This window comes from Pleurodeles waltl, chromosome 9, assembly GCF_031143425.1.
Source record: "Pleurodeles waltl isolate 20211129_DDA chromosome 9, aPleWal1.hap1.20221129, whole genome shotgun sequence".
In the NCBI taxonomy this organism is placed as follows: Eukaryota; Metazoa; Chordata; class Amphibia; order Caudata; family Salamandridae; genus Pleurodeles; species Pleurodeles waltl.
Window position 1 is genome coordinate 189044572 of NC_090448.1, and position 72089 is coordinate 189116660.

Consider the following 72089-nt stretch of genomic DNA (forward strand, 5'->3'; position numbering starts at 1 on the left):
AGGTCGAGGGGGGTGATTTTGCTGGTGCTTGAGGGATAGGTATGGGTGTGCTGCCACAGGAGAACCTGCAATGGCTGTAGGCCATGGTGTGTGACACAGTGCTGCAGCAGTACAACAAGACATGTCCCAGGTCAAGTGATCTAAAGTATCACTGGGAAATTGATTGGACCATGGGTCCTGGCGCTGGGCATGGTCCGGGAACGGACAGGTTCAAATGGGCTTGCCTTTGGTGCACAGCAAAAAGAACAGTTGATGGACGGAATGCAGAACCAATCAAACATTCACCCCCAGGCACAGATCTGGGTTTAATTCATCGTTTTTTTTGCTCACCATGCCATTCCAGTTTGGACCCAGCCATGTGCAAATCAGTCTTGACCCTGTTCCCCATGGGAACAGTCCAGCCCGAACTACCAGACCAGGTCCTCCTTGGACCAGAAACAAGCACCCTGGGACCGGTTTCGGGGTATCACCCCTCTTCAGCCAGGCTTGCTTGAATCTGGTGGCATAGGGGGTCATTCTGACCTCGGCGGTAAAAGGCCCTTACCGCCGGTCAGAAGTCCGCCATTCTACCGCCGCGGCCGCGGTAAACCGCCACGGTCATTCTGACCACCAACTGTGAAACCGCCAAAAACCCGACATCCAAGGAAGGCCGCCTCATCAGCGGGCCGCGGAAAACTGGAGATGACCAAACCTCCACGTCACGCCAACACAAACACGCCCATGCCATTCTGACCCACGAATCCATGCGGTGGTCTTTCAACCGCGGTATTCCATTGGCGGTACACACCGCCGCGCTCAAAATACACACACAGCTCCAAAACACAGCCACATTGGACAATTTGAAATACACACACCTGAGACACATACAAACAACACTCCCACACATCCAAGCAACTATAAAACACACACCCACATCACCCACAAACCCCCACTAGTTGGAAATCGGAGAGAAGGCGATAGAGATAGAGATAGAGAGAGCGAGCACAGCAATCGAAAACCCCAACACACACAGGAACCCAACTTCATCACCCACACCACATTTACGCACACATCACCACATATCACCACGCACATCACCACAAACACCACCCCACACCTCATCCACACCACCCCATGGCACCCCAAAGACACCCCAGGTTCTCGGACCAAGAACTCAGGGTCATGGTGGAGGAAATTATAAGGGTTGAGCCCCAGCTCTTCGGCACACAGGTGCAGCACACCACTATAGCAAGGAAGGCTGAGCTATGGCAAAGGATCGTAGACAGGGTCAACGCTGTGGGACAGCATCCCAGAAATCGGGAAGATATCCGAAAGCGATGGAACGACCTACGGGGGAAGGTGCGCTCGATGGTGTCGCGACACAACATCGCTGTGTAGAAGACTGGCGGCGGACCCCCACCCACTCCACCCCAATTCACAGCATGGGAGCAAGAGGTAGTAAACATCATGCATCCTGATGGCCTCGCTGGAGTACACGGAGGAATGGACTCTGGTAAGTCGAATCTCAACTACTTCACCCCCCCCAACCACCAGCATGCCAACCCCCCCTCACCCCCAATCTCAACCCCCCAGCACACAACCTCCCTGCCAATGTCTCACCAGCACAACCCACCCTAAACAACACCAACCCCTGAATGCCAACACAAACCATAGACAGCCACCACCAAAGCATGACCATTGCACATACCCATACACCCCCCCCCCCCCACCACCCTCACAACACCTCCCACAAGGGAATGCCAGCACTGGGGGACAAGGGCACTCAAAATGCACGCCATGGCACACACAGAAACAATAACCATACTCCTATACCCCTGCAGGGCCCGAACGCCAACACACCGCCACGCAGGGTCCAGATTTGTCCATCCCACCCCCAGAACAGGCCCCCAGCGAGGACAGCAGCTCTGTCGACCTAGAACCTGATGACCAGCCCGGACCATCGGGGACCTCTGGACAGTCGGTTCCCCACACACAGACACAGGCCACAGCAGACCCAACCCCCTCTGGGAACACCAGCACAGCTCCCACCCAGCGGGCCCATGCCTCTGTCTCCAGGACGCGTCAAGCAGCGGTGTGTCCGCCACTACAGGGCACCCAGGCTGACCCAACACCCCAACAACAACAGGGACCTGGGGGCAGTGGTAGTGGGCACACCGTCCAGGGGACAGAGGCCCGGGGAAACAGGGCAACTGGGAGGGCTGCTGTGCGACAGGGGGGGGGAGGAGAGGCCCAGGGAACCCACTCTCCAAGAGGCCCTCACCACCATCATGGGAGCATACCATCACTCCCAGGAGACGATGGCGACAGTACTGGCCAGGTTCACCGATATCCAGGCACAGCAGGAGGAACGGTACATGGGGTTCAGCAATGAACTCAGGAACATCGCTACCGCTATGGGGACCATAGTCCAGGCCCTCAACCGGATAGAAAACACATTGAGGGACCATGTGGCACCACAAAGGGCCCCTGTCACAAGCAAGGAACAGCCTACCACCTCCGCCGACGCGAGTGGTCAGGAGGCCCCCACAGAACGACGGGCCACCAGAACCCCACCTCCTGCTGAAGAACAACCACCCCGCAAGAGGAACCTGAGATCTCACAGGAAGACAGAGTAGGATGCCAAGACCCCCGCCAGCATAAGATACCCCCTGATGTCATCCCACTGTCCCACAGTGTCACCCTGTCCAACCTTGAACTGCCCCTGCTCCATCCTTCCACAGGCATATGGACAATGCACCTGTGAAACTGAGAACTGGGCTCTGCCATGGACATAACTCCACCCTCACCCATCACCGTTTTAATATCATGTACCAATATCTAGCACTAAAAATAAATCACTCATTGCACTGAAATCATTCAGGAGTCAGCCTGTATTATTTACAAATGTATAACACATTACTGATCAATAATGTTCTGTTATTTTTGTGATGACAACATACCAATGTCAATAAGCATTAGTCCATGGGCTAACCAAGCAGAAGTCACGCAGTGGGTCATACAGCACTGAAAAGGGAAGGGAAAATCAAACATCAGTTTAAAAGAACTGGGGGGAAATACACAAAGTAAAAATGCAGGGGGCTTTCAGGAAATGTTAAATGGCGTGGGTGATTCTTACCTGTGTGCTACTGAAAATACTGTTGGATAACTCTGTCCCTGTTGTCTGTGTTGTCCTCTTCGTCTTCCTCCTCTTCACTCTCCGCAGGCTCCACAGCTGCTTCAACACCACCATCTGGACCATCCTCCTGCAGGAAAGGCACCTGACGTTGCAATGCCAGATTGTGAAGCATACAGCAGGCCACGATGATCTGGCACACCTTCTTTGGTGAGTACATCAGGGATCCCCCTGTCATATGCAGGCACCTAAACCTGGCCTTCAGGAGGCCAAAGGTTCTTTCTATGATCCTCCTAGTTCGCCCATGGGCCTCATTGTACCGTTCCTCTGCCCTGGTCCGGGGATTCCTCACTGGGGTCAATAGCCAAGGCAGGTTGGGGTAACCAGAGTCACCAATTAGCCACACACGTTGTCTCTGTAGCTGTTCCATCACATAAGGGATGCTGCTATTACGCATCACATACGCGTCATGCACTGACCCAGGGAACTTGGCATTCACATGGGAGATGTACTGGTCAGCCAAACAGACCACCTGGACGTTCATAGAATGGTAACTTTTCCTGTTTCTGTACACCTGCTCATCGTCTTTTGGGGGTACTAAAGCCACATGGGTCCCATCAATGGCACCAATTATGTTGGGGATATGTCCAAGGGCATAAAAATCACCCTTCACAGTGGCCAAATCAACCTCCTCAGGGAATACAATGTAGCTCCGCATGTGTTTCGTCAGGGCAGACAACACTCTAGACAAAATTTTGGAAAACATAGGCTGAGACATTCCAGATGACATGGCCACTGTTGTCTGGAATGAGCCACTTGCCAAAAAATGGAGGACTGACAGAACCTGCACTAGAGGGGGAATTCCTGTGGGTTGGCGGATGGGGGACATCAGGGCTGGCTCCAGCTGGGCACACAGTTCATGTATAGTGGCTCGGTCAAGTCGGTATCGTAGTATGATATGGCGTTCTTCCATTGTCGACAGGTCCACCAGCGGTCGGTACACGCGAGGATTTATCCTTCTCCTCGCAAGTCCCAGCGGACGGTGCCTAGGAAGGACAACATGGAGCACAGAGTCAAGCAAATCACAGGTACGTTCACCACAGCATGCCTAGCACACGATTATCTATGTATTGAAAGGCGTCTATGTGTGGCAATGCAAGGCCTAGGCCTGTGTGACGCAGTACAAATTATGCCATGTGGGCCCTTGAAATGGCGGCTGCCTGACCTGTGAAGTGGGACAATGGGATGTGAGGTCAATGCGCTGGCGTGGCACACCGTGGCGGTAGGCGGTCGAAGACCGCTATACGAAGCCGCATTGGTTAACATTGAAGCCTATGGGTTTCAGGAGCCAATGACGAGGTGCGCCGGCAGTCGCGGTACGCACCGCCGCGGTACGCACCGCCGCGGGCGTGACCGCCATTTTCTATCTGCTTAATCACTCGAGACCTGATCATCCACAGGAGAGGACCTATACTGCAAGTGCTGCTGTGACCTCGGTCTGGAAGTGACAATGGCTGCTGCGACTGGGGAAAGGGCCCCTGCCTTCACGTCTGAGGAGTTGGAGAAACTTGTGGATGGGGTCCTCCCCCAGTATGCGTTACTCTACGGTCCTCCAGACCAACAGGTAAGTACACTGGGTGCACATTGAATGGGCTATGCCTGTGTGGAGTGGGGTGGATGTAAGTTGGTGGGGTGGGGGGCTAATGAGGAGTGCAACGCACGACAGATGAGAGCATGTGCCATATGGCAAGGTTGGGGAGGGGGGGCCAATCACATCTAACATGCAGAAAATTGATGAATTTTTCCTTCCCACCCTGTACATGTCACATAGGTCAGCGCCCATCAGAAAGTCGAGATTTGGCGTGCCATCGCCAAGGAAGTCCGGGCCCTGGGGATCCACGTCAGACGGGCCACCCACTGCCGCAAGAGGTGGGAGGACATCCGCCGCGGGACCAGGAAGACCGCTGAGTCACTGCTGGGGATGGCCTCCCAACCTAGGAGGGGTGCCAGTCATACCCTGACCCCCCTGATGTCCCGGATCCTGGTGGTGGCCTACCCTGATTTGGATAGGCGCTTGAGGACATCACAGCAGACACAAGGGGGTGAGTATCAGCACATTCTGTTATCTTTCTGCGCAGTGGAGGCGTCTGGGTGGGGGAGGAGGGTTGTGGGTGACATTAGGCCAGGGCGCTTTCTGTAGTGTAGTCCTCTCCTTTAGGCATGGCCCTGTGCTCCCGGCCCCCACCTCTGTAGGGTGACAAGTACAGCTATCGATGGTCCAGCATCACACATGTGCGCGTTTTTCGTCTCTAGACCTGTTGTCCTAGTCAGAAGTACTGAGTAGTGTACCCCGAATGCGCGGCTTAGTGCATGAGGCTCCTGTGTCTGTCCTCTCCGCCAACGGTGTTGACATTGCATGCACTCAACCTGGTCTTCGTTTTTCTCCCCCCATCCTTCTTCTTCATCTTCTTGTGCATGTGTGCATTAGCATCATTAGGCGGAGGAGAATTGGCATCGGAGCACGAGGGAGCTGCAAGTCACAAGGCCCCGGTGGGCCCAGGAACAGACACCGAGGGCACCAGTGATCCGGAGGGCGAGGGGAGCACCACAACGGGGACCGGTGGTGACACCAGCGACACTGACACGTCCTCGGATGGGAGCTCCCTAGCGGTGGCGGCAACATCCGGGCCCCCCGCCTCTACAGGTACAGCCGCCACCCAGCGCACCAGCCCCGCCCTCCCAGCAGCCCCACAGCCTACGTTCCGTGCCCGCTCGCCCAGGAAGGCGGGCGTCTCCTTCGCCCCAGGCACCTCAGCCCCTGCCCCTGTCACCCCTGCTGCCCTCAGTGAGGAGGTCATTGACCTCCTTCAGACCATCATTGTTGGGCAGACTACCCTTTTGAATGCCATCCAGGGGGTAGAAAGGGAGGTGCATCGGAGCAATGCCTACCTGGAGGGCATTCATTCGGGTCAGGCTGCCCATCAACGATCGTTCAATGCTCTGGCCTCAGCACTGACGGCAGCCATTGTCCCTGTTTCCAGCCTCCCTCTTCTGACTGCCTCCACCCTGTCTCTGTCTCCTGTTCCTCAGCCTATCCCATCCACACCATCAGACCAGCCTGCACACACCTCAACACCCAAGGGCAGCTCATCCAGACACAAGCACCACAGAACCCACAAGCATTCACCCAAGCAACACCCAGATGCAGACATTCCAACAGTCACTACCACCTCTGTGTCCCCCTCCTCCTTGTCTCCCTCCTCCCTCCCTGTGACGTCTACACTAACACCTGCATGCACACCACCATCAGCCAGTGCTTCAATCACCAGCACACCCTCCAGTACAGTCCGCACACGTGCAGTCACCACCCCCACTACCATTTACACGACCCCTGTGTCCTCTCCCACTGTGTCTGTCACCCCCTCTTCCAAGACATACAAACGCAGGCAGACACCCACCCAACAGCCATCCACCTCACGACAGCCTCCAGCACAAGCACCTGCACCCAAAGACAGCACACCTGACTCTCCTACAACCACATTCTCTTCCTCCACTCCCATCACCACTACTCCTACCCTTTACCTTGGTCCTAAAAAACTTTTTCCCAGCTAATCTTAACCTCTTTTCCTCCCCTGACCCACCCCCTCCATCTGCAAAGAGTCCCAAGAGCACCTCAGCCACCACCAGCCCAGCTTCGAGTGTCACTGTGGTGCATGGGTTCTGGAGTCCACCCTTTGTCAGCAGTGACACTTCAATCAGCAGCCAGGGGACAGCCAGCCCCCCCCAGGCAAGAGGACCAGGAAACTAAAGGGCCGCCGTGAGAGGACTGACACGGCTGCCCCCAAGGAGCAAAGTTCGCCCACTTCACCAGCCACAACATCTAGGGGAGGCAAGGGCCCGAGAGCCCCATCTAAAGGAGCGAAAGGGCAGCAGGGCGGAGAAGTCAGCCAGCAGGAGCGCGGAGCAGGAGGGCCCCACAAGCCCCATCCCGGGTGTTAGGGAGGACACCAAAGGGCCCAGGACTCCGTCACCGAAGGGTCCAGCAACAGCACGGGCGACTGAGCAGGGAGTCCAGGCCAGGTCTGGCTCCCTTGACTTACTGGACGAGCACCGCTGAAGAGGGCCCCGCCGTGCAGAAGAGCACCGCTGAAGAGGGCCCCGCCGTGCAGGAGAGCACCGCTGAAGAGGGCCCCGCCGTGCAGAAGAGCACTGCTGAAGAGGGCCCCGCCGTGCAGAAGAGCACCGCTGAACAGGGCCCTTCCTGTCAAGCACCGCTCCGCTGGGCACCGCCGTCTCAAGCACCGCTCCGCTGGGCCCCGCCGTCTCAAGCACCGCTCCGCTGGGCCCTTCCTGTCAGGCACCGCTCCGCTGGGCCCCGCCGTCTCAAGCACTGCTCCGCTGGGCCCTTCCTGTCAAGCACCGCTCCGCTGGGCCCCGCCGTCTCAAGCACCGCTCCGCTTGGCACCGCCGTCTCAAGCACCGCTCCGCTGGGCACCGCCGTCTCAAGCACCGCTCCGCTGGGCCCTTCCTGTCAAGCACCGCTCCGCTGGGCCCTTCCTGCATGCACTGTTAACGGTTCTCTGTGCCCACCATGCCTCCTCCTTGACCAGTGGAGACTGTAATCCACCTGATGGACTGTGGCTTTGCACTCCCCAGGATGGAACAGTGGGCAACCCACCTACTGTATAGACTTGAGAGACTGTGGCTTTGCACTCCCCAGGATGGCACAGTGGGCAACCCACCAACTGTAGAGACTTGAGAGACTGTGGCTTTGCACTCCCCAGGATGGCACAGTGGGCATCCCACCTACTGTAGAGACTTGAGAGACTGTGGCTTTGCACTCCCCAGGATGGCACAGTAGGCATGGTGGCCCCTTCGTGGATCTGGCGTCGTGGACTTATGTGGCTGTGGTGCCCCCCCTTCCCTTCCCCCTGAGGTGCCTGTAGTTTTTTCATCAGATGCCCCTGCAGTGTTCTCTCCAAAGGACTCAGGTCTCCTGTGTGGGCTTTGCCCTTGTATTGTTACACTTTGGCCCACGGACACTTCGATTTTCTTTAGATGTGCAGGACTAATTGCCTCGGTTATCCATTACAATGTATATAGAATTATTTTGATATTGATTTTTTGGCTAGTTGACCAATACTTTTCAGAGCCTATTTTGTACATAAATTTTTGTTCACAATTTAATTATGTCTTTGCATTTTTCAGGGGGGTTTGGGTGGTGTCACTGTGACTTGTTGCTCTGCATTGGTGTGTACATAGTTTGGGGGGGTGGGGGTCGCATATGTGTGTGCCGTAAGCTTTCCTCCTCCCCCCTCCCGTGTGTCGTAGGTGCAGTACTCACCGTTGTCGTCTGCGCCGGCGTTAGTGCTCGTGGTAGATGAGCAGGTAGACGAGAGCAGGTAGGATGTTTAATTCGGGTTCCATGCTGTCCTCCTTCCTCGTGGAGTGCGTAGAGGTGAGCGTTTTCCCGTTCGTAGTCTGTTTCCGCCGTGTTTTTATCGGCGGGGCTCCCGCCCCGGAAAAGGTGGCGGATTGGTGAGTTATGATACTGTGGGCGGTACATTGTCTGCCGCCTGTCCGTTGGCGGTGACCGCCACGCTGTTTGTCTGTACCGCCGTGGCGGTCGGAGTGTTAAAGTGGCGGTCTCTGTTGGCGGTTCCCGCCAGGGTCAGAATTCCATTTTTTGGACCGCCAACCTGTTGGCGGGTTGGCCGCCGCTTTATCACCGACCGCCAGGGTTAGAATCACCCCCATAGTGAGCACGGGACCCACGTCTGGGCATACCCTTCCCACTTGGGGCGACAAATGCAAAAAGAACAGTTGATGGACGGAATGCAGAACCAATCAAACATTCACCCCCAGTCACAAACCTGGGTTTAATCCATCATTCTTTTGCTCACCATGCCACCCCAGTTTGGACCCAGCCGTATGCAAATCAGTCTTGACCCTGTTCCCCAGGGAACAGTCCAGCCCGAACTGCTGGACCAGGTCCTCCCTGGACCAGAAACAAGCATCCTGGGACCGGTTTTGGGGTATCACCCCTCTTCAGCCAGGCTAGCTTGAATCTGGTGGCATAGTGAGGACGGGACACACGTCTGGGCTTAACCTTCCCACTTGGGGCGACAAATGCAAAAAGAACAGGTGATGGACGGAATGCAGAACCAATCAAACATTCACCCCCAGTCACAGATCTGGGTTTAATTCATCGTTTTTTTTGCTCAACATGCCATTCCAGTTTGGACCCAGCCATGTGCAATTCAGTCTTGACCTTGTTCCCAATGGGAACAGTGCAGCCCGAACTGCCAGACCAGGTTCTCACTGAACCAGAAACAAGCATCCTGGGACCGGTTTCGGGGTATCACCCCACTTCAGCCAGGCTAGCTTGAATCTGGTGGCATAGTGAGCACAGGACCCACGTCTGGGCATACATTTCCCACTTGGGGCGACAAATGCAAAAAGAACAGTCGATGGACGGAATGCAGAACCAATCAAACATTCACCCCCATCACAGATCTGGATTTAATCCATCAGTTTTTTTGCTCACCATGCCATTCCAGTTTGGACCCAGCCATGTGCAAATCAGTCTTGACCGTGTTCCCCAAACCAGGAACAAGCATCCTGGGACTGGTTTTGGGGTATCAGCCCTCTTCAGCCAGGCTAGCTTGAATCTGGTGGCATAGTGAGCACGGGACCCATGTCTGGGCATACCCTTCCCACTTGGGGCAACAAATGCAAAAAGAACAGTTGATGGACGGAATGCAGAACCAATCAAACATTCACCCCCATTCACAGATCTGGGTTTAATCCATCATACAAATCCACCTCCCCCACCCAGACCCCTCCACTGTGCGCAAAATCAGCAGAATGAGAGTGTACTCACCCCCTTGTGGCTGTTGTGATGCCCTCAAGCGCCCATCATACTCCGGGTACGCCACCACCAAGATCCTGAACATCAGGGGGGGTCATGGTGCGATGGGCACCCCTCCCACGTTGGGAGGCCATCCCCAGCTGAGCCTCCACCGTCTTCTTGCTCCAGCGGCGAATGTCCTCCCATCTTTTCCAGCAGTGGGTGCTCCGTCTGTGGTAGACCCCCAGGGTCCGGACGTCCTTGGCGATGGCACGCCAAATATATTTTTTCTGGTGGGCGCTGTCCTACATGATTTGTACAGGGGGAAGAGAAACTTAATACCAAGTGCACCGTCACAGTCATTGGCCCCCATCCCTACCCTTGCCATGTGGCACATGCACTCACCGTCGGTTCATGCACGCCGCACTCTCCCCCCTTCCTTCTTACATCCATACCTCTCCACACAGGCATAGCCCATACAGCATGCTCCACGTGTACTTACCTGTTTGTCTGGAGGACCGTAGAGTAGCGTGTACTGGGGCAGGACCCCATCCACGAGTTTCTCCAACTCCTCCGATATGAAGGCAGGGTCCTTTTCCCCAGACACTCGAGCCATTGACTCTTCCAGACTGAGGTCACAGCAGCACTTGCAGTGTAGGTCCTCTCCTGTCGAAGATCAGGCATTGAGTGATTGAACAGATAGAAAATGGCGGTCACGTCCGCGGCTGTGCATACCGTCACCGCTGGCATATATCGTCATTGGCTCCTTGGACCCATAGGGTCCAATGTTAACCAATGCAGAATTGCGCTGCGGTCTTCAACCGCCTACCGCAACAGTGTACAACGCCAGCACAGTTACCTCACATCCCGTTGTCCCACTTTAGAGGTCAGGCAGCCGCCATTTCAGGGGCCCACAATGCTTCATTTTCTACTGCATCACACAGACCTAGGCCTAGACTCAACACACATACTGGCCACTTTTTAGATTATGATTGGTGTTCTGTGTAAGCTGTGGGTACGTACCTCTGAGTTGTTTGACTCTGTGCTCGCTGTTGTCCTTCATAGGCACCGTCCACTGGGACATGTGAGGAGATGGCGGCATCCTCCGGTGTACCGACCATTGGTGGACCTGTCGACAATGGAGGAAAGACATGTGATCATCACATACAGGCTTGACCGTGCCACAATCCAGGAAGTGTGTACCCAGTCGGAGCCAGACCTGATTTCAGCTATCCACCATCCCACAGGAATCACCCCTCAAGTGCAGGTGCTGTCAGTGCTGTCAGTACTCCATTTCCTTGCAAGTGGGTCATTTCAAACAACAGTGGCCATAGCATCAGGGATGTCCCAGCCTATGTTTTCCATTGTGTTGTCCAGAGTGTTGTCTGCCCTGCTGAAACACATGCGGAGCTACATCGTTTTCCCTCAGGTGGAGGATTTGCCTACAGTGAAAGGTGATTTCTATGCCCTGGGACATATCACCAACATCATAGGTGCCATTGATGGGACACATGTGGCTTTAGTCCCCCCCCACAGGAGTGAACAGGTGTACAGAAACCAGAAGAGTTATCATTCTATGAATGTACAGATGGTATGTTTGGCAGACCAGTACATCTCCCATGTGAATGCCAAGAAGAATAGCAGCATCCCTTATGTGATGGGTCAACTCCAGAGGCACCGTGTGTGGCTATTAGGTGAGCACCTCAAAGCAAGTCAGTGGGAATGGTTGTGTGGGTCTGGGGATATCCCTCCAGGTTAGTGTGTGTCTAACAGTTGTCCCTCGCCATTTGCATGTGACTCTGGTTACCCCAACCTGTCATGGCTACTGACCCCAGTGAGGAATCCCAGGACAAGGGCAGAGGAACGGTACAATGAGGCCCATGGGCGAACTAGGAGAGTGATTGAATGCACCTTCGGCCTCCTGAAGGCTAGGTTCAAGTGCCTCCATATGACAGGTGGATCCCTATTATACTCACCAAAGAAGGTGTGCCAGATCACCGTGGCCTGCTGTATGCTTCACAACTTGGCTTTGCGATGACAGGTGCCTTTTCTGCAGGAGGATGGTCCAGATGGCAGAGTTGTTGCAGCTGTGGAGACTGTGGACAGTGAAGACAAGGAAGCAGAAGAAGAAGACATGGACCACAGGGACTCAGTGATCCAGCAATATTTCCAGTGAAACACAGGTAAGAACACAAACTCGCCTACTACATGTACTTAAACACTACTACCTCTCTACTGTCTGTCGTTTTCACCCAGTGTATGGTCACTGAGTTGTCACTTTCCCTTCCGGTTTCACAGATGTGGGTCCCACAGTGTGACATCTGCTTTGATTCCTCATGGACTACAGCTGTGTGACATAGGTATGTTGACATTACAAATGAAAGAGCTTTTTGCCACAGTGACTGCTAATACAGTATTCCGAAATCACAGACTGACTCCAGATTGTTTTGTGCTTTAAGGGTGTTTATTTAAGTGCTCAATATTGGAGGGGGTAGCAAAATGGTGAGGGTTGATGGTGGAGGAATGTCCATGGCAGAGTCCAGTCTATTAGTCACACAGGTGCATTGCCCTAATGGGCATAGGAAGTGGAGCTGGGGCAGTTTACGGATGGACAGGGTGACAAAGTGGGACAGAAGGATAACAATCAGGGTGGTCTCATTTCTTGGCGGGGGGTCTTGGCATCGTTCTCTGTCTTTGTCCTGGATCTCAGGGACCGTTTACGAGGTGGTTCTCCCTTTGCAGGGGGTGGGGTGCTGGTGTGGTGTTCCTGTGGCGGTGCCTCCTGTCCACTAGTGCCGGCGGAGGTGGTGGGCAGTTCATCGTCCATGCTAGTGTCAGGGGCCCCTTGTAGTGCCACAGTGTCCCTCCTGGTGTTGAGTACTTCCTTCAGCATCCCTACGATGGTGCCCAGGGTGGAATTGATGGCTCTGAGTTCCTCCCTGAAGCCCGAATACTGTTCCTCCTCCAGGCGCTGGGTCTCCTGAAACTTGGCCAGTACCGTTACCATCGTCTCCTGGGAGTGGTGGTAGGCTCCTATGATGTTGGAGAGGGCCTCGTGGAGTGTGGGTTCCCTGGGCCTGTCCGCCCCCTGTCGCACAGCAGCCCTTCCAGTTCCCCTGTGTTCCTGGGCCTCCATCTCCTGGACTGTGTGCCAATACCACTGCCCCCAGGTCCCTGTTGTTGTTGGGGTGGTGGGTTATCCTGGGTTCCCTGTAGTTGTGGACACACTGATGATTGACGTGTCCAGGGGACATAGGTATGGGCCCGCTGGGTGGGTGCTGTGCTAGTGTTTCCAGAGGGGGAAAGGTCCTCAGGATGCAGAATCGCCAAGACCTGCTCCTCCCATGTTGTTAGTTGTGGGGGAGGAGGTGGGTGTCCGCCGCCAGTCCGCTGAACCGCCAGAGGGTGTCTTGAGACCACGGAACGCACATTCCCCCGTAGGTCATTCCACCTCTTCCTCATGTCCTCCCGATTTCTTGGGTGCTGTCCCACTGCGTTCACCCTTTCCACTATTCTCCGCCATATCTCCATCTTCCTACCTATGGAGGTGTGCTGCACCTGTGCTCTGAATAGCTGTGGCTCTACCGGGACGATTTCCTCCACCATGACCCTGAGCGCCTCCTCCGAGAACCTGGGGTGGCTTTGTCGTGCCATGGATCCTCTTCAGGTTGCAGGGTATTCAGACGCCCCAGGGTCTGTGCGTGGAATCCTGGGGTTGCGGAGCGGAGTCACAAGCGTTACGTCATTCCAGTGGGAGTTGCGCTGAATTTTCTCCCGCATACGCTGCGTTGATTCCCCTCTGGAAGTCGGGCCTGTGTCATCCCAGGTCGGCTGTGCGTCGATCCGATGGTCCGTACGTTGAAGTTCCGGTCACAATGCAGGTGCTGCGTCGATCTTCTCCTTGCGAAGTCACGCTGCGTCTGTGGTGGCCTGTGACTGGGTGAGAGGAACCGACTGTCCCGAGGTCCCCGATAGACCGGGCTGGTCATCTAGATCCAGTTGGACAGAGGTGCTGTCATCACTGTGGGCCTCTTCTGTTGGTGGTGTGGACATGTGTGGACCCTCCTGTCCGGTGACATTGGGTAGGGGTCCTGCAGAGGTATAAAAGCATTTTTATTACATCTGTGTGTGCCATGGTGTGTAATAAGTGGGTGACCGTGTACCCCAGTGCTTGCATTCCTGTGTGGGACCTTGAGTGATGGTGGTTTATGGGGTGTATGGGTATGTGCAGTGGGCATGCTTTGGTGATGGGTGTCCATGCTTTGTTGTTGCATGCAGTGCTTGGTGTTAGGATGTGTGGTTTGTGATGTTGGGACATTTGTGAGGAGTTAGAGTGATGGGGGTGAAGGTGGGGGTATGTGCTGGCATGCAGGTAGGGTGGGGGATGAAATTGTTAAGATTTGACTTACCAGAGTCCATTCCTCCACCTACTCCTGCGAGGCCCTCAGGATGCAGAATCGCCAAGACCTGCTCCTCCCATGTTGTTAGTTGTGGGGGTCCGCCGCCAGTCCGCTGAACCGCCAGGTGGTGTCTTGAGACCACGGAACGCACCTTCCCCCGTTGGTCGTTCCACCTCTTCCTGATGTCCTCCCGATTTCTTGGGTGCTGTCCCACTGCGTTCACCCTGTCCACTATTTTTTGCCATAGCTCCATCTTCCTGGTTATGGAGGTGTGCTGCACCTGTGCTCCGAATAGCTGTGGCTCTACCTGGACGATTTCCTCCACCATGACCCTGAGCTCCTCCTCCGAGAACCTGGGGTGTCTTTGTCATGCCATGGGGTGGTGTAGGTGATGTGTGGGGTGGTGTGTGTGGTGATAAATGTGCTGATATGTAGTGGTGTGTAGTGTGAGGTGCGTAGAAGTTATGTGGGTGATGGTGTTGTGTGCCTGTGGATGCTAGTATTGTCGATGGTGGTGTCTCTCTCTGGCCTTCTCTCAGTAATTGTTGTCGTAGGGGTTTGTGGGTGATGTGGGTCTGTGTTTTATATTGTATTCGGTGTGTGGGAGTGGTGTGTGTTTGTGTATCAGGTGTGTGTATTTTGAATTGTCCAATGTGGTAGTGTTTTGTAAATGTGTTTGTATTTTGAGCGCGGCGGTGTGTAGCGCCAATGGAATACCGCGGTTGAAAGACCGCTGCGTGGATTCGTGGGTCGTCATAGTGTGGCAGTATTTCTGTTGGCGTGATGGTGGAGGATTTGTTTTCGCCAGTTTATCACTGACCTTTGGTGTAGCGGACTTGTGTGGGTGTCTCAGTTTTGGTGGATTCCGTGCTGTGGGTCAGAATAGCTGTGGCGGTTTTCCGCTGCCGCAGCGGTGTGTTGCCAGTCTTCTGCACGGCGGTAAGTGGCTTTTACCACCAATGTTGTCATGACCGCCAAAGTCTCTTTCAAGCACAAAGTACCTGGTTTGCGTGAAAAATCTCGGCAAAGGGCCGCAGAGGAGGAGAAGCGTGGAAACAAAGAGGTGTGCGTCAATTTCTCGGGCTGCACATGGCGATGTATCGTTTAGTTTCCACGCAGGGACGGCTGTGTGTCAATTTCTGGTGCTCAGTTGTGAATCCTCTTCGCGGTGCGGGGTTTTCAGACACCCCAGAGTCTGTGTGTGGAATCCTGGACTTGCAGAGCGAAGTCACAAGCGCTGCGTCGTTCCGGTGGGCGTTGCGTGCAATTTTCACCTGCAAGGCAGGTGCTGCATCGATTCCCCTCTGGAAGTCGGGCTGCGCCATCCAGGATGGCTGTGCTTCGATCTGGTGGGCTGTGCATCGAAGTTCAGGTCGCAATGCAGGTGCCGCGTTGATCTTCTTGCGAAGTCACGCTGCGTCGTTCTGGTTTGGCGTGCGTTGAATTTCTAACCGCGGGCTGGCTGTGCGTCGGTTTTAGCAAGCTGTGAGTCAAATTTTCGCTGCACAAGGAGTCCAGTTGTAAGAGAGAAGTCTTTTTGGTCATGTGACTTCAGGGAACAGGATGCAAGCTCTATCCAAGCCCTTGGAGAGCACTTCTTCACCACAGCCAGAGAGCAGCAAGGCATCAGGGCAACAGCAAGGCAGCAGTCCTTCACAGAAAGTAGTCAGGTTAATCCTTTGGGCAGCCAGGCAGTTCTTCTTGGCAGGATGCAGGTTCTGGTTACAAGTTTCTGAGTTGGAAGGGGCAGAGGCCATGTTTATATACCCAAATGTGCCTTTGAAGTGGGGAGACTTCAAAGAGTGGCTTAGAAGTGCACCAGGACCCCTTTCAGTTCAATCCTGTATGCCAGGGTCCCAGTAGGGGGTGTGGCAGTCCTTTGTGTGAGAGCAGGCCCTCCACCCTCCCAGCCCAGGAAGGCCCATTCAAAATGCAGATGTATGCAAGTGAGGCTGAGCATCCTGTGTTTGGGGTGTTTCTGAGTGAATGCACAAGGAGGTGTCAACTAAACCCAGCCAGACATGGATTGTAAGGCACAGAAAGATTTAAATACAGAGAAATGCACACTTTCTAAAAGTGGCAATTCTAAAATAATAATATTAAATCCAACTTCACCAGTCAGCTGGAGTTTATTTCACCATTCTGGCCATACTAAATATTACCTTCCTACACCTTTCAGATCAACAGCTACCACTTGAACAATGTATGAGGGCAGCCCCGATTGTAGCATATGAAGGGAGCAGGCCTCACAGCGGTGTAATACAAAATTTGGGAGTTTTACACTACCAGGACATGTAAACTAAATAGGTAGATGTCCTGCCTTTTGCCTACGCAGCAACCTGCCCTATGGGTTACTTAGGGCATACCTTAGGGGTAACCTATATAAAGAAAACTTAGGAGTTTTATGTTTGGCAAGTACTTTTAAATGCCAAGTCGAATTGGCAGTGAAACTGCACACACAGGCCTTGCAATGGCAGGCTTGAGACAAGGTTAAGGGGCTGCTTAAGTGGGTGGCACAATCAGTGCTGCAGGCCCACTAGTAGCATTGAATCTACAGGCCCAGTGCACATATAGTGCACTCTAAAAGGAACTTATAAGTAAATTAAATAGTCCAATTGGGTATGAGCCAATGTCACCATGTTTTAAGGAGAGAGCATATCCACTTTAGCACTGATTAGCAGTGGTAAAGTGCACAGAGTCCTAAAGCCAGCAAAAATGAGGTCAAAAAAAGAGAAGGAGGAAGGCAAAAAGTCTGGGGATAACCCACCAGAAAGGCCATTTCCAACAAGCCTGCTCTAAATTCTTCCACATTTGCTACATGAGGTGAACAATCCACTACAACCCCTTCCCTCCAACATCTACCAAGTGGCAGTGCTACTAGTGGATAAAATCAATTTCTATTGGAGTTTTGTCTCCTTTGTACTCACTTCACCATCTAAGTGTTATCCCTCCTGCATCTCTTGTAATACACTTCCACTGTGCTTGGGAACAGACTTGGGACTTCAAACTAGAACCCACACGTCTCCATCACTCTGTTTCACTTATAAGTGCAATGCATATACTACAATAGGCACATACACAAACATGTACACATACACTTGGATGGGATTGGGTGACAAAACAGGGTATAAATCTGACATTGGCAAGACACACAGCCAGTGCCATATAACACATTTTTAGTGAGTGAGGGAGAAGCCTTTAATAACAAAATAGTGAGGAAAGATCTTTAGATGATACCTCATCTTTTTTCTGCACCAAATCCACTTGTGCAGTGTACCGACACTGTACAATGATTTGGACACTCCAAAATATTTTTGATGGGCTGCACAAGGCTTGGCACAGAGTAGGCTAAGGCTTTTCATTTTTAAATGAAGTGTACACTCGAAATCACATGTTTAATCACAATAAACAACAATAACCACTCGATTAACCACTAACTTTCAATGCCTCATCAGGGGCAGTAAGCCCTATATAAATGCAATGACTATATATATAAACATATATATATCTATATATATATATATATATATATATATATATATATATATATATATATACATCTAATTCCACTCGCTCAGGCATTAGAGCAGATCACATAGATTTAATCACCTTCCATGACGAATTTCGGGCAAACAACAGCCTTGTTCACACAATCAGGGTGCTGGAGAAAGGGCATAAATCAACGCTATGGTATACCAAACAGTGAAAAGAGACTAGTTTGATTATCCCTATCTACACATGCAAGTTAGTGGGTGATAATTTATTACACATCAGAACTCGTTTTAGGCCAATGAATCTTTTGTCCCTGTTGAGAGACACCTTAGGACGAGATAGCTAATCAATATGTCAATCTATACGTCAATAATGTCATCAATATTTATCACGACAATACATTTCTCTTTATTCAAAGTCATTAATCAATTCAAGATTCTACCATGACCTTGCAGCCATGAATAACCACACCAGTTTAGTAGAATTTTATGAGTTTTATTTCCTATTGATTACAATTCTAAGAGCAGATGCGTTAATCTAAAAACCAAGAAACATAATAGCATAGTCACGATATTGCAACTTTGGTAAGATTTCATTAAGGCGAGAATCACAAACATCAGAACATAACGCGGCGTGAACATAGATTAATTTAGCAGAGTGTCAATAACACGCCAGTTCAACAAAGCATAGCTTCGGTCGTTTGTCTATTTGCGTCAGTTTAGTGAACACCTGTCCTAAACACTGATTAGCATTGGCATGTTGGGCTTCATGCAAAACGATTTAGGACACCAATTTGGAAAACATCTAACTATGGTCTCTGTCAAAAGTAAGCAGTTGGTACCTAAAAAGGAAAAGCAAACAGACAAATCACAATTGTATTGTCATAGTTACCCTCCAAAGTTTAGTTCAGCACACAGGCTCAGACTTCGTCTTCAGGACATCAGTCAAAACGCCATCAGTCAGAACTCAGCTCCGGGGCAAAAGGGGCACATCCCTCATAAGGAGGCAAAGTGTAAAATGGGCAAATCTAAGGATGAGGATGGTTCTAAGCGAACTAATAAGTCACCAAACAGAGTGACAAAGTTTCTGGATAAAATCAATGGCATTCCCTACCTAATTCTAAATGGCTCTCCGTGTCATAGGTTTTTATCCCTTTTTCATTGAACATTCCCCCAAAATTCTATTGGACATTTGCTATACCCCACTATCTTTAACCGATCAGAAAACACATTAGGTTACCTAACTTTCACCCCATATTATTTTACAAGTCTCTGATTGGTTCTCCCATTCGATGTCTTCAGAGGTGGCACGTCCGGTATGATTTCATCTTTCTGTAATTCTTTGCACATATTTTGGTCAGTAGCTCCATTGTCTTCACCGGTTTGAATGATCTTGTATGTTACATTAATCTACACTGTTTCATGTTGTTTTAATATAATTCTACAAGAAATGGAAAAGTGCATGGGAACTGATCTAGCATGGTTACATTCGTCTTCTAGTTTGAAGAAAAATAAAAGGTCATGTCCTTTTGTGAGTCAGCATACTGTAAGATAGAAAAAAATACATTTAATATGAGAGCCAAACAGCTAAGCTTCGGCTCATGCTAACTTAAGGCCTACAAGGATTTAAGCACAAATTTAATAATACAATCATTAATAATTAGTAAAAACTCATTTAATGTAATAATAATAAACATTTTAGTCATCATTATTAGTCAACGTGTACATTGACGGACACTCCCCCTAGTCACATTTCAGGTGCACGTTTAAACAAAATTACTATTACAGTTTCTATGCGGCATTATCACACATCAATTCATAAGCATTTCACGTTAATATAGATTATATATGTTACGCACTCTCAGTCCCTCCTCTGATGACGTTCGTCATCACACAAAACCTTTCCCTTAATTTTTCACCTTGCGCATAATGCGCATTTCAACATCTTGTCCCTTATGTGAACTTTCCCAAATTTCATTAAACATTTTCTCCCTTTCACTTTGCTCATTCTTCTTATTTCTCTTTGTCCAATTTCTTCTAATTTTATCATTAATTTTGCATGCTCCCCATAATCCTAATAAACAGGCCAGAACAATTAATAGACCCCTTAGTATTTTTGCAAGAACCCCATTCCAAATATTGCTAAACCAGCTCCCTACTCTGGCAATTCCTTTTCCCACTTTCTCCCACACTCCAAGGGCCATATGTACGAAAGCTTTTTCCCATAGACACAGAATGGGTAAAATCCTTTCGTATATCTGGCCCCAGGTTCCTTCAAATCCTTCAAATCTGCACTATCTTTAGTTAGGTTAGTAAGCATACCTCTAATCTTTTTACTATTGCCTGGTATAAATGAGCAAGAATGACGCTCGTTGAGCATCTTGCAGACTCCACCGCTCTTTGCAAAAAGAATGTCTAAAGGAAGCCGATTTTGAAGAGTCATAGCTCTTTCCGCAGCAAGTTCAGTATCCATCAGGAGTATAACCCCTGTAAAGTTTGTTAGCATGTTATCCACAATAATAGACAACTTTTGAATCTTTATGGAGTTTAAGATAACCCCTACTGTAGGAATTATGGCTCCAAATATGTCACCAACGACAGCAGCCGCTGTCTCTCGTTTTTGTCTAGCATGTTGTAATTCTGAAGTTTTAGGTATTTGCTTTAAGTCATTAATCTGGTAAATCTTTGGGAAAACTATTCCCAAATAACATGTCCCATACCATCCCTTAGGGAGACGGTAATAAGCATTAAGTCCACAGATATAATAGATTCCAGGGATCGCTGGGTCCTGTCCATTTAACAGGAATGTCCATTTACTCTGAAACAAAAACACATGCCCGCATTCACTCGTTCCCACAAATAAAGTGTCATGTTCAGATTTTGGCCTATATATACAAAGCCTTCCTACGTGTAATGCATCTTTAGCTAATTTGCCTTGTGGCTTTATTGCAGTGTAAGCATAATCATTTGCATATGTGCGTTTCTCTTACCCCTTTTCTAGTCGCTCTTTCAAAGCTTTGCGTCAATCATCAGTGAGATCTAAGAAGCTTTTCTCTACATGTGTCAGTAAGCAAGTCAGATTGTTGCAGTGTGCATAAGCTGTCCCAAATGTAAGTGTCGGTTCAAAGAAACCTCTAACTAATTTTATACTATGCTCCTCACCTAACTTATTCAAAAACTCAGTCACTGGCACAAAAGAAAACAACACATCCAAATTTGAATAAAAATATTGCACATGCTCTTGATTATAGAATCTTGTTAGTAGCAAACTACAATGTATCCCATAAGTTAATGGCAAGCTATGATAAGTGACCCCTTCTTGTACTGATGAAGGAATCTTTGTGCACACATAACAGTTCTTTGCATCCATGGTTTCAACATAGTCGTTCAGCAAGCAATAGAAAACAATAGTGGAAAGTTCCCCTTTTGAGTTAGTTCCCTCATGCAAGTGTTTTGCATCCTGCTCAAACTTTTCCCACGGTGTTAATGTTGCAGTCTCAGGTTTTGAAGCATTGTTAGTCGCTTTCTCATCCAACCACGGCATTCCCACAATCACACCTACAATTATTATTGCACCCACAATACCTAGTATAAGACTTAACCAACCACACACCTTACACTTTTTGTTACTACCTCTATTATAAACCATGTCTGTAAAGAATCAGATAGCAGAATAACAATCAACTTGAGGATGATATAAACTCTTTTTTTTTTTTTCTTGATGTAAAGTCTCTTTCTTTCTGCTTGTATTCACAGCGTTTCACTCACTCCAGGAACCCTTTTGTCAAATCAGGTTAGCAGCTTGTCATAATCAGGTTTCAAAGTCAATTCAGGTTATCAGTGTCACATCCGGTAATTTATAAGTCTCTTTCTCAGTTCTGTATCTTTAAATTTTTCCTTTTCAATTTCAATTTAACACAGTCTTTTCTCTGATTGATTTCAGGTACCGTAGTATTGGCCTGGTACTTCTCGATCAAAACAGAACGCTAAGAATTCTTGTTGCCATTCAGATGTTGTTGCATACTTCATTGCCTCTTCAGATGGTGCTCCAGTCACCTTATCCCTTGCCGGCACCTGTGTCGGCCAGTCTACCCCTCTCTTGCACTCAAGCCATAAGTCGGGTGGAACAATGATCTCAAACAAGGTATTCAAATCTTCCCAGAGACATTTTGCAAGCTTCACAAACCTATCTGTTTGTTTGTACCACTCGATTGGTTTCTCCCTCAAACTGGGATAATCATTTGTGAAAGATAGAATGTCTCCCCTGGACCACGGAACATGGACTAAAACCCCACCAGCTGTTTCTCTCATTGGTAGCATCTTTACGGATTCCGTATCTGGTGAAGCTTTAGCCTGACTTGACCCCGGACTGTCACTTTTCTCCTTATCTCTTTTCTTTGCCCATCTGCCTTCCCACTTTTCTAAGGCTCCCCAGATCTGAGCACTTTGCAGTATTTCTTTTAGATGTGCTTTCATCCCGGCAGACCGCATGTGCTCGAAGTCCTTTGAGTCAAAGTCTAATCTGTAACTTCTTTTCAAATGTTTAGTATTCTCAATATCGATATGGTATTTGCCTGCCAGGTTTGCTAACCTCTGATGTACCTTAGCTACTTCTTTAGTGATTTTAGGGCACAGATACCTCAATTCTGCTTCTGTATATGACTCTAATCTGTTCACCCCCATTGTTCCTTCCACTAGTTCAGCAGCTTCCACGCCCAGTCTCACAGAGTTCAGGTGCTTATCTTTCTCAGACCTTTCTAACATGTCTACAGTTGTTGCGGCTTTTGGAGCGTAAGTTTTTTCTAACCACTCATTCACTTGTTGCACCGTAAAACCTTGCAGTGAAATATTCCCTGCATGCATCATTGGTGACTGTGAAGCATTCGTACTTATTGTTTGTGGGGTTAGCACTCATAGCCCTGCCTGTCTCAGTGCCTCCAACGGTGCTTCAGCCGGGTTAAGGTCTAACAAAGACCTCGGTTTTTCGACTGATTGCTCTCCTGGGGCCATTAACTTGGGAATTCCTATGGACCCTCCTCTTATTACATCTTGTGTCATTACTCCCTGATCACACATGCCAGGCTTACCTTGTGCATACAATGGCACCGGAGGACCAACAGTAATTGGCAATGATATGGCTGCAGGTGTCTGACCTGGTCCAAAACTCTGTGGAGCAGCGACTCCAAAGGTCTGATTCTCTGAAGCCGGGGCAGGCATTAATGGAGGTCCTGCTGCTGGATTATACCCTGGTATTAGTTGTGGCTGTGGCTGTGGCAGCAATTGTGGAGTTGGCTGAATCTGCACTAACCTCGATTTTATATATATCGGGTCTGGCAGCACTATCAGATTTGTAGTAGTCTCTAGTACAGGGACGTCTGGATAGATTCTCTGTATCTGCGGTGGAGGTTGCAACTGCATCTGCATGTCTGGAACAGTGGGTACACTGACACAATTCTGTATCGAACCCGTATCACTAGTCTGTACTGTATCTGTAACTCCCTTCTCCTGCGTCTGGTTCTCAGTACCCGCACTAGTGCTCAGGACATTGTCGCTTACCGCATAAGGTGGCGGGTGATCATGTAATATCTGATTTAGGAATTCTTCATCGTCTGAATCGCCTTTTTCTATCCAAGATCTCTTAGTCTCTTTAGACTTACTAGAGTCTTTGTCTGTTTTACATGTGGCTTTCTTTCCCTGCGTCTCATCTCCCTGTGATATTGCTGGGAATAAGTTGAGTCCGTCAACTATTCCCCGTCTCCACATTTTGCTCTCATTATCCCACCTAGCGTCCGCTAAAGTCTTTTCTGCCCTTTTATTCTTCTTTGGAATTTTTCTTGTCTCTGTTTAATAGCCATTAAATCCCAAATTGCTAAAGCCTCATACGGAGTTGGCCTCGAAGGTGGCTTCTGCACACTTAACCTCCACCTTAAATTCTCTAGAACTCTCGTATTGAACGTTCCATGTTCCGGAAATGCTAAACATCCCTCCTTTACTGTCAATTTGTGCCACTGTTTCATCCATAAACAAGGCGCAACACCTTTCTCTTCCATAGCTATGTAAGCTGGAGTACCCTCAGGAAGTGTAGGCTCCCCTTCACTCGCCATAATGTATGCGTCTCCTTTCAGAGCGCTCTTAAAAGCTTTGATAAAGTTCATCTTTGCGTCTTTTCCTTTGTTTGTATTTAATCAAGAAGTGACTTTAATTCCCAGGACACTCTTCACCCACCTTTCTCTACCTATTGCCTCTCACGGACGGCAGTCAATCCGTGCGCAACTCCTCTCGACAACTGACCTATCTCAGCGTGGCACCACTGACGTCACACTCACACATTGCAGCTGACAAAGTCTTGCGGCTCGTCCGCCCCTCACTGGATTCACACCAAACTAATGCGAAAATTACTGCGAGCACCGTAACAACAACAACAACACAAATTTGCCGGTTTACTACAGGAAGGGTAACACATTTGCTTCAGAACTTTACAGAGATTTCACTTGAAGCCTCAGCCGCTACTCTCTCCTTCTCAGTTCCCGCTCCCGCAAGCAGAATTCGACCCGCAAATCCTACTCTCGACTTGTCAATGGTTTGCTCTAGTGCACTTTAGAACTTGCCAAATCTCCATCAAAGGTTTCACACATACAATTTGACTCAAACTCGACTTGTCAACCACGCCCGATTGACCTAATTAAACTGCACAAATTACAACATAAACCCAAGTGTCTCCTACACTTGTCAATATACTCCGGAGTCTTAGACCACGACGGGTCCGTACATGAACAACCAACAACGTGGATAATTTTGAGCACAAAGCGCCACACTCATACAAAGTACGCCGACTTCCCTACTCTCACACTAAGGAGTACGCCCACTCCTACTAAAACATCATTACCTGGCCTAAATACACACAAACTTCACAAATCACCTGCGAAATGCAGAAGCTGAGCAAGCGCAATTCCTACACCACACATGCTATGACACCGTGAACATCCCAACTCACTTAGGCAGGCTCCGAGATCCCGGGAGAGTCATAGTGAATTTAGAAACGCACCATACCTTTAATTTTCATTATCCCATAAAAACAGTCTAAACAATAATTCTCCATCCTAGGGCCCCCAAAGGGCCAAACCGTCGATCTGCTACCAGAACTGATAACGCGTACCTCTATGATAATTTATTACACATCAGGACTCGTTTTAGGACAATGAATCTTTGACCCAGTTGAGAGACACCTTAGGACGAGATAGCTAATCAATATGTCAATCAATACGTCAATAATGTCATCAATATTTATCACAACAATACATTTCACTTTAGTCAAAGTCATTAACCAATTCAAGATTCTAGCATGACCTTTCAGCCATGAATAACCACACCAGTTTAGTAGAATTTTATGAGTTTTATTCCCTATTGATTACAATTCTAAGAGCAGATGCGTTAGTCTCAAAACCAAGAAACATAATAGCATAGTCACGATATGGCAACTTTGGTAAGATTTCATTAAGGCGAGAATCACAAACATCAGAACATAACACGGCGTGAACACAGAGTAATTTAGCAGAGTGTCAATAACACGTCAGTTCAACAAAGCATAGCTTCGGTCGTTTGTCTATTTGCATCAGTTTAGTGAACACCTGTCCTAAACACTGATTAGCATTGGCATGTTGGGCTTCATGCAAAATGATTTAGAACACCAATTTGGAAAACATCTAACTATGGTCTCTGTCAAAAGGAAGCAGTTGGTACCTAGAAAGGAAAAGCAAACAGACAAATCACAATTGTATTGTCATAGTTACCCTCCAAAGTTTAGTACAGCGCACAGGCTCAGTCTTCGTCTTCAGGACATCAGTCAAATCGCCATCAGTCAGAATTCAGCTTCGGGGCAAAAGCGGCACTTCCCTCATCAGGAGGCAAAGTGTAAAATGGGCAAATCTAAGGATGAGGATAGTTCTAAGCGAACCAATAAGTCACCAAACAGAGTGACAAAGTTTCTGGATAAAATCAATAGCATTCCCTACCTAATTCTAAATGGCTCTCCGTGTCATGGGTTTTTATCCCTTTTTCGTTGAACATTCCCCCAAAATTCTATTGGACATTTGCTATACCCCACTATCTTTAACCTATCAGAAAACACATTAGGTCACCTAACTTTCACCCCATATTATTTTACAAGTCGTTATTTGGTTCTCCCATTCGATGTCTTCAGAGGTGGCACGTCCGGTATGATTTCCTCTTTCTGTAATTCTTTGCACATCTTTTGGTCAGTAGCTCCATTGTCTTCACCGGTTTGAATGACCTTGTACGTTACATTAATCTACACTGTTTCATTTTGTTTTAATATCATTCTTCAAGCAATGGAAAATTGCATGGAAAGGGATCTAGCATGTGTTGGAAAATGGGTTATTGGTAAGGGCAGGTAGGTACCTTCACTTAGCAATAGGGCACTAACCTCCACTAAGGTCCAGTTAGGTCTCCGTAAATTAAACCCAGCTCAACCCTTGGTAGCTTGGCAACAAGCGTCAAGGCTTAACTTAGGAGACAGAGTGTAAAGCATTCAAATATCACAAAACAGTAAATGAATTAAACACAGGAAACAGTTTAAAAATACAAAACCAATTTATAATAATAGATTATATTTTTATCTTTAAAATGACACATAAACGAATAAAATTGGATAAGGGGAACCGGAGATATGAATTTTTAAAGAATTATTGTTTTTTTAGCACCTAGAAACAAAAAGCACCAATCGGGTCATCTGGTTGCACCTCGACCGGGGCAAAGTCAAACTTTAAGGCCAACCGCAATGGAGCCCTGCTTGGCTACAGGCCACGGGAGGCCTCGGTTAAAAGTTTACCTTCACACTTAGGGGGTCATTCTGACCCTGGCGGTCTTTGAACGCCAGGGCAAGAATGACGGAAGCACCGCCAACAGGCTGGCGGTGCTTCAAACCCCATTCCGACCGCAGCGGTAAAGCCGCGGTCGCACCGGTGTCCCGCCGATTTTCCCCCGGCGGTGATAATCCGCAAGGGCAGCGCTGCAAGCAGCGCTGCCCTGGGGATTATGACCCCCTTACCGCCAGCCTGTTTCTGGCGGTGTACACCGCCAGGAAGTGGCTGGCGGTAACGTGTGTCCAGGGGCCCCCTAACAGGGCCCCGGCCTGCTTTTCACTGTCTGCATGGCAGACAGTGAAAAGCGCGACGGGTGCAACTGCACCCGTCGCACAGCCGCAACACCGCCGGCCCAGCGGGAATGTCGGAATGTGGGCCGCGGTAAAGTGGCCGCATGGCGGCCACTTGGCGGTTCCCGCCTGGCGGGCGGCGGTAGTCACCCGCCAAGGTCGGAATGAGGGCCTTAGTCTCTTTTTCAAAGATTTTCTTCAGTGGGACGAACCTGCCAGTCCAATCCGACCTCCTGGAGCCCTTCTCTGGATACGCGATGCGGGAATCCTCGGTGGATATTTTTACCTTTGGACTTAGTCATTTTTTCGGGGTGAAAATCCTTCAACCGCGGTAAACCTGGATCTTGATCCGACATCCCTGGAGCCCTCCTCGGATGCGCTGGCTGGGAGGTCCCGGTCAACTTTTTACCTTCGGACTTAGGGCCTCATTCCGACCCTGGCGGTCTATAACCGCCAGGGTGGAGGCCGGCTGAAGCACCGCCAACAGGCTGGCGGTGCTTCATTCAGTATTCCGACCGCGGCTTTGAAGCCGCGGTCGCCCAGCCGGGTCCGGCGGTTTTCCGCCGGATTTCCCCCAGCTGGGGTAATCCTCCATGGCGGCGCTGCTTGCAGCGCCGCCATGGGGATTCCGAGCCCCTTCCCGCCAGCCTGTTTCTGGAGGTTTTCACCGCCAGAAACAGGATGGCGGGAACGGGGGTCGTGGGGCCCCTGGGGGCCCCTGCACTGCCCATGCCACTGGCATGGGCAGTGCAGGGGCCCCCTAACAGGGCCCCACAAGGATTTTCACTGTCTGCATTGCAGACAGTGAAAATCGCGACGGGTGCAACTGCACCCGTCGCACCCCTGCAACTCCGCCGGCTCCATTCGGAGCCGGCTTCATTGTTGCAGGGCCTTTCCCGCTGGGCCGGTGGGCGATCTTTTGGCGGTCGCCCGCCGGCCCAGCGGGAAAGTCAAAATGACCCCTGCGGTCTTTTGACCGCAGAGCAGTCTTTCGATGGGGTAACTTTGGAGGATTTTCTTTGCCGGGACGAACCAGCAAATCAGGCCGGGTCGCGGTTGAGGCAAGCTGGCTAGAGTTGCCGCGGCGGGTCGGTGTCTCTATGGAGCTTTCTCTCAAAAGTTGTCCAAACTTCTGGGGCTTCTCCCAGATGTCCTTTTAAGGTTCTTTTGAGGTCCACAGCTCACCCCAAGGGTCCAGAAGTTCTGAGATGGTCCTTGGGGTGTGTGGACTACAACTCCCAGAATGCACCTTGCGCAAACTCCTTTTTGGCCATTGGACAGTGGTCAGCTGGTCGCTTTCTTCAGGAGTTGGTGCAGGGGACTCTGGTTAGCAATTTTTCACCTGTAGCAAACAGGAGTCCCTCCTTGAGCCAGTTGAAGCCAGGCAATGTAATTCTTGTGGTGAAGCCCAGGTGTGCAGCTGGTGCAGTCCTTCTGAGTGCAGGTTCCAGGTGCAGGCCAGGGATCCAGCAGGGCAGTCCTTCTTCTTCTGTAGTTCTTCCTTGTTGGATGTGGTAGGGAACTGAGGTGTGGGTGCAGGTCTGACAGTTTTATCCTTGCTCCTGGGTGAAAAGCAGGCGGGTCCTGGTTCTCCAATCAGGTGCAGGGTCCTTCCCCCTGTGATGACCACTTCCTGGGAAGTGTGGCAATAATCAGTCCCAGGAGGCAACATTCTCCAAAAATCCATCATGGCTGAATCTGATTTTTGGAGGTTACATCTGGCTGAGCCCACCCACTGGTGTGGCTAAAAATCATAAACACACCCCTCTCCTTCCCTCTCCTAATCTACTCAAGGGGGCACCTAGTTGTCTGGGGTTGCAGGATGTGGGGGTGTTGCTGGTTACTCCAAATGTCCTTCTCTGCCTTTGAAGACCAGTTTGGCAGCCCTCCCCCTTCCTGCCTCACCATCTGCTGAGGGGAGATTCCCTCCCACAGGCACACTCCTTTGTGTGAAGCCAGGCCACTTCACACCTCATCAAGGCAGACTGGCCAGACTGCTAGAGGCTGGCCAATCAGAGCACAGCAGCAAAAACAATACAGGGCTGAAATTGGCAACTTTTCAGGTAAAGTTTAAAACTCTTTACCTGAACAAGTTATATCAAATCCAACAACTGGAAGTTGTGGGATTTATTATAACAATTAATTTGATACCAAACTCTTGATATCCATTATTTAAGGGGACTTTAAAAATTAAAATAAAGTCTCCCCATTCTAGCCTATGGAGACCATTCACTACAATGAGGGAAAAACTAAGTTGTCTGTTTTTACCTCACCAGGGCTCATAAAACTATTTTTATAAGGTCCCTGCTTATAGTTGCATGGCACCCAGCCCTAGGGGCACATAGGGCACACCTTAGGGGTGACTTATATGTAAAAATAAGGTAGTTTAAGACTTTGGAACTACTTTTAATTCCAAAGTCGAATTTGCATATAACTTTAATTTAAAAGCAGCCAGCAAGGCAGGCCTGCCTTTAAAATGACACTGGGCACCTCAGCAGTGCACCTATGGGTGCACTACCTATGCTGTGGTCCCTAAACCTACATGCCCTACCATATACTAGGGACTTATAGGTAGGTTAACTTAGCCAATTATAATTAGCCTAATTTGCATATTGATTTTCAACAGAGCACAGGCCCTGGGACTGGTTAGCAGTACCCAGGGCACCATCAGAGTCAGGAAAACACCAGCAAAAAGTAGAAAATGGGGGCAAAAAGTTAGGGGGGCCCTGCAATCAGCCCTGTTTTCTCACACATGGTTAAATTCTTCTTATAGTTTGAAGTAAAATAAAAGGTCGTGTCCTTTTGTGAGTCAGCATACTGTAAAATAGAAAAAAATTAATTTAATATGAGAGCCAAGCAGCTAAGCTTCGGCTCATGCTAACTTAAGGCCTACAAGGATGTCAGCACAAATTTAATAATACAATGATTAATAATTAGTCAAAACTAATTCAATATAATAATAATAAACATTTTAGTCATCATTATTAGTCCACGTATACATTGGCGGCCACGCGCCGTGGTCACATTTCAGGTGCACGTTTAAGCAAAATTACTATTACAGTTTCTATGCGGCATTATCACACATTAATTCATAAGCATTTCATGTTAATATATATTATATATTTTACGCTCTCTCATGGGCACCATCTTAAAATGTCTTGAGACCTATAGGGTATATAATCAGTTTGAGAAAAGATCACTTAATTTCTCTGACGTGTTCCATGGTTGTAATATATTGTTGTGTAGCCATTTTAGTTATAGCTTCATGCACGTTATTTTAACACACTAGGCCGCTGTGCACGTTAACCTAGATATATTTTATTCAGCTTCATCTTATTGTTGTTAAAATAACCATTTTTACAGGCTTGTTTTATTTTCTGTTTATCTAACTGTTTTTGCCTAGGCCAGCACTCTGTTCTCAAACAAGACATTCTTGATCACTCTGTGCTTCTTCCAAGGCTACAGCACGGTACATTGCCGGTGAACGTGGTAGAAGTTTAGTCTCCAACATTCGTAGAAAACACACATACTTACGTAGGTACATTTTCTCAGAACATCAGCTGTGTTACTATAAAAAACGTCCTTGTCCCTTACACGTCAGCGGGAGATTCCTGCCAGTGAACCACGACTGTACGCTGATTGTTGAATGCTTCACTACAGATGCTAACTCAGACCGCAGGCCTTTGCTCCAGTATGGGGGTTGATGTCTTCCCAGGGGAACCTGAACGGCAGAATTAGAGCTTAACATGTAGTGCTCTATCATAGCCTAGGTAGGAGCTAGTCCATTGATTATAGTGACAATATGATAGCGTTGTTTTTATGCATCACTCTTCTCATCACAATCTTAATACTGTCATGTTGAGTCATCCTGGTTATTGCAGCTCACGCTTTGCTATCTAAGATGCAGTTGTTTTATTAAATTCATTATTGAAATATGTACTGCCTTTGTTTGTCATTTATACATGAGACCGCATTGTTAATGCGAGAAACTGATGAGACCTGAGTGACCACCACTTCCCTGAGAAGCCAAGTATGTCATGCGCTTGGCTGCCCAGTCATCCCTACCCTTGGGTAGAGATGAGGCACTGCTAGTTAGCCGGAGCAAAAGCCGTATTGGAGCGACAGGTGTTACACGCAGTGGGTTAGAATTAGTCTCCCACACTGCCGGCGATTCTGCTGCTCAAAAATCCAGCAGTCTCATTAGAATAATGAGAACCTGAGCGACATGGCGCCACCAACGTTTGGTCAGGCTCTAATTTTCTGGTCCTCCGGAGTATCTCTGCCTCATTATATACAATGACACCTCAATACCGTATACAGGGATGTCCGTGGTACTGAGGATTTCCACCCCAGCTACTTAGGTTCTCCTATCTGAGCCTGGAGGTTGTTCAAGCTTGAACTTTAAGAGGAAGACCCTATTTGGTGTGCCTTCTCTGAATACATAGGCCCTCATTACAACATTGGTGGTAAAAGCCGCTTACCACCGTGCAGAAGACCGGCAACAGACCGCCGCGGCAGTGGAATTCAGCCATGGTCATTATGACCCACGGCTCGGAATCCGCCAAAATTCAGACACCCACACAAGTCCGCCACAACAAAGGTCAGTGATAAACTGGTGAAAACAAAACCTCCACCGTCATGCCAACAGAAATACGCCCACACTATCACGACCCACGAATCCACACAGCGGTCTTTCAGCAGCAGTATTCCATTGGCGGTACACACCGCCGCGCTCAAAATACACATACATCTCCAAAACACCACCACATTGGACAATTCGAAATACACACACCTGATACACATACACACACCACTCCCACACACTCAATACAATATAAAACACACACCCACATCACCCACAAACCCTTACATCAACAATTGCGACTGAAGGCCAGAGAGAGACACCACCAGAAAGAACAATAGCATCCACAGGCACACAATACCATCACCCACATAACTTCCGCGTACCTCACACAACACACCACTACATATCACCCCACTTATCACTACACACACCACCCACACATCACCCATACCACCCCATGGCACGGCAAAGACACCCCAGATTCTCGGAGGAGGAGCTCAGGGTCATGGTGGAGGCAATCGTCCGGTTAGAGCCACAGGTATTCGGATCACAGGTGCAGCACACCTCTATAGCTAGGAAGATGGAGCTATGGCGAAGAATAGTGGACAGGGTCAATGCAGTGGGACAGCACCCAAGAAATAGGGATGACATCAGGAAGAGGTGGAACGACCTACGGGGGAAGGTACGTTCCGTGGTCTCAAGACACCACCTTGCGGTTCAGTGGACCCCCACCTCCTCCCCCACAACTAACAACATGGGAGGAGCAGGTCTTGGCGATTCTGCATCCTGAGGGGCTCGCAGGAGTAGATGGAGGAATGGACTCTGGTAAGTCAAATCTTAACTATTACATCCCCTACCCCACCTGCATGCTATCACATACTCCCACTCTCACCCCCACCCATCACTCCAACTCCTCACAAATGACACACTATCACAACCCACCCATCCCAACACCAAGCCCTGCATGCAACTACAAAGCATGGACACCCATCACCAATGCATGGCCACTGCACATACCCACACGCACCCCTAAAAAATTATCACACAAGGTCTCACACAATAATGCAAGCACTGTGGTACACGGTCACCCACCCATTGCACACCATGCCACACACAGATGTAATAAACATCATTTTATACCCCTGCAGGACCCCTACCCAACGTCACCGGACAGGAGGGTCCACACATGTCCACACCACCAACAGAAGAGGCCCACAGTGATAATGGCAGCTCTGTCTAACTGGATCTAGATAACCAGCCCGGCCCATCGGGGACCTTTGGACAATCGGTTCCCCTGACACAGTCACAGGCCACCACAGAGCTTCCCCCCCCTGGAAACACCAACACAGCACCCACTCAGCGGGCCCATACCTCTTTCCTCAGGACAGGTCAAGCAGCAGTGTGTCCACCACTACGGGGAACTCAGGCTAACCCACCACCCCAACAACAACAGGGACCTGGGGGCAGTGGGCACACGGTCCAGGGGTCGGAGGCCCAGGAACACAGGGGAACTGGGAGGGCTGCTGTGCGACAGGGGGAGGACAGGCCAAGGGAACCTACTATCCACGAAGCCCTCTCCAACATCATGGGAGCCTACCACCATTCACAGGAGACAATGGCAATGGTACTGGCCAAATTCCAGGAGACCCAGCGCCTGCAGGAAGAACAGTATTTAGGCTTCAGGGAGGAACTCAGATCCATCAATTCCACTCTGGGCACCATCGTAGGGGTGCTGAAGGAAGTACTCAACACCAGGAGGGACACTGTGGCACAACAAGGGGCCCCTGACACTAGCCTGAATGATGAACTGCCCACCACCCCCACCGGCGCTAGTCGACAGGAGGCACCGCCACAGGACCACCACACCAGCACCCCACCCCCTGCAGAGGGTGAACCAAACCGCAAACGGTCCCTGAGATCCAGGACAAAGACAGAGAACGATGCCAAGACCACCTCCAAGAAATGAGACCACCCTGGATGTCATCCTTCTGTCCCACTTTGTCACCCTGTCCAACCTCAAACTGCCCCTGCTCCACTCCCTATGCCCATTTGAGCAATGCACCTGTGAGACTAATAGACTGGACTCTGCCATGGACATTCCTCCACCATCACCCATCACCATTTTACAACCCCCTCCAATATTGAGCACTTGAATAAACACCCTTGAAGCACAAAACAATCTGGAGTCAGTCTGTGATTTCGAAATAGTGTATTAGCAATTACAGTGTCAAAATGCTCTTTCAAATGTAATGTCAACATACCAATGTCACACAGCTCTAATCCATGAGGAAACAAAGCAGATGTCACACAGTGGGACCCACATCTGTGAAATAGTAAGTGAATGTGACAACTCAGTGACCATACACTGGGTGAAAACGACAGACAGTTGAGAGGTAGTAGTGTTAAAATACATGTAGTAAGCACTTTTGTATTCTTACCTGTGTCTCACTGGAAATATTGCAGGATCACAGAGTTCCTGTTGTCCGTGTCCTCTTCTTCTGCTTCTTTGTCTTCACTATCCACAGGCTCCACAGCTGCGCTAACACCGCCATCTGGACCATCCTCCTGCAGAAAAGGCACCTGTCATCGCAAAGCTAAGTTGTGAAGCATGCAGCAGGCCACGATGATCTGACACACCTTCTTTGGTAAGTAGAATAAGGATCCACCTGTCATATGGAGGCACTTGAACCTGGCCTTCAGGAGGCCGAAGGTCCACTCTATAATCCTCCTAGTTCGCCCATGGGCCTCATTGTAGCGTTCCTCTGCCCTTGTCCTGGGATTCCTCACTGGGGTCAGTAGCCATGACAGGTTGGGGTAACCAGAGTCACCTGCAAATGGCGAGGGACAACTGGAGGGATATCCCCAGACAGACACAACCATTCCCACTGACTTGCTTCCAGGTGCTCACCTAATAGCCACACACGGTTCCTCTGGAGTTGAACCATCACATAAGGGATGCTGCTATTCCACAGGATGTAATCATCATGCACTGAGCCAGGGAATTTGGCATTCACATGGGAGATGTACTGGTCCGCCAAACACACCATCTGCACATTCATGGAATGATAACTCTTCCGGTTTCTGTACACCTGTTCATTCCTGCGGGGGATACCAAAGCCACATGTGTCCCATCAATGGCACCTATGATGTTGGGGATATGTCCCAGGGCATAGAAGTCACCTTTCACTGTAGGCAAATCCTCCACCTGAGGGAAAACGATGTAGCTCCGCATGTGTTTCAGCAGGGCAGACAACACTCTGGACAACACGTTGGAAAACATAGGCTGGGACATCCCTGATACTATGGCCACTGTTGTTTGAAAAGACCCACTTGCAAGGAAATGGAGTACTGACAGCACCTGCACTTGAGGGGGGATTCCTGTGGGATGGCGGATAGCTGACATCAGGTCTGGCTCCAGCTGGGCACACAGTTCCAGGATTGTGGCACGATCAAGCCTGTAGGTGATGATCACATGTCTTTCCTCCATTGTCGACAGTTCCACCAGCGGTCTGTACACCGGAGGATGCCGCCATCTCCTCACATGTCCCAGCGGACGGTGCCTATGAAGGACAACAGCGAGCACAGAGTCAGCCAACTCAGAGGTACATACCCAGAGCTTACACAGAACACAAATCCTAATCTGAAATTTGGCCTGTATGAGTGTTGAGGCAAGGCCTAGGTATGTGTGACACAGTTAGAAATTAAGCCATGTGGGCCCCTGAAATGGCGGCTGCCTGACCTGTAAAGTGGGACAATGGGATGTGAGGTAACTGCGCTGGTGTTGTACACCGTCGCGGTAGGCGGTCGAAGACCGCGGCGCAATTCTGCATTGGTTAACATTGGACCCTACGGGTCCCAGGGGCCCATGAGAATGTACGCTGGCGGTGACAGTACGCACCGCAGCGGACGTGACCGCCATTTTCTATCTGTTCAATCTCTCAATACCTGATCTTCGACAGGAGAGGACCTACTCTGCAAGTGCTGCTGTGACCTCAGTCTGGAAGAGACAATGGCTTGTGCGTCTGGGGAAAGGGCCCCTGCCTTCACATCGGAGGAGTTGGAGAAACTTGTGGATGGGGTCCTCCCCAGTACACGCTACTCTACGGTCCTCCAGACAAACAGGTAAGTACACTGGGAGCATGCTGTATGGGCTATGCCTGTGTGGAGTGGGGTGGATGAAAGTTGGCGGGGAGATTGAGGCGTGCATGAAACAACGGTGAGTGCATGTGCCACATGGCAAGGGTAAGGGTGGGGGCCAATGAGTGTGACGGTGCAGTTGGGAATAACTTTTATTTTCCCCCTGTACAATTCATGTAGGTCAGCACCCACCAGAAAAAGAATATTTGGTGTGCCATTGCCAAGGACGTCCGGACCCTGGGGGTCTACCACAGACGGAGCACCCACTGCCATAAGAGATGTGAGGACATTCGCCACTGGAGCAAGAAGATGGCGGAGGCCCAGCTGGGGATGGCCTCCCAAAGTGGGAGGGGTCCCCGTCGCACCATGACCCCCCTGATGTTCAGGATCCTGGCGGTGGCGTACCCGGAGTTGGACGGGCGCTTGAGGGCATCACAGCAGGCACAAGGGGGTGAGTACACTCTCATTCTGCTGATTTTGCGTGCAGTGGAGGTGTCTGGCTCGGGGAGGTTGCTGTGGCTTTCCCTAGGCCAGGGCGAGTGTGCTAGTAATGTCCCCTTCTTCTGGCAGACCCTGTGGCACCCCACCCCATCTGTGTACAGTGTCAAGTACACCTAGTCAGGCTCCTGTGTCATCCATGTGTGCAGATGTCGGCCATAGCCTTGTAGGCCATGTCCCAGGGATTAAACAGTGGACTCCAAGTACGAGGCGTAGTGCAGGGGGCTTCTGTGTCTGTGGTGTCCACCAACTGTAGCGGTAATGCATGCACTCACCATGTCTTTCTTCTATTGTTCCCCTTATTTTTGTGGTCTCCCTGTTCTTGTGTGCATTAGCATCATCAGGTGGAGGAGCAGTGGCACCGGAGCAGGAAGGAGCTGCATCCCACATGGCCACTGGAGGGCGCGACAACGGACTCGGAGTTCACCAATGGGTCAGAGGGTGATGGGAGCTCCACGGCGGGGACAGGAGCTGAGACCAGTGATACGGACTCGTCCTCTGATGGGAGCTCCCTTGTGGTGGCAGCAACATCTGTGCCCCCCGCATCTACAGGCACATCTGCCCCCCTAGCAGCACCGCCCTCCCAGCAGCCCCTCAGCCTTTGCCCCGTGCCCGCTCACCCAGGAGGGTGGGCATCACCTTGGCCCAGGCACCGCAGGCCCTGCACCAGTCACACCTGATGCCCTCAGTGAGGAGGCCATTGACCTCCTCAAGTCCCTCACTGTTGGGCAGTCTACCATTTTGAATGACATCCAGGGTGTAGAGAGGCAGTTGCAACAAACAAATGCATTCCTGGAGGGCATTCATTCTGGCCAGGCGGCCCTTCAGTGAGCTTTTCAGACTCTGGCCTCAGCACTGATGGCAGCCATTGTCCCTGTGTCTAGCCTCCCTCCTCCAACTTCCTCCTCCCAGACCCAATCCCCTGTACCTCAGCCTATCCCAAGCACACCTTCAGACCAGCATGCACACCTCAACACACAAGGGAAGCTCTGGCAAACATAAGCACCACACATCCCACAGGCACTCTCGCAAGCATCACACACATGAAGACACACCAACATCCACTGCCTCCACTGTGTCCCCCTCCTCCTCGTCTCCCTCCTCCCTCCAAGTCTCGTCTACACTCACACTTGCATGCACTACATCTACAGCCCCTACTTCCATCACCAGCACACACACCACCACACCCGCAGTCACCACCCGCACTGCCATTCCCACGTCCCCTGTGTCTTCTCCCAATGTGTCTGTGACGCCACCTCCCAAGATATACAAATGCAGGCACCCACCCACCCAACAGCCATCCACTTCACAACATCATCCAGCGCATGCACCTTCACCCAAAGTCATCAAATGAACACCTCTTACAAACACTACCTCTTCCTCCACTCCCAAATCCCCTCCAGCTACCCGTCCCAGTGTCCCGAAGAAACTTTTCCTGTCCAACATTGACCTCTTTCCCTCACCTCCCCCACCCCGTCAGTCTCCTAGGGCCCAACTCTCCAGGTCCCAACCTAGCACCTCAGCCACAACATCTCCGGGACCAGTGGTGCCTGTAGTCACGGGAATCTGGAGTGCACCGGCCACCAGGGCAGCCAGTGTGGCACGGAGCCACAGCACGGACAGTCCCCTACCTGTCAAACATCAAAAGTTGGCCAGTGCCCAGCAGGAGAGGGGGAAGTCTCCAGCCACCAAAGCCGCTCCCAGGGGTACAGGTGGGAGTGTGGAGTCAGCTGCGACACCTTCCAAGGTCCACAAGAAAATCTGCAAGTCTGGGAGAAGACCGCCATCATCCCTGCTGCCCAGGAGGCCACCGCCATCATCCCCGCTGCCCAGGAGGCCACCGCCAGCACCTGCCCTGCTGCCCAGGAGGCCACCACCATCATCCCCGCTGCCCAGGAGGCCACAGCCAGCACCAGCCCTGCTGCCCAGGAGGCCACCGCCAGCACCAGCTGTGGTTCTAAAAATTCTGGACCCATGTAATTTACTTTGCTACAGCAGTACGATTTTAGTATCAAAAGACCGATAATGACTAGTACACTAAGCATGAGCATTTTCGCTCAATTCCAGCAGCGTTTTCACCTCGAAATCACCATTTTCGTCCTGCACTCGTGGCTCCCATTTTATACACGGCAGCCATTTTTAAAAGTTGCCCTCACATAGGCTTATAATACAGTCAGATTTGATTCCAAGGACACGTACACCTTGATTGACTTTTCTCTGACCTGGGCAAGCTGGAACCATTGCCTCAGGCCAAACCTGTTTGGTCAGTCCCTCTCCCAGTGGCCGAATCAGATAGCATCAAGGCACACCATGCCATAAAACCCTTATTATCGCTCACACACCCTGCCTAATCTTGCTCACACCTGCACCTGCTCTTTTCTTCTTCTTACTTTACGAGGGAGAGGTGCCCGTTTTTATTGTGGGTCCACACTTATCTGATGTAAAATACTAGGCCTTGCCGGGTAATTTATTATGGGTTGGATGACATGAAATATGAGGTTTCATCATGACACTGTTTTTTCCTTTGCAGTGAAAACATGTGAATGACCAACCAAAATGTCAAGAATGTTTGCCTGAAGCTTAAAAAACTGTATATAAGGAAACCTGACTTTGCATTGAAACACAGTCTCCTGAGAACATACAAACCGTGCTGTTGTACTTCTAGGACGCTTGTTACTTGGCTGCAGCCAATAAATTCGATCTTTGACTTCACCTAGAAGACTCTGAGTTTCTGTGGTCTGAATCAGGAAAGTACCCGAGGTCTTTGGGTGTACCCTGGCACCGCTGGGTTACCGGATCAGTACCGGTTCTGAAAAACCCAGTACCTCACAGCCTAACTGCCCAGGAGGCCAGCACCAGCCCTGCTGCCCAGGAGGCCACCGCCAGCACCAGCCCCGCTGGGCCAGACAGGACCGCCAGCACCAGCCCCGCTGGCCCAGACAGGACTGCCAGCACCAGCCCCGCTGGGACAGACAGGACCACCAGTACCAGCCCCGCTGGGCCAGACAGGACCACCAGCACCAACCCCGCTGGGACAGACAGGACCGCCAGCACCAGCCCCTCTGGGACAGAAGGAATGCCAGCACCAGCCCCGCTGGGCCAGACAGGACCACCAGCACCAGCCCCGCTGGGACAGACAGGACCGCTAGCAGCTGAGTCACTGCCAAGGACCCTGCCGCCACAAGCACTGCTGAATAGGACACCGCCGCCACTAGCACCGCTGAACAGGACACCGCCGCAACAGGCACCGCTGCCAAAGACACCGCCGCAACAAGCACTGCTGGCCCATGAGCGCCAAGGGCACTGGCTCTACTGAGTCTGTCACGAGCAGGATGAAGCAATCTGGGCACAAGGCCCCCTCCAGAACCAGTGGAGAATCACATCCACTTCCTCAGTCCTTGGCAGGATGAAGCACTCTGGGCACAAGGCCCCCTCCAGAACCAGTGGAGAAAGGCATCCACTACCTCTGTCCTTGGCAGGATGAAGCACTCTGGGCACAAGGCCCCCTCCAGAACCAGTGGAGAAAGGCATCCACTACCTCAGTCCTTGGAAGGATGAAGCACTCTGGGCACAAAGCCCCCTCCAGAACCAGTGGAGAAAGGCATCCACTACCTCAGTCCTTGGCAGGATGAAGCACTCTGGGCACAAGGCCCCCTCCAGAACCAGTGGAGAATCACATCCACTACCTCTGTCCTTGGCAGGATGAAGCACTCTGGGCACAAGGACCCCTCCAGAACCAGTGGAGAAAGGCATCCACTACCTCTGTCTTTGGCAGGATGAAGCACTCTGAGCACAAAGCCCCCTCCAGAACCAGTGGAGAAAGGCATCCACTACCTCTGTCCTTGGCAGGATGAAGCACTCTGGGCACAAGGCCCCCTCCAGATCCAGTGGAGAATCACATCCACTACCTCTGTCCTTGGCAGGATGAAGCACTCTGGGCACAAGGCCCCCTCCAGAACCAGTGGAGAAAGGCATCCACCTGAGAGACCGTGGCTTTGCACTCCCCAGGATATGTAGTGGGCAATTCACCCACTGTAGGGACTTCAGAGACTGTGGCTTTGCACTCCCCTGGATATGGCAGTGGGCAACCCATCCACTGTAGAGACTTGAGAGACTGTGGCTTTGCACTACCCAGGATATGGCAGTGGGCAAGCAACCTACTGTAGAGACTTGAGAGACTGTGGCTTTCCACTCCCCAGGATTGAACAGTGGGCATGTGGCCCCCTCGTGGATTTGGGGTAGTGCACTCAACCGGCTGAGGTGCACCTCTTTTCCCTTCCCCCTGAGGTGCCTGATTATTGATATCTGATGCCCCTGCAGTGTTCTCTCCCTCATGTTCGGGGATTTACTGTGGGCCTCGCGCATGCAGTGTGGGCCCAGTATTCCACAGACTTCAATGGAGCACTACCTGGACTTCTATTCTTGGTGTAAATATTTGTTAGTGGTGCATATATATTTTTGCGTCCTGGATTTTAATAGATTACATTGGTTACACTCATTTGCTTTTGTCTTTGCATTCTTCCGGGGGGTGTAACTGTAATGTATCATGCTGTATTAGTGTGTGTGTTGTAGTGGGTGAGGGTGGGGGTGGGGGTGTTGCGTGTGTGTGTCCCTGTTTTTTCCCTCCCCCATCCCCTGTGTCGGAGGTGCAGTACTCACCATTGTCTTTGCCGCCGGCGTTCGTGCTCCTGTTAGAGGAGCAAGAAGATGAGGGCTGGCAGGATGTGGAGTTTGGGTTCCATGGAGTCCGGATTCCTCGTGGGGTGTGTAGAGGTGACCATTTTCTCTCCGGAGTCCTGTTTCTGCCGTGTTTTTGTCCACAGTGAATCTGCACTGGAAAAGGTGGCGGATTGGTAGGTTTTGATACTGTGGGCGGTACATTGTCCTCCGCCTGTCAGTTAGCGGTGACCGCCAAGCTGTTTGTTTGTACCGCCATGGCGGTCGGAGTGTTAAAGTGGCTGTCTTTGTTGGCGGTTTCCGCCACTGTCGTAATTCCAATTTTTTTACTGCTGGATTATTGGCGGTCTTACCGCCATTTTAACACCGTCCGCCAGGGTTGTAATGACCACAATAGTCTGTCTATGATGGTGAATCCACAGCAGATACAAAAAACAGTTAATATGAGACAACCACTGACTGCACATTTAATAGCAAATGGCCTAACGGTCCTGGGGGGTCCAGTCACATCTGTGGTGGATGCCCATGCAGCTTATAGAACAGAACTGTTCTATTCTTTGGTCACACTTCCAGCAGTTGATAGGAACAAAAATACATTTCATCATTATACACTTGCAAATGCACCTGGACAATACAGAGCATATGCATATTTAGAAATACTATTATCTTATCAAGAACATAATAATTGGCTTGATGGTGCCTACCCCACACAATTTTACCAGTAAGGTTAGGTCCTCTAAGTAACGATGGTCCTACCTGGCCTTTATTGGCCACTTATACACCACATCCTGCGGTTGCAAATTCAGCAGTAACTGAGGTTCGTCGCTTATATACAGAATTAACAGTGATATATAGACGATTAGTACAATTCGTAATGCAAACATTAAATACAACCCAGCACGTGCTGCTCCAGCACATCCACATGCAGTAACACCAGGTATAAACCCTGCGACTGTACATTCAATTATGGGCAAAGTACCCACCAAACGAGAGGAAACTCTATTTTGGTTAGCACAAAAAAAAAATGCGCTGGAGGCAGTATTTCCCCATACGGGACCACAGGATAAGCATAGAATATTAACAATGTGCTTGCCATTTGGGATGGTCCCTAGAGTGGATAACTGTAATACTTGGGGCACCGTATTTGCCGCTCTCTATGCAACCGCACATGGTACACTGACACTTGCCAATTTACCGGAGGTGTTGAAGTAAGTTCAGGATGAATACGGGGCTGCCCCGGCCCTAGATTTGTGGATGCAATTGATGGGCCATTTTGCCAATCAAGGCTGTTACGAAAGCCTGCGTTCCAAACGCAAAAGCATTACATCCACATTGGATACAATGGCCTACGTCTTGACAGTCACTGATGAAATTTTGACCCAAAATTACAAACTGAAGAATTTTTGAAGTATGAAATAGAATACCCAGTTCCAGCAAATATATTGCCTATTAAACAATATCATAGAGTCATGTACACTGATGGCTCGGCACAACCTGCAATTGGCACAAAACACCAATATTCTGCTGCTTGCTCTGTCGTAAGCGGCTACATGGAGGACGATAAATTTTGTCCCCTACATACATTTACGCAAACCCTAGGGAATTGCACAGCACAATTGGCAGAGCTAAAAGCGCTGTTGATGGCACTGGAACATACAGATCCTGCACAGCCCACGCTGATTCTTTGCGATTCATAGTATTGTGTCCAGCCCTTCAATGTATATCTGCATCACTGGCACCAGAATGGGTTCAGAGATTCCAAAGGCAACACCATTAAACGCAGACGTTTGTGGGGGAAAGTAGCAGTTCTGAAAGAGATGCTACCAAATATCCATGTTGTACATACACTTGGACACAAGCGCTTTGGGTTACACGTTGCTGGAAATACATTGGCTGATGAAGCCGCAAAGTCAGCAGTGGCTGTGGCCGCTGTAGCTGCAGTGACTCGTTTGAGTTCAAAACCGGACGCTGACATATGGGATGCCGTGACAGCTAAGGCTGATGGTACGGCCTATCTAGAAGGTTTTCCTGACAAATATTCCTACCAAATGGGAGGTATGCTGAACGATGAGGTTAAGATGCCAGGCGTAGGGGTACAAGACATTCCCAACAGAGATATAAGATCACAATTGATTAAATCAGCGCATGAGGGGGTGACATCTGCCCATGCTGGTGTGGTGGCTACAATTTCAATCTTGCAAGCCCTTTATTGGTGGCCAGGCCTCTATAAAAAGACCAAGCAGTATGTCCTTAGCTGTGACATCTGCCAACAAATTAAAGTTTCCACTGCCAAATGGCTATAAAAGAAGCGACTTATGTTATGCTTAATATTGAGAAATTAGAAAAGTTGCCTTTTTACTGTGGCTGAAATACCATCTGCTGAGTGGCTAATACACGGGGTCATCAATCTGCCTATTTCTACACTTCAATTCACCTCCTGTTTAAAACACATTCCGGTTGGCAGATATGAAAGCGTGGGAGATAGTTTTATCCATGAGTTTTTGGAGCTTCCCTTCTCATACAAATGTTTCAGTGTTATGAAAGAAGTCTTTCTCAGCGGTAGTGAATGCAAGACTTCAGTCAACCATTCGATGGTTTGTAAACAGCTGTCCTTGCATGGGGCTTGTAACCCTTTCTGCAGCGAATTTGCGTGTTATCTGAAGGGAGTTCCAGTTCCCTTGATTAGACCTGCATTCCAGGTGCTTTCAAATGGCAGATACGTCCTCCTCAATGGTGATGACTGTTGTGGTATGCGAGCTGGAATAGTTTACCTTTTTTCGGTCTCTAAGGTCGTTACATGCTGCGGGAACGTACTTTTTCCCCCCACTAAAATTAAAGAGGTAGCTGACATTTGGCCTCACATTGCTACTTCAAATGTGAGTTGTGACAAGTTGAGCAGTCTCAAGGCTTTATAGTTTCAAAAGCATGTGGCCCTTACATCTGCATGCGATACCTACGCACTTCAGGTGGTGAGGTCGTCAGCAGAAATACAATCCGTTTTAAATACAAACTTTCCCAGACACTTTGGTGAACTTGTGGGACGAATATTTAAAACTGGGATCGCACATTTTTTTAAAGTTGTTGGTTCTGGTTTCATTTACACCTACTCCTCCATATTCGGTTTAAAACCATCAGCAATCCACTCAATCTTCTCTAGTATTTTCGGGGGATATCCGATAACTTTGGCTTTATTAGCTGGCATCTTGCTGTTGCAATTTTTTATGCGCAATGGCTGTCCTGCTGCAACAAGGAGGAATGAAGGCACTCCCATCAGCGCAGCTGTGTCGTGAATGCATGATGCAGCATTTTGGAGCAACACTCCTGGAGCAATTGGAGTGTGGCTGGTCTTTGTCATTCAGACCGGTTTTGCATTGTGTGCAGCCTGTGTTTCAGTGCCTCTGGTGCTCTTTCGAACACGCACTGGAAGTCTGCCTTTCAACACTGTGCTTGCCTACATTGGACACTGATCTGTTGATGTTCTCGCTGAGGGTTCATTACCAGACATGCGCACTGAAGTTGTGTTTGCTACGAGAAGCTACTTATGAGTTACCCTTCTTGGAGGATGTAGTTCACAACTTTTCTCTGGGCACAACACGGAATGCCGCCTCAGCTGAACCTGAGGCTACAGAACGCAACTGCTCCTTGATCCTTCTTGGTGATGTCTTTCCAACTTTAACATCACCCGAAGTGGAAGATCTCCTGTCCTCTATGGTCCCAGAATCAATTGGAACTTTTCGAAATTGACTTTGCCTTTTGAAAATTGGTTTTATAACACATGCTTATGTTTTAAGTTGTCCCTTTACATGCTTATGTGTCCCTTCGACTTGTCACCATTGACATTGCTTTTATAAATATATATCTTAGGTTGAGCTTTTTAGTGACAATTCTATGTGTCTTTAGGCTTTGAACCACCTTCAGCCAACAAGGGGAGAGTGTTGTGTAGGCATTTTAGTTATAGCTCCATGCACGTTATTTTAACACACTAGGCCACTGTGCACTTTAACCTAGATATATTTTATTCAGTTTTGTCTTATTATTGTTACAATAACCATTTCTATGGTCTTGTTTTATTTTCCATTTGTCTAACTATTTTTCCCTAGGCCAGCACTCTGTTCTCAAACAAGACATTCTTGATCACTCTGTGCTTCTTCCAAGGCTACAGCACGGTACATTACCGGTGAACGTTGTAGAAGTTTAGGGGGTGATTCTAACCCTGGCGTTCGGTGATAAAGCGGCGGCCAACCCGCCAACAGGCCGGCGGTCGAAAAAATTGAATTCTGACCCTGGCGGGAACCGCCAACACAGCCCGCCACATTAACACTCCGACCGCCGCGGCAGTGCAGACAAACAGCGTGGCGGTCACCGCCAACAGGCAGGCGGCAGACAATGTACCGCCCACACTATCACAACTCACCAATCCGCCACCTTTTCCGGGGCGGGAGCCCCGCCGATAAAAACACGTCGGAAACAGACTACAAACGGGAAAACGCGCACCAAAACACACTCCACGAGGAAGGAGGACAGCATGGAACCCGAATTAAACATCCTACCTGCTCTCGTCTACCTTCTCATCTACCACAAGTACGAACTCCGGCGCTGACGACAATGGTGAGTACTGCACCTATGACACACGGGAGGGGGGAGGAGGGAAGCTTACGGCACACACATATGCGACCCCCACCCCCCCAAACTATGTACACACTAATGCAGAGCAACAATGCACAGTGACACCACCCAAACCCCCCTTAAGAATGCAAAGACAGAAATAAATTGGGACGAAAAATGTATATAAAAAATAGACTCTGATATGGAGCGGTCAACTATGCAAAATTTCCATAACAAAATGATAATATTTACACTGCCATGGAGAACCGAGGCAATTAGTCCTGTACATGAAAGTTAAATGGAACAGTCCGTGGGCAACAGTGTAGCGACACAAGGGCAAAGCCCACACAGGAGACCTGAGTCCTTTGGAGAGAACACTGCAGGGGCATCTGATGAAAAAATTACAGGCACCTCAGGGGGAAGGGAAGGGGGAGGCACCACAGCCACATGAGTCCACGACGCCAGATCCACGAAGGGGCCACCATGCCCATTGATGTATCCTGGGGAGTGCAAAGCCACAGTCTCTCAAGTCTCTACAGTGGGTGGGTTGCCCACTTCACCATCCTGGGGAGTGCAAAGCCACAGTCTCTCAAGTCTCTACAGTGGGTGGGTTGCCCACTTCACCATCCTGGAGAGTGCAAAGCCACAGTCCATCTGGTGGATTACAGTGTCCACTGCTCAAGGAGGAGGCATGGTGGGCACAGTGAACCATAAACAGTGCTTGAGAGAAAGGGCCCAGCGGAGCGGTGCTTGAGACGGCGGGGCCCAGCGGAGCGGTGCTTGAGAGGAAGGGCCCAGCGGAGCGGTGCTTGAGATGAAGGGCCCAGCGGAGCGGTGCTTGAGACGGCGGGGCCCAGCGGAGCGGTGCTTGAGAGGAAGGGCCCAGCGGAGTGGTGCTTGAGATGAAGGGCCCAGCGGAGCGGTGCTTGAGACGGCGGGGCCCAGCGGAGCGGTGCTTGAGAGGAAGGGCCCAGCGGAGTGGTGCTTGAGACGGCGGGCCCTGTTCAGCGGTGCTCTTCTCCACGGCGGGGCCCTGTTCAGCGGTGCTCTTCTCCACGGCGGGGCCCTGTTCAGCGGTGCTCTTCTGCACGGCGGGCCCTGTTCAGCGGTGCTCTTCTGCACGGCGGGCCCTGTTCAGCGGTGCTCTTCTGCACGGCGGGCCCTGTTCAGCGGTGCTCTTCTCCACGGCGGGCCCTGTTCAGCGGTGCTCTTCTCCACGGCGGGCCCTGTTCAGCGGTGCTCTTCTCCACGGCGGGCCCTGTTCAGCGGTGCTCTTCTGCACGGCGGGCCCTGTTCAGCGGTGCTCTTCTGCACGGCGGGCCCTGTTCAGCGGTGCTCTTCTCCACGGCGGGCCCTGTTCAGCGGTGCTCTTCTCCACGGCGGGCCCTGTTCAGCGGTGCTCTTCTCCACGGCGGGCCCTGTTCAGCGATGCTCTTCTCCCCGCCGGGCCCTGTTCAGCGGTGCACATCCAGTAGGTCAAGGGAGCCAGACCTGGCCTGGACTCCCTGCTCAGTCGCCCTCCGACCGTGATGCTTCTGGACCCTTCGGGGACGGAGTCCTGGGCCCTTTGGTGTCCTCCTTTCCAGCTGGGATGTGGCATGTGGGGCCCACCTGCTCCGCGCTCTTGCTGCCTGACTTCTCCGCCCTGCTGCCCTTACGCTCCTTAGATGGGGCTCTCGGGCCCTTGCCTCCCCTAGATGATGTGCCTGGTGAAGTGGGCGAACTTTGCTCCTTGGGGGCAGCCGTGTCAGTCCTCGCACGGCGGCCCTTGTGTTTCCTGGTCCTCTTGCCGGGTGGGGGGCTGGATGTGTCCTTGCTGCTGATTGAGGTGTCACTGCTGGCAAAGGGTGGGCTCCAGAACCCATGCACAACAGTGACACCCGAAGCTGGGCTGGTGGTGGCTGTGGTGCTCTTGGGACTCTTTGCAGATGGAGGGGGTAGGTCATCGGAGGGAAAGAGGTCAAGATTAGCCAGGAAAAGTTTTTTAGGGCCAAGGTAAAGGGTAGGAGAAGTGGTGATGGGAGTGGAGGAAGAGGATGTGGTTGTAGGAGAGTCAGGTGTGCTGTCATTGGGTGAAGGTGCTGGTGCTGTAGGCTGTTGTGAGGTGGATGGCTGTTGGGTGGGTGGCTGCCTGCGTTTGTGTGTCTTGGAAGAGGGGGTGACAGACACAGTGGGAGAGGACACAGGGGACGTGTAAATGGCAGTGGGGGTGGTGACTGCACGCGTGCGGACTGTACAGGAGGGTGTGGTGGTGATGGAAGCACTGGCTGATGTTGGTGTGCATGTAGGTGTGAGTGTAGACGTCACAGGGAGGGAGGAGGGAGACGAGGAGGCGGGGGACACAGGGGTGGCAGTGACTGTTGGAATGTCTGCATCTGGGTGTTGCTTGGGTGAGTGTTTGTGGGATCTGTGGTGCTTGTGTCTGGATGAGCTGCCCTTGGGTGGTGAGGTGTGTGCAGGCTGGTCTGATGGTGTGGATGGGATAGGCTGAGGAACAGGAGACAGAGACAGGCTGGAGGCAGTCAGAAGAGGGAGGCTGGAAACAGGGACAATGGCTGCCGTCAGTGCTGATGCCAGAGCAGTGAACGATCGTTGATGGGCAGCCTGACCCGAATGAATGCCCTCCAGGTAGGCATTGCTCCGATGCACCTCCGTTTCTAACCCCTGGATGGCATTCAAAAGGGTAGTCTGCCCAACAATGAGCGTCCTCACAAGGTCAATGAGCTCCGCACTGAGGGCAGCAGGGGTGACAGGGGCAGGGGCTGAGGTGCCTGGGGTGAAGGAGACGCCCGCCTTCCTGGGCGAGCGGGCACGGAGCGTAGGCTGAGGGGCTGCAGGGAGGGCGGGGCTGGTGCGCTGGGTGGCGGCTGTACCTGTAGAGGTGGGGGTCCCGGATGTTTCCGCCACCGCTAGGGAGCACCCATCCGAGGACGTGTCTTTGTCGCTGCTCTCACCACCGGTCCCCGTTGTGGTGCTCCCCTCGCCCTCCGGATCACTGGTGCCCTCGGTGTCTGTTCCTGGACCCACCAGGGCCTTGTGACTTGCAGCCCCCTCGTGCTCCGATGCCAAATCTCCTCCGCCTGATGATGCTAATGCACACATGCACAAGAAGATGAAGAAGAAGGGTGGGGGGAGAAAAAAGAAGACCAGGTTGAGTGCATGCAATGTCAACACCGTTGGCGGAGAGGACAGACACAGGAGCCTCATGCACTAAGCCGCGCATTCGGGGTACACTACTCAGTACTTCTGACTAAGATAACAGGTCAAGAGATGACAAACGCGCAGATGTGTGAGGCTGGACCATCAATAGCTGTACTTGTCACCCTACAGAGGTGGGGGCCGGGAGCACAGGGCCATGCCTAAGGGAGAGGACTACACTACAGAAAGCGCCCTGGCCTAATGTCACCCACAACCCTCCTCCCCCACCCAGACGCCTCCACTGCGCAGAAAGATAGCAGAATATGCTGATACTCACCCCCTTGTGTCTGCTGTGATGCTCTCAAGCGCCCATCCAAATCAGGGTAGGCCACCGCCAGGATCCGGGACATCAGGGGGGTCAGGGTACGACTGGCACCCCTCCTAGGTTGGGAGGCCATCCCCAGCAGTGACTCGGCGGTCTTCCTGGTTCCGCGGCGGATGTCCTCCCACCTCTTGCGGCAGTGGGTGCTCCGTCTGACGTGGAACCCCAGGGCCCGGACTTCCTTGGCGATGGCACGCCAAATCTCGACTTTCTGATGGGCGCTGACCTATGTGACATGTACAGGGTGGGAAGGAAACATTCATCAACTTACTGCATGTTAGATGTGATTGGCCCCCCCTCCCCAACCTTGCCATATGGCACATGCTCTCATCTGGCGTGCGTTGCACTCCTCATTCGCCCCCCACCCCACAAACTTACATCCACCCCACTCCACACAGGCATTGCCCATTCCATGTGCACCCGGTGTACTTACCTGTTGGTCTGGAGGACCGTAGAGTAGCGCATACTGGGGAAGGACCCCATCCACGAGCTTCTCCAACTCTTCAGACGTGAAGGCAGGGGCCCTTTCCCCAGTCGCAGCAGCCATTGTCACATCCAGACCGAGGTCACAGCAGCACTTGCAGTATAGGTCCTCTCCTGTGGATGATCAGGTCTCGAGTGATTAGGCAGATAGAAAATGGCGGTCATGCCCGCGGCGGTGCGTACCGCGGCGGTGCGTACCGCTACCGCCGGCGCACCTCGTCATTGGCTCCTGAAACCCATAGGCTTCAATGTTAACCAATGCGGCTCCGTGTAGCGGTCTTCGACCGCCTACCGCCACGGTGTGCTCCGCCAGCGCATTGACCTCACATCCCACTGTCCCACTTCACAGATCAGGCAGCTGCCATTTCAAGGGCCCACATGGCATAATTTCTACTGCGACACACAGGCCTAGGCCTTGCATTGCCACACATACACGCCTTTCAAAACATAGATAACCGTGTGCTATGCAAGCTGTGGTGAACGTACCAGTGATTGGCTTGACTCTGTGCTCCATGTTGTCATTCCTAGGCACCGTCCGCTGGGACTTGCGAGGAGAAGGATGAATCCTCGCGTGTACCGACCGCTGGTGGACCTGTCGACAATGGAAGAACGCCACATCATACTACGATACCGACTGGACCGTGCCACTATCCATGAACTGTGTGCCCAGCTGGAGCCAGCCCTGATGTCCCCCATCCGCCAACCCACAGGAATTCCCCCTCTGGTGCAGGTTCTGTCAGTCCTCCATTTTCTTGCAAGTGGCTCATTCCAGACAACAGTGGCCATGTCATCTGGAATGTCTCAGCCTATGTTTTCCAAAGTTTTGTCTAGAGTGTTGTCTGCCCTGACGAAACACATGCGGAGTTACATTATATTCCCTGAGGAGGTTGATTTGGCCACTGTGAAGGGTGATTTTTATGCCCTTGGACATATTCCCAACATCATTGGTGCCATTGATGGGACCCATGTAGCCTTAGTCCCCCCAAAAGGCGATGAGCAGGTGTACAGAAACAGGAAAAGTTACCATTCTATGAACGTCCAGATGGTCTGTTTGGCTGACCAGTACATCTCCCATGTGAATGCCATGTTCCCTGGGTCAGTGCATGACGCGTATGTGATGCGTAATAGCAGCATCCCTTATGTGATGGAACAGCTACAGAGACAACGTGTGTGGCTAATAGGTGACTCTGGTTACCCCAACCTGCCTTGGCTATTGACCCCAGTGAGGAATCCCCGGACCAGGGCTGAGGAACGGTACAATGAGGCCCATGGGCGAAGTAGGAGGATCATAGAAAGGACCTTTGGCCTCCTGAAGGCCAGGTTTAGGTGCCTGCATATGACAGGGGGATCCCTGATGTACTCACCAAAGAAGGTGTGCCAGATCATCGTGGCCTGCTGTATGCTTCACATTCTGGCATTGCGACGTCAGGTGCCTTTCCTGCAGGAGGATGGTCCAGATGGTGGTGTTGAAGCAGCTGTGGAGCCTGCGGAGAGTGAAGAGGAGGAAGACTCAGAGGACGACACAGACAACAGGGACAGAGTTATCCAACAGTATTTTCAGTAGCACACAGGGAAGAATCACCCACGCAATTTTACTTTTCCTGAAAGCCTCCTGCTTCTCAACTTTGTCTATGACCCCCCAGTTCTTTTAAACTGATGTTTGATTTTCCCTTCCCTTTTCAGTGCTGTATGACCCACTGCGTGACTTCTGCTTGGTTAGCCCATGGACTAATGCTTATTGATCTCGGTATGTGTTCCGCACAAAGTTAACAGAACATAATTGATCGGTAATGTGTTATACATTTGTAAATAATACAGCCTGACTCCTGTTTGATTTCAGTGCATTGAGTGATTTATTTTTTGTGCTAGATAATGGTACATGATATAAACACGGTGATGGGTGGGGGTGGAGTAATGGCCATGGCAGAGTCCAGTTCTCAGTCTCACAGGTGCATTGTCCATATGCCTGTGGAAGGATGGAGCAGGGGCAGTTCAAGGTTGGACAGGGTGGCAATGTGGGACAGTGGGATGACTTCAGGGGGTGTCTCATGCTGGCGGGGGTCTTGACATCCTACTCTGTCGATTTTTTGGATCTCAGGCTCCTCTTGCGGGGTGGTTGTTCTTCAGCAGGAGGTGGGGTTCTGGTGGCCTGTCGTTGTGGTGGGGCCTCCTGTCCACTAGCGCCGGCGGAGGTGGTAGGCTGTTCCTGGCTAGTGACAGGGGCCCTGTGTGGTGCCACATGGTCCCGCAACGTGTCTTCTATCCGGTTGAGGGCCTGGACTATGCTCCCCATAGCGGTAGAGATGTTGGTGAGTTGATTGGTGAACCCCATGTAGCGTTCCTCCTGCTGTGCCTGGATCTCCTGGAACCTGGCCAGTACCGTCGCCATCGTCTCTTGGGAGTGGTGGTAGGCTGCCATGATGGTGGTGAGGGCTTCTTGGAGAGTGGGTTCCCTGGGCCTCTCCTCCCCCCCCTGTCGCACAGCAGCCCTCCGAGTTGCCCTGTTTCCCCCGGCCTCTGTCCCCTGGACGGTGGCATGGGCCCGCTGGGTGGGAGCTGTGCTGTTGTTCCCAGAGGGGGTTGGGTCTGCTGTGGCCTGTGTGTGGGGAACCGACTGTCCAGAGGTCCCCGATGGTCCGGGCTGGTCATCAGGTTCCAGGTCGACAGAGCTGCTGTCATCACTGGGGGCCTCTTCCGGGGGGGGATGGACATTTCTGGACCCTCCTGGCCGGTGTGTTGGCGTTCGGGTCCTGCATGGGGTAAGAGAGTATGGTTATTGTTTCTGTGTGTGCTATTGCGTGCCATTGATTGGTGCCCTTGTCCCCCAGTGCTGCCATTCCCTTGGGGGAGGTGTTGTGGGGGTGTTTTGGGGGGGGGTATGTGCAGTGGTCATGCTTGGGTGATGGGTGTCCATAGTTTGTGGTGGCATGCAGGGGTTGGTGTTGGGTGGGTTGTGCTGGTGAGACATTCTCAGGGAGGATGTGTGATGGAGGGTTGGGGGTGAGGGTGGTGGTGGGGGTTAGCATGCTGGGGGGGGTGAAGTAGTTGAGATTGTACTTACCAGAGTCCATTCCTCCGTGTACTCCAGCGAGGCCATCAGGATGCAGGATGTTTAGTACCTCTTGCTCCCATGCTGTGAATTCGGGTGGAGTGGGTGGGGGTCCCCCGCCAGTCTTCTGCACTGCGATGTTGTGTCGCAAGACCATCGAGCGCACCTTTCCCCTTAAGTCGTTCCAGCGTTTGCGGATGTCGTCTCGATTTCTGGGATGCTGTCCCACCGCGTTGACCCTGTCCACGATCCGCTGCCATAGCTCCGCCTTCCTGGCTATAGTGGTGTGCTGCACCTGTGAGCCGAAGAGCTGGGGTTCAACTCTTATGATTTCCTCCACCATGACCCGGAGTTCTTGGTCCGAAAAGCATGGGTGCCTTTGGGGTGCCATGGGGTGGTGTGGATGAGGTGTGGGGTGGTGTATATGGTGATGAGTGTGTTGGTGTGTGGTGCTTTGTGCTTCTATGTGGTGTGTGTGATGGTGTAGTGTGCCTCTGTGTGATGTAGCTCTCTATTCTGTGATGTGTCTCTCTCTCTCCTTCGTCTCTGATCTTCGGTCGTAGGGGTTTGTGGGTGATGTGGGTGTGTGTTTTATAGTTGTATGGATGTGTGGGAGTGGTGTGTGTATGTGTATCAGGTGTGTGTATTTCAACTTGGCCAATGTGGCAGTGTTTTGGAGCTGTGTGTGTATTTTGACTGCGGCGGTGTGTACCGCCAATGGAATACCGCGGTTGAAAGACCGCCGCGTGGATTGGTGGGTCAGAATGGCATGGGCGTGTTTGTGTTGGCGTGGCGGTGGAGGTTTGGTCATCTCCAGTTTTCCGCGGCCCGCTGTTGAGGCGGCCTTCCTTGGATGTCGGGTTTTTGGCGGATTCACAGTTGGTGGTCAGAATGACCGTGGCGGTTTACCGCGGCCGCGGCGGTAGTATGGCAGAGTTCTGACCGGCGGTATAGTCCTTTTACCGCCAAGGTCAGAATGACCCCCTTAGTCTCCAACATTCGTAGAAAACACACATCTTTACGTAGGGACATTTTCTCAGAACATCAGCTGTGTTATTATAAAAACACTTCCTTATCCCTCACACGTTAGAGGGAGATCGCTACAGATGCTATCTCAGACCGTAGGCCGTTGCTCCGGTATGGGGGTTGATGTCTTCCCAGGGGAACCTAAAGGGCAGAATTAGAGCTTAACATGCTATGCTCTATCACAGCCTAGGTAGGAGCTAGTCCATTGATTATAGTGACAATATGATAGCATTGTTTTTATGCTTCACTCTTCTCGTCACAATCTTAATACTGTCATGCTGTGTCATACTGGTTATTGCAGCTCACGCTTTGCTATCTAAGATGCAGTAGTTTTATTAAATTCATTATTGAAACCTATACTGCCTCTGTTTGTCATTTATACATGAGACCACATTGTTAATGAGAGAAACGTATGAGACCTGAGTGACCACCACTTCCCTGAGAAGCCAAGCATGTCATGCGCTCGGCTGCCCAGTTATCCTATCCTTGGCACTGCTAGTTAGACGGAGCAAACCCCGGAATGGAGCAACAGGTGTTCCCCACAGTGGGTTAGACTTAGTGTCCCACATCGCGGGCGATTCTGCCGCTCAAAAATCCAGTGGTCTCATTAGAATAATGAGAGCCTACGTGACAACATTATATAGCAACATATCTATTTACAATTTCATTCTTCTCAGTTATATCCTACTGATCAAATCCACAAGATATTCCTTCTGTACGATACATTAATGCCATGTTTCTTTGCGCTATGTCATAGAATTCATTTGCCATTTGTGAAATCCTCTTCAATCTTCTACATTATCAAATATTTATAATATTAAATCATGTTCTATTATCACAGAGCACAGATGTTCCCCTACCATCATATGTATACTGTTTCATAGATGGTCGTCATTTCACATTTTTATTTTTATTTTCCATATCATAGCAACTCAACTATACCCAGGACCAAACCGCTGTACTACCAATGTAATTCTTACTGAGGATACCTCACACAGAATTCCGCAAGGGAATTAACATGCTCTCCACCATGCCATTAATATTCTCTTTGCTTTTATATGTTTATAAAAAAAGACTGACACGCCCACTTCTAGTCATCATCCAAACATACATACAACATGTGTGACTGGAAGGACTCCTTAAATTACTCCAAAGTGCTCCCACCATATGAAACACACATCTAACTCATATATACTCTACTCTCTGAACATAACATACACAACAAAACAAACGTATTCATATTAAAAACAAGAACTTACACTAAGGTCAAAGATCCTGCGCTCTAGATCTACCTCGGTTCTTCCTATTTTTAAAAATACACTTCTTCATCCTGATTTAGACCAATGAGTGTAGGAGTCTGGAAATGCAAAAGTAATTCATACTCTTTCCACCCTTGGGTTTAACATTGGTTTTATCAATGCCATAGAATGATAATTTCATATGATCGTTGTAGTGAAATTCTTCAAAATGCCTTGCTACTGGATATGTATGGTCACTGCACTGTAGCACCCATATGTTCGAACACTCGTTTCTTTACCACACATACAGTACCTCCCCACATAGAGTATTGGACATAGACACTCAAGGACACAGATTACATATTGTGTACTGCATGTGATAAATTGTTTTATGTGGCATTTGTATCTACCAATGGTTGTACACTTCTTTTTCGTGCAGCTAAATTTGCTTGTTCTGCACAGCCTACATGGAAAAAATCCTTTTAGTTCCGTATTAATTGATCTCAAAGTAATATCACTGTGTACCAAGGTGTCCCGAAATGACTTTGTTTTGTGGTATGTAATACTCGGTTTGTCACAAACTCTTTTTCCAACTACATTAACATTTTGCAGGACATCCCAATGTTTCAATGAGATCTTATTAGGCATGCACATATCACGGTTGTAGGTCAGAATCATTCTAGGTATAGAGGAGTCACTTGATATCCCTATATTAGAAAATAAAATCTTTTCCCTAGTGACACACTCTACCTTCCTACAGGCTTCCTTTAATACCCAATTGGGAAATCCTCTGTTTTTAAATCAGTGTACCATTATTTGTTTTTCACTCTGAAATGCAGACTCAGTGCTGCAGATTCTCTTGTCTCTAACAAGTACGCCATAAGGTAGACTCCATTTTAACCTGGTGGGTTGTCCGCTCAACCCAGGTAATAAACTGTTTCCTGCTGTAGGTTTTCTAAACAGTTAGGTCTCTATTTTTTCTTGTTCAATTAAGACCACTACATCAAGAAATTCTATCTGTATCTTACTCGTGGTAAGGGTAAAGTTCAGAATCTTAGAAAAAACTTTGATTTCCTCATCAGAGACTTTCCAAATGATAAAAAGATCATCAATAAGACAACCATATGTGAGAAAGTAGCCTCTTTCTAGCATGGTTACCCCCACTTTTGGCCTTTTGTGAGTGTGTGTCAGTGTGTTTTACTGAGTCACTGGGATCCTGCTAGCCAGGACTCCAGTGCTCATAAATACAAACCTGTATGTCAGTGTGTTTTGACTGTCTCACTGGGATCCTGCTAGCCAGGACCCCAATGCACATAGTTTATGGCCTAATGTGTATGCCTGTATAGTGCCTAACTGTGTCACTGAGGGTCTACTAATCAGAACTTCAGTGCTTATGCTCTCTCAGCTTTTAAATTTGTCACTGTAGGCCAGTGACTTCATTTACCAATTTCTATTGGCATACTGGACCCCCCTTCTAAGTCCCTAGTATATGGTACCTAGGTGCCCAGGGCATTTCTTTTGCCACCCATAGGGAGCTCAGACAAATCCTTACACAGAACTGCCATTGCAGCCATTTTCACTGCACTTAAGTAACTTATAAGTCACCTATATGTCTAACCTTCAATTGCTGATTGTTAGGTGCAAAGTTACTAAGTGTGAGGGCACCCTTGCACTAGCACAGGTGCCCCCACATAGTTCAGGGCCAATTTCCCGGACGTTGTGAGTGTGGGGGCACCATTTCATGCGTGCACTACATATAGGTCAATACCTACATGTAGCTTCACAATGGTAACTCCGAATATGGCCATGTAACATGTCTAAGATCATGGAATTGCCCTCCCATTCCAAATCTAGTATTGGGGATCCAATTCCATACATCCTGGGGGCCCCACCATGGACTCCCAGTACTGCCAAACCAGCTCTCTGAGGCTTCCACTGCAGCTACAGCTGTTGCCACCTCCCAGACAGGGTTCTGCCATCCTGGGGTCTGGGTTGTCTAGACCCAGGAAGGCAGAACAAAGCATTTCCTCCAACAGCAGGGTGTTGCACCCTCTCCCTTTGGAAATAGGTGTTACAGACTGGGGAGGGGTAGCCTCCCCCCCCGGGATGCTTTGAAGGGAACAGATGGTGCCCTCCTTGCATGAACTAGTCTACACCAGTTCAGCGACCCCTTCTCCCCTGCTCTGGTGGGAAACTGGGCAAAGGAAAGGGGAGTGACCACTCCCTTGTCCATCACCACCCCAGGGGTGGTGCCCAGAGCTCCTCCAGTGTGTCCCAGACTTCAGCCATCTTGCTTTGCAAGGTGTGGGGGCACTCTGGAGGGCTCTGAGTGGCCATTGCCAGCAGGTGATGTCAGAGACCCCTCCTTTAATATGTCCATATCTGATAAGGTAGCCAATCCCCCTCTCAGGGCTACTTAGGGTCTCTCCTGTGGGTTCTCTTCAGATTCTGCTTGCAAGTTTCTTTCAGGAATCCTCTGCAAGAACTTCAGACTCTTCTGACCTCGGATCAACCGCAGCCTCCTCCAAGAAATGCTGTAACTGCAACAAAGTGTCTACAAGAGACACTTTTCTTCAGCAACCTTGGCTCCAAGTCAGCAACCTCAACAGTTTCCATGGTGTGTATGCTCTGGGGACTCCCTGTCTTCTTCCTGCACCAGAAGGACTGAAAAAATCTCCCGTGGAGTGACGGAGTCACTCGCCTGCTCCAAGCAGGCACCTTCCAAGGCAGCACCCTGGAACTCCTCTCACGACGACAAGTGTGCTCCTAAGGACACAGAGGGTGGACATCATTGACATAGACTATCCTAAGGTCCTGCTGAAGGAAATTTGAAGGTGGTAAGATCTTGCCTTCCCCGAGAACGATGGTACCCCTGTGTATTGTGTCTTTTTCGCCTCCTGAGACCTCTGTGCACTCTTTGCTAAATTCCTTCATGCACAGCCTAGCCCAGGTCCCCAGCACTCCACCCTGTGATGCTCAACTTGCTGAGTTATTCTTTGTAGGCGTGGGACCTTCCTTTCTTGTGCTGCATCACCCGTGTTTTGCACCTCCTTTGAACCCGGATCCTGCGGCTTCTGGGGGTGCTGGCTGGCATCCCGAGGGTTCTCTGCTAAGAGCCCCTTCTTCCTTCCTCCTCAAACAGAGTTGAGGCCCCCAGGTTTCCTCATGGGTCCATCCAGCGCCATTTTGATGAAAAAGGCCAACGCCTGTTGGTGCCTTCAAACACGAAACACTGTTTGCAACAATCTTCACACCACCAGACATCTTTTGCATCATGCAGGAACCCACTGGCATCTTCCTATGGCGCATTACTGCAGTATTCGGCTAGCCGGGGACTCTTCTTTTGCACCCTCTTCTGGGTTGGCAGGGGCTCCTGTCCTTCCTGGAACTTCTTCAACTTCTGGACTTGGTCCCCTTCCTTTGCAGGTCTTCAGGTCCAATAATCCAGCAGTTGTTCTTTGCAGACTTGGTTGGCTGCTGCAAAATCCCCAAAATGAGGTGTAGTGTGTCCTAAGAAAACTTGCAGTACTTTACTCCTGCTTTTCTGGACTCTGGGGTGGGGCAACTAACTTACCTTTAGTGTATTCTTACTCTCCCAGCGATTCTGCACGCACTACATTTGTCTAGGGGGGAATTTGTGATTCACATTCCACTTGTTTCGTATATGGTTTGTGTTGCCCCTAGACCTATTTTCTCCCATTTCATTCTATAGGATCTCCTACTGTTTGCATTGCTCTATGACTATTTACTTGGTGTCTAGTGTATATATTGTGTATAATACTTACCTCCAGAAGGAGTATTGTCTCTAAGATATTTTTGGCACTGTGTCACCCAAATAAATACCTTTATTTTTGGTAATACTGAGTATTGTCTTTACTTCTGTATAACTACTGTGTAACTATAAGTGGTGTTGCAGGAGCTGTGCATGTCTCCTAGTTCAGCCTAAGCTGCTCTGCTATAGCTACCTCTATTAGCCTAAGCTGCTAGAACAATACTACTTCACTAATAAGGGAAAACTGGACCTGGTATAAGGTGTAAGTACCTAAGGTACACACTACAAACCAGGCCAGCCACCTACACCATAGAACTACGTTTTGGCAGTATACCTGTAGCTCATCATTGCTGAAAACTTGTTCCTCCCACCATCCCAGAAATAGATTGTCAAATCTGGGAGCAAAACGTATGCCCATCTCAGTCCCAAGGATCTGTCGATATAAATTACCTTTATACACAGAAATGTGTTATTTTCAAGGTTCATTCTGATAATTCTTCCAATCATAATCGTATATTCTAACAACCGAACTGGTCTTGCTTGTAAAAAATTGTAACATGCCCTTATGCCCTGCTCATGGTCAATAACCGTATACAAGGACTTGACATCTAGAGTTGCCAGAAGCAGATCATCTTTCCAACCAATCCCTGTAATCCTCCTTAGAAAGTGCAGCATACTGATCCTGTAAAAAAGGTTGGATACTCCAAACTATCTTTGAAGGGCTGCACAAGGCATGGCACAGAGAAGGCTAGAGCTCTTCATTTTTAAATGAAGTGTACAGTTGGAATCACATGTTTAATCACAATAACCACTAAATTATTCACTAACTTGTAATGCCTCATCAAGGGCAGTAAGCCCTATATAAACACAATGACTATTTATATATAAACATTTATATATGGAGAGAGAGAGCAAGAGAAATGTACATATCATACATAGATATATATATATATATATATATATATATATATATATATATATATATATATATAGATACACATACATATATATATTTATATATCTATAGATATAAACATATATATGTACTTACATATTATCTAGTGGCAGTCGCCACTAGTTAGTTATAGTTAAGACCATGTTTTCAAAGAAAAAGTGTTTTTTGACTTCCCTACATTTTCGACACCATTTTGACGAATTGTCACAAAGTTTTCCAAAGAAAGTGCTGCTATGATTCTTGTTGAGTGCAGAAAGTTTCGGGATGATGTGTCAAGTGGGGCCAAGAAAAGGGGGGATCTCAAAAGTTGCATTTCCCATGTTAATTCCCTTAGGACTTTTAGACACAACTACAGCCCAAACTGCTGGACGCAATTACACCAAATATGGCAGAAATCTAACTCTTGGTGCTCAGATTGTGCTTTCTGTAATTTGGTGTAAATTCATTCATTAGTTTTTGAGAAATGTAAAGAAATCCAAATTTGCATATCTCTGGACATGAAGTACTCATGAAAAAAGACAAGCTCCTGCACGGAAATGCACAGCTCTGACTGGCTGCCAACACTTCAAACAGGATCTGTTGGCAGCCATCTTAGGACTCGGCTTGAGCCAAGGCCCAATAAGAAAGATTTTTAAAAAAGACGTGGGGCCAGGGAAGTGACACCCTGACCACTTAGCTCTGGTGGTGGGGTCCCAGAGGGACCCTCCGGAGCAAAAAAGCATTTTTTTAAACTTTTTGCAACGAAAACATGACATTCACAAATGTGGAGCAATTTTTTTTTTTTTTACTTGTTTTTTAATAAGCGCCAATATGGGCCAGGTCCCAGGGGCATTCATAATATTGAATCTGGTGGGGCCTCCCAACCCTCCCGCAGCCTCAGGCACCACCACCCCCTAAAGGTAATTATTGCCACATATGTGCCTCCCTGAGGCAAAATGCTTTAATTGCGGAGGGGAGGAACCACCTCCCAGGGCATCAACTTATTGACTTGCAGTGGGGTCGCCTGTCCCCCCTGCAGCCCCGGGGACTGCCACCTCCCCAGGGCTTTAATTATAATTAATTATGGGGGCAAAATGCTTTAATTGGGTGGGGGAGGCCTGCCAGCCTCCCCCAAAGCCCCGGGGACCCCCACCTCCTCAGGCTCCAAATTATTGACTTGTGGCGGGGCCAGTGCATTGAAAATACTGTGGGCCATATTTATACTCCTTTTGCGCCGAAATTGCGTCGTTTTTTTTGACGCAATTTCGACGCAAAACTAACGCCAACTAACGCCATATTTATACTATGGCGTTAGAGGCGAATAGCGCCAAAGTTCCCGGAATGTGCGTCATTTTTTAGCGTGAACCCCTTCCTTGCGTTAATGATATGCAAGGGAGGCGTTCCCGTCTAAAAAATGACTCCCAGGCCTTTACGTGGTATTTATACTCCCGGGCAAAAGAGACGCCCGGGAGTTGGCGTGGCAAAAAACGGCGCATTTGCGCCACTTTTTAACGCCTGCTCAGGGCAGGCGTTAAAGGGCCTGTGGGCTCAAAATGAGCCCACAGGTGCCCTCCCATGCCCCCAGGGACCCCCCCTGCCACCCTTGCCCACCCCAGGAGGACCCCCAAGGATGGAGGGACCCACCCCAGGGACATTCAGGTAAGTTCAGGTAAGTATAATTTTTTATTTTTTATATTTTTTTTTGGTGGCATAGGGGGGCCTTATTTGTGCCCCCCTACATGCCACTATGCCCAATGACCATGCCCAGGGGACAGAAGTCCCCTGGGCATGGCCATTGGGCAAGGGGGCATGACTCCTATCTTTACAATGATAGGAGTCATGTTGATGGGGGATGGGCGTCGTTAAAAAATGGCGCAAGTCGGGTTAAGACGATTTTTTCGACGTAACCTGACTTGCCCCATTTTAAGACGCCCATGCGCCATTTTCCCCCTACGCCGGCGCTGTCTGGTCTACGTGGTTTTTTCCCACGCAAACCAGGCAGCGCCGGTCTGATTGCGCCGTCTAACGCCATTCCATAAATACGGCGCCCGCATGGCGCTTCAGAATGGCGTTAGACGGCGCAAAACTTTTTGACGCTAAACTGCGTTAGCGCAGTTTAGCGTCAAAAAGTATAAATATGGGCCTGTGTGCGGAGGGGGCACCTTCCGGGGGCAAAGAGTGAAAAAAGTGAAGGGTGTCCGTTTCGGACCACTACCTTCTTGTTCCTGGGGCTACCTTTACATTGTGTGCAGGGGGCCGCAGCCCCAGGACCACCACTTCCCTGGGCCTTTGAACTGATAATATGCGCTGGCTCCCCCCCACCCCGCAGTCAGGAACCAGCACCTCCCTGGTTCTATATTTATATTGCATGCGGGGGTTATAGGTACCTTAGGGCACAAGTTATAGTTACTTGAGGTAACTGCAACTGTAACTGGTGAATTTCTATGGTTTTGTACATTTAAAATGCAAACCTAAATACAATATATTTACATATATAGGTGTATGTGTTTGTGTACATAGAGAGAGAGAGAAATTGGCATATACAGTAGATATCTAGATAGGTAGATATAGAAATAATAGTGACAGAAAGAGTTGCATGCGTTTTCATATAAAAAAGATTTAATTTTAATAAGCATTGCTGAGAAAACACTAGTAATTGTAGTAAAATTTGGTACGATTTGAATTCTAACTAGAATTTGGTATTGATATAGTACTCTTTATCCCCGTTAACATATAGTTGGTTGCTGATTATCTTTACTTACTAATGAATGTTAAAATAAAATTATAGTGCTTAAATTTTCATATACTTTTTAAATTTTATTGTAATTTTCTTTGTTTCTCCTTAAAAGTGTCTTTCTTTTAAAATGTTTGCTATATTTTTACAACTATTTGTATTTACTTATATTTGTTTTTCTTTAATATTGTTATTTCATGGTTTGTTTTAATCGATTGTGGTTTTTCAGTTTTCTGGTCACCTTTATCACTTGCACGGAAAGAAAATTGCTACGCATGCGTAAGAAATGCATTAAATCAACATTTGACATTTTTCAGTAAAAGACAAGTCATCAGACCTATAACAATTGTTCGCTGTCACTCTGAATGAGTTGAAATGAAACAATAATTTCCATTGTGTAAAAAGTAGATGTTCCAGGGGAGTCTTAGATTTATAAAACATTTGACCACAATTGTCTAAAACCCACAACTGAATCTTGCTTGCATATTTAGATAATAAGAGGATGCCTCATAAGTATAGTGGTTGTTTTCTAAAGGATTGTGCATTTGTCATATTCTAGCTGGTAGCTTTATATGCTGGAAATGATTCTATGCTGCCTTGAAGCCTCGACGCCAAGATTTGAATTAGTATTTCACACACACGTATGACCTGATTTTGATTCTAAAATATGCGAGTTCATATGAGAAGTTTATTGTGTGGCCGGAGGCTTTTGTTATGCGCTGTTTTCCGTTATTGAGAAATTTTGCAGGAAAGAATATTAGCATCACTTTATGAAAACAAAGCAAAATTTGTGCTTTATGACCTACACATTGCTCAAATCTCCATTAGCCCATTATGTGACTCGGATCGTGGAATAATGATTATATGCTCAGCCTCCATTACTATGCCCTTTTCATAGCCACTCATTCTGCCATTGTACCCTAATTTGAGGTTTTGCGAAAATGTTTTTACATTCATAAATTACAATATTTTTTTGTTAATAATCAAGTTTATTATATGTTTTAGCATCATCTATTTACGTATTAACTGTTTCCCCCAATAATTCATTGTCATTCGGTTTAGCATCCATTGAAATTGCTTCAAATATAGGGGCATATAACAATCCCCTAGTGCCTCCTTGTGCCACCTTAGCGTGATTTGTTTAAGCTAAAGTGGCGTCAAGGAGGCATTTTCCTCTTGTGCCACATTATGCCTGCACCAGCCATAATGTGTGCAAGGGGTGGGTAGGGCAGAAAAATGACGTAGTGAAATTTAGGCAATTTCACAGCACTATTTTTCCCATCATTTTTAATGCCTGACCAAGGCAGGCATTAGAATGACGCTCCCATTGTTTCCAATAGGCCTCCCCACACATTGCTGGAATAGCCCCATTATTTTTTGCACTAATCGACCAATGCGTCACAATAACGTCAATAGCGCCATGGTGTCCTATATTGTTACTTTCTTGTAAATATACCACATAGTGTCTGGTCCCTATCCCCCTAATTTCAAATACATTGGAGTGTGACATAACACGAAGAATGATGATAAAAAGCTTCAATTGCACACAGCTCTGCTTCCCATAGATCCAAAAAATAACATCAATGAAAGCTAGTGGGAAATGCATGGTAGTTATCTACTTACTTCAATGCTCCTGTCTGATTTCAGCACCACCAAAAATAAACACATGCCTAAGAGCTAGGCTGGTGACTAAGGCAAAACAAGGGATACTTTTGGCAAGCATGAAGGAGTAATATGAATAAGGTGGATGCATGGTAAAAGGTACAGAAGGAGATCAGCATACTGGAGTTGTTTGATATACAAGGACACTGGCAATGGAAACAGCTCTGCTGTTATCAGTACAAGGTAAGTATGGGGACAGCATCCAAATTTTAAGCAGCACCACCTGAAATGATCAACTTGGATAGTATCATGAAAAATAACCTTGGGTCAGATCAAAGTTGAACACCTGTTTTTATGTTTGCAGTTTCCAAAGTGCATACGTCTGGGACTTTCTCCAAGTTAATGACTAAACTGCAGACAGAAACAGAGAGTTGTGATTACCTTTTTCTCTTTCCAAGCTGTGCTATCTAGAATTTATGCATTATCCAAGAGATATATTGTCATTCTTGACAGCCTTAGGGTGACCTCATTTTTCCTGTCCACTTTACCACTGTTAACCATTGTTAAAGTGCTTGTGCCTTCTCTCTCCCTGATCATTGTAACATTGTCTTAACCCCAATTGACTTAATTAATTTACTTATAAGTCCCTACTAAAGTGCACTGCATGTGCCCAGGGCCTGTAAATTAAATACTACTAGTGGGCCTGCAGTACATGTTGTGCCACCCACATAAGTAGCCACCCAAAACATGGTTCAGACCTGCCATGTTTAACCTCTTGTCAGGTTTAATCCTGCTCTTTTATACATATAAGTCACCCCTAAGCTAGGCCTTACATGACCTACAGGGCAGGGTGCAATGTATTTGAAAGGCAGGATGTTTCAGCTGCCAAGTTCTCTCATATAGACAACATATTTTTACAATTCTAGTGGAAGCACATGCATTGCAGTTCCCACACGGGGTAATGTCCAACCAACTGTGCACTTCAAGGACCTATCTTTGAAGTCTCCTCCACTATAAAGGCACAACTGGGTGTAAGTGCTGACTCTTGGTCCAATTCTTGAGATTGTAAGGATTTAGCTAGGACTTTATCTGACCACACTCTGTCATGGTTGTCCAGAACCTTTGGATTTAATCTAGGCTAGCACAACCATATGTCCTCAGTCAGCCCTTTAGGCACTTAAGTACTATATTGCATTTTAATCTTTGAAAATCCATATTTCGACTTATATCAATTGGATTTCTGTTGTTTTAGTCTTGTTTTGGTCATTAAATTAAGATCTAGTATTCTAACATGGTGTGGATTATTTTGGTGTGGTGTTTGCACGGTTTTACTGTTTCAAGTATTGAACAAATACTTTACACCTTGCCTCCTGAGTTAAGCCTGACTGTTCTGTGCCAAGCTTCAAGACGGCAAACACAAGTTAACCAAAGGTGTGTTTGTGACTTAGCCTGACAAGGAGTGTGGTTCCTGCTTGGATAGGGTGCATACCTCTGCCAAACAGAAACCCAAATTCTAACATATGTATGTGCTTTAGAGCGTGAAAATGCATAAACACATGTGCTCACCTCTGCACCATCATAACTGTTTTTTTCATGGCCCCTGATTAGAAGGAGAATTCAGAGAGCAGAGGTTAGTCCTTATAAGTAGGGCAGTGTATGGAAGCTCTCATAAGCTAGAAATCTATAGCAAAGTGACTTTGGATCAGGCAAGTGACCTCTAACTGAAATACTTTAACTATCTTCTAAACAAACAAGCAAACATGAGCTGACCTTAGGTGTAGCACAAACAATAAATGTAGGGCCTCATTTACTACAACCTGGAACATTGCTGATGATGCAGCAGTTTGCTTGCGTTGCTCTGCACCCCCCTAACAACACCATGGTTGCTCTATATTTACAATACAGTGCACCATGGTGCTTGTTAGCACAGCTGTGTCAGTATTTCTGACCCAGTTGTGGCGCTTTGCTGGACTAGCATTAAAAATGTTGATGGTAGTACAGCAAATCGCGGAGAGCTTTATAGAACGAAAGCTCAGCATCACTTTAACGCCTGCCCTGGGAAGGCATTAAAAAATGACTCTAGAATGATGCAGTGATATCTTGTAGATTTCACTGCGCCATTCATAAGGACCTCTTGACAGGGGAATGCCTCCCTTGCATATATTGTACCTGGTGCAGGCGTAATGTGACATAATGATTTACAAACTGGTGCATAGGACCATTGCGGCAGTTTGTAAAAATGGCGCAGGGTGGGGGACTGTTCTGTGCCACCGTAGCATCAAATATATTGATATTATGGTGGGGCAAGGGTCATGTAAATGAGCATCTTAGTGTTTGGACAAAATATCAACTTAAAAAAATCGGGAGACAGAAAAATTGGAAATTAAATATTGTGACACACAAAAATTGGTATGCACAAATATTGTTCACGAGAATATAGGAGCTCATTATGACATTGGCAGTAAATGGTGCTTACCGACATTCAATGGTGGTAAACCATTGGCAGTACATACCGCCCTGCTCACAATGGACACCCACATACAAAACACCACCACATTGGCCTATAACAAAAACTCACTCCTGACAACCATATACACACCACACCCACACACCCACAACACTATAAAACACACACCCACATTACGAACAACCCTTTACTAACAACTATTACTGCCAGGAGATTGACACGAACAGCACAGAGACAACCAGACACACACACCACTCACACCCACACACCCCTCACGCACTCCACATCACACACCTCACCACATTACACAACACACCCTCACCAATACACATCGCACGACACCCATGGCACCACAAAGGCACCACCCTTTCACTGAGGATCAGTTAAGAGTCATGATGGAGGAAATTGTCAGGGTAGAGCCACACTTCTTTGGAGCACAGGTGCAGTAGATATCAATAGCAAGGAAGATGGAGCTATGGCGGAGAATAGTGGACAGGGTCAATGCTGTGGGACAGCAACCAAGAACAAGGGACGACATCAGGAAGAGGTGGAACAACCTACGGGGAAAGGTACCTTCCATAACAGCAAAACACCAGCTCGCCATCCAGAGGACTGGCAGTGGAGCCGCACCTCCTCCTCCAAAACTCATAGCATGGGAGGAGCATCCTTCCTGCATCCTGAGGGACTCACCGGAGTTGGAAGAGGACTGGACAGTGATAATCTACTTTTAACAATTATCAGCCCCTATACCTACATGCCATCACACACCCACACCCTCACTCCCATCACTCCACCACATCCCACATACTCCACCATCACATCTCACTAATCCCAATCCCAAGCCCTGCATGCTGTACCAATGCATGGACACCCCTCCAAGCCCTGCATTGATACTCATCACCTAAGCATGCACAGCATAGGGAAACTAATAATCCCACCTACACCAACATACACAAGCAAAAGCTGACAGGGGAACAACAACCATAGAGGGGAAGCTACAGAAGTACACATGTCAGACACATGAACCATAATACATCATTTACATCCCCACAGGTACCCCAGGCAAGGTCATTGGAGAGGAGGTGCCACCACTGTCCAGTCCCTCAAAAGAAGAGGCCCACAGTAACTCTGGACTTCAGAATCTGGACGATCTAGCTGGCCCATCAGGGACCACTGGACAGCCAGTCACCCAAGCCCAGCCACAGACCACCACAGAGCCTCACCCTCAGGATCCAACCCCACAGCACCCACCCAGCATACCCACACCTCTGTCCCCAGGACACGTCAATCAGCAGTGTGTCCCCCTGTACAGGGAGCCCAGGCCACACCTCAGACCCAAAACAATCAGGGACCTGGGATCAGTGGCAGTGGGCACATGGTTCAGGGGACAGAGGCACAGGCCAACAGGGACACTGGGAGGACTGATGCGCATCAGGGGGAGGACAAGAGCAGAGAACCGATTCTCCAGGAGGCACTCTTTGAGATCCTGGGAGCCTACCAACATTCCCAGGACATGATAGGCCAAATCCTAGACAACGTGCAGGAAAACAGGTGGCTGCAAGAGGGACAGTATCAGGGGATCAGGGAGGATGTGCAGACCATTAACAACAGCCTGATCTCCATAGCAGGGGTGCTGGCAGACATAGGCAACATCATGAGGGATGCAACAGCACACCAGTGGGCCCCTGCCACTAGCCATTCATCTGAACACCCCTCCACTTCCGCTGCCGCTTCTGGCCAGGAGGTCCCACCACAGGACCAACAGGCCACCAGCACCCCTCCCCCTACAGAAGGTAAACCACCCCACAAACGTTCCATGTGTCCCAGACAGATGCCAGAGACACTTGTCCAGACCACCGCCAGGAAATAAGAGTCTCTTGATTGCCCCAGTTGTGTCCCACTCAGTCACTTTGTCCACCTTGAACTGCCATTACTCTGCTTCCTATATCCCCAGGGACAATGCACCTATGCCACAAACAGACTGGAACAATACCCTGGACTTTCGTCCATCATCACCCCATACCATTGCACTTTCCCCTCTATATTTTAGCACAACAGTAAACACCCTTAGATAAAACTTGACTACCAGTATTTTATGTATTGCAAATTTGTATTGATTGAAACAGCTAAAACCATTGCAAATGAACTGTACATAGTATGAGCATAGAAGTAATGACCTGTAGCTGGCTGTTGTGATCACATCAGGAGAATGTTATCATATCACCAAAATCTGTAAAAAGAATATTCATAGGTAACAGTAAGTAGAGTAAAGAAGTGGGTAATGCCAGCATGCCAATGCCACACAGAATACACCAATACTCATAGAAATGTGAAGTTGCACCATCTCACCTGTGTGTCATTAGAAGTACTGACGTATCACTGATGTTCTGTTGTCCACATCCTCATCATCTGCCTCCTCATCCTCACTGTCCTCAGGGTCCACTGCTGCCACAGGGGCATCTCCAGTCTCCTCCTCCTGCAGAAAAGGTACATGGCATCTGAGGGCCAAGTTGTGCAACATGCAGCATGCCACTACTTTCTGGCAGACCTTCTTGGGTGAGCAACACAGGTATACACCTGTCAGATGGAGGCAGCTGAATCTGGCCTTCAGGAGGCCAAAGGTCATTTCAATGATCCTTCTGGTTCACCAATTTGCCTCACTATAACGTTCTTCTGCCCTTGTCCTGGCATTCCTCACAGGGGTCAGCAACCACGATAGGTTTGGGTAACCAGAGTCACCTGCAAATATTTAGGGACAACATTTAGCCACACACTATCCTACATAGCCAACACCATAGGCATACACCAACATTTATTGGGTGGGAACCAGGGTCACCCTGTGCTTCTGTAGTTGGGACATCACATTTGGGATGCTGCTTTTCCTGAGGACAAAGGCATTGTGCACTGACCCTAGATACTTAGCATTGACATGGGAGATATACTGATCCGCCAAGCACACCATCTGCACATTCATGGAGTGGAAACTCTTACAATTTCTGAACACCTGTTCATTCTGGCGGGGGAGACAAATTAAATATGTGTTCTGTCAATCGCCCCAGTTATATTGGGGATTTGTCCCATTGAATAAAACCCGGCCTTCACAGTGGCCAAATCTTCCACCTGGGAGAAAGCAATGTAGCTGCACATGTGTTTTATTAGGGCAGACAAGACTGTTTTAATCACGATTGAGAACATTGGCTGTGACATTCCTGATGCAAAGCCCACTGTCACTTGGAAAGAACCAGTTGCCAGGAAATGGAGCACTGATAGCAATTGAACATGAGGGGGTATTACAGTGGGATGATGGATAGCTGAGATCAGGTCAGGTTCCAGTTGGGCATACAGCTCTGTGATTGTGGCCCTGTCCAGTCTATAGGTGAGTATTATGTGCCTGCCCTCCAATGTAGCCAAGCCCACCAGGGGTCTTTACACGGGGATATGTCTCCATCTCCTATTCATCCGCAGTGGTAGGTATCTAAGAGACACAAGAGTGAGTAGGCTGTCACAAACTGAACAATGGAGCCACAGCAGCAGTCCACATTGTGCAAACATGTTATCGTACAGTGTAATTTGTGAAGTATGTGCCTACTGATCCTGTGACGCAGCAATTATTGATAGGCCTGTTCCCCTCTGAAATGGTGACCACCTGTTGTGTGTGGAGGGACAGGTAAAAGTGAGGTAAATCCACTGACGTTGTGTCCTGTGGTGGTAGGCGATCGTGAACTGCCATGCAAATCCTCATTGGTTAATATTGGGCCCTATGGGGTACAGTGGACAATGGGGATCTACGCCGGTGGTGACGGTAAGCACTGTCACAGACGTGACCGCCATTTTCTATCTGAATTCTCACTTGTTTCCTGACCTTTCATAGGAGAGGACCTACACTGCACGTGATGCTGTGACCTGTGTCTGCAACCTACCATGGCCCGTGTGACCGGGAAAAGGGCCCCTGCCTTCACTTCTGAGGAGTTGGAGCAACTTGGGGATGGAGTCCTACCCCAGTAGAGACTGCTGTATGGGCCGCCAGACCAACAGGTGAGTACACACTGGACACGATGCATGTAGCATAAAGGCATGGAGTTGTGTGTGACGGCCTAGTGTAAGTGGGTGGGTGGATGTTCTTTTGGTGGTGTACATGTTGTGGGCTGGACTATGTCTGTGCTAGTGGTGATGCAAACGGGTATTGTGGGCCATTTGTATTGTTGTGTAGCCATTTTAAGTATAGCTCCATGCATGTTAGTTTAACATACTAGGCCGCTGTGCACTTTGCCCTAGATCTATTTTATTAAGCTTCGAAAACTTTATTTTATAATGACCAGTTTTTACGATCTTGTTTTAATTTCTTCTATCAAACTGTTTAGCTTAGTTCAGCACTGTGTTCTCAAACAATGCATTCTTGATCGCCCTGTGCTTCAGTCAAGGCTACATCTGGTACATTGCCGGTAAAAGTGGTAAAAGTTTAGACTCCAACATTCATAGAAAATACACATCCTTACGAAGGGACATTTTCCTAGAACATCTGCTGTGTTAGTTATAAAAACCCTTTCTAGTCCTAGTACACGTCAAGAGGGAGATTCTAGCCAGGGAACCACAACTGTATGCTGAATGCCCCGTTGCAGATGCTGATGCAGATTACAGGCCTTTGCTCAGTTATGAGGGTTGATGTCCTCCCGGGGGAACCTGAAAGGCAGGCTTATAGCTTAACACGCTGTGCTCAAAATATAACTTAGAGAGAGAATAATCCATCGATTCTATAGGCACTATGATAGACTTATTCTTGTGTTTCACTCTCATTGTTACTATTTCAATATTACTGTGTTGTGTAGTTCTGGTTATTGTAGCTCACTCTTTGCTATCCCAAAATGCAGTCATTTTATTAAACCAATTTTTAAAAGTTAGACTGCCTTTATTGTCATTTATATATGAGACCGCACTGTGTATGAGAGAACCGGTTGTGACCTGAGTGACCACGACTTCCCTGAGAAGTATCGATATGTCATGGGCTCGGCTGCCCAATTGTCTCCACCATTTGGGAGAGATGATGCACTGCTAGTTAGCCGAAGCAAAACCCGGATTTGGAGCGACAAGCATCATCCACCATGGGCCAGACTCAGTCCCCCACACTGTGGATGATCTTGCTGTTCAAAATCCAGTAGTCTCATTAGGATAATGAGAGCCTACACGACATGGTGCCACCAATGTTTGGTCAGGCTCTAATTTTCTGGTCCTCCGGAATATCTCAGTCTCATTTTATATAATGACACTTCAGTTCCGTATACAGAGACGTCCGTGGTACTGAGGATTTCCACCACAGCCCTATAGGTAATCCTATTTCAGCTGGTGGTTGTTCAAGCTTGAACCTTAAAAGGAAAAAAAAAACATTTTGGTGTGCCTTCTCTGAACTCTTAGTACTTTTATGATGGCGAATCCCCAGGTTGTACAAATAGCTGTTAACATGAGACAACCTCTCACAACACACTTACTAGCAAATGGCCTCACGGCCCAGGGAGGTCCAGTTACGTTTGTGGTGGACGCCCACGCAGCTTATAGGACAGAGCTTTTTTACTCTTGGTTCACATTTCCAGCAGTTGATGGGAACACAAATACATTTCACACATATACAGTTGCGAACGCGCCTGGACAATACAGGGCGTACGCATCTTTAGAGATACCTCTATCTTATCAAGAACATAATAATTGGCTTGATGGCGCCTTACCCATACAATATTACCAGGTA